At 33.8% G+C, this 72,089-nt stretch overlaps 3 protein-coding genes and 3 pseudogenes across 4 annotated transcripts in view; 3 read left to right on the top strand and 3 right to left on the bottom strand.

Moving 5' to 3' along the window:
• Positions 1–19,070: 19,070 nt before the first annotated feature.
• LOC107843880 lies at positions 19,071–23,724 on the top strand (annotated as a pseudogene).
• On the bottom strand, positions 23,618–25,234 carry LOC107844689 (annotated as a pseudogene).
• A 2,475-nt stretch (positions 25,235–27,709) lies between these two features.
• On the bottom strand, positions 27,710–29,850 carry LOC107845163 (transcription factor ORG2). Its single transcript, XM_016689416.2, has 3 exons — positions 29,504–29,850; positions 28,645–29,013; positions 27,710–27,985 (listed from the first exon to the last, which is right to left on the bottom strand). Exons 1-3 carry the CDS (start codon positions 29,813–29,815, stop codon positions 27,905–27,907), a joined length of 762 nt encoding a protein of 253 aa, XP_016544902.1. The 5' UTR covers positions 29,816–29,850; the 3' UTR covers positions 27,710–27,904.
• Positions 29,851–52,415: 22,565 nt separating this feature from the next.
• LOC107843881 (IAA-amino acid hydrolase ILR1-like 6) lies at positions 52,416–65,779 on the top strand. 2 transcript variants are annotated; one of them, XM_016688290.2, is made up of 5 exons: positions 52,416–53,350; positions 55,275–55,400; positions 61,445–61,759; positions 62,547–62,675; positions 63,785–65,156. In XM_016688290.2, exons 1-5 carry the CDS (start codon positions 52,472–52,474, stop codon positions 63,851–63,853), a joined length of 1,518 nt encoding a protein of 505 aa, XP_016543776.2. In that variant the 5' UTR covers positions 52,416–52,471; the 3' UTR covers positions 63,854–65,156. The 2 variants fall into 2 exon arrangements, with proteins under 2 accessions (XP_016543776.2, XP_016543775.2); XM_016688289.2 differs by lacking the exon at positions 63,785–65,156 and adding an exon at positions 65,163–65,779 and having other exon boundaries at positions 52,425–53,350.
• Positions 65,780–66,656: 877 nt separating this feature from the next.
• Positions 66,657–68,939, top strand: LOC107843882 (annotated as a pseudogene).
• The window catches only part of LOC107843883 (haloacid dehalogenase-like hydrolase domain-containing protein 3), a 4,814-nt gene continuing 1,641 nt past the window's right edge, over positions 68,917–72,089 (bottom strand). The window contains exons 2-6 of the mRNA XM_016688291.2: positions 71,077–71,183; positions 70,018–70,126; positions 69,731–69,892; positions 69,474–69,647; positions 68,917–69,141 (exon numbers count right to left, since the gene is read on the bottom strand). Of these exons, the coding sequence (XP_016543777.2) occupies positions 69,112–69,141; positions 69,474–69,647; positions 69,731–69,892; positions 70,018–70,126; positions 71,077–71,183 (582 nt within the window). The 3' untranslated portion in view covers positions 68,917–69,111. The remainder of the gene's footprint in view (positions 69,142–69,473; positions 69,648–69,730; positions 69,893–70,017; positions 70,127–71,076; positions 71,184–72,089) is intronic.

A 72,089-nucleotide genomic window follows, 5' to 3' on the forward strand; every position in this document is an offset into this window, starting at 1 on the left:
CAGTAGCATTTAGTCAGTTAACAGAATTCAATAGTGTTTCACTAGTCATCGGAACTCAATAAACTCAGTCCATGTTCAATTCAGTTAAACAGAACAATCAGTAACAGTTCAGTTAATTCTAGTATGAACTAGGAAATCATTTCAATATAATCAGTTCAGTGTCATTCAGTTAGGAGTAGGATTCAGCACCGAGCGAACCCAAGGATGGGAACTCACCTTCCAGTAGAGGGTATGATTCTTTGAAGTAGTCCTTACGTTCCAGAACTATGTAGCTAGCATAGGTTGAGACATCAATACCTGTCAGTTGAGGAAAGATGAGGTGGCTTAACCTATCATATGAGGGTTCCCACCGTTCTCATTAGAGTACCTGCCAGATGAGGGTCACTCATAGCTTGTCCTTACTAGTGGCGCGGTATTGACACCCTTCTAATCCAGGCAGAGATTGGACCCTAGCTTAGCTATTATAGCATATTTGGGGCATGTCGGTTAGATAACTACTTCCTACAGTTTCAGTATCAGTCTTAGTAAAAGAACTCAGATAGTTCTTCAGGATATCAGGATTGTCAGATACAGTTAACTCAGATACAGTATGGAACTCAGCTAGTTCCATCAGATTTAGGACTATCAGATACAGTCATTTAAGCTATCAGTTATCAAAACTCATGTTATCAGATATATCAGTTATCAGAATTCAGTTATCATTCATGATATGTTATCAGTAAATATATGTCATCAGTATTCATACTCAGTAGTCATGTTATCACGAGCTCAATTTTAGGACTATTATATACGGTCAATTAAATTAGTTCTTCATAATCAGAACTATCAGAAACAATCATTCCTTTATCAATAATATAGTATCAGTCTCCCAGTATTCAGTAATACAGTATCAGTTTCTCACTTATTAGTGAATTACATATCAATATCAGTAAACTCAGTCATTCAGTATCTCAGCATCAGTAAACTTATGTTGTCAGTATTCAGAATCAGTAGTTAGTATCACCATGAGTTTAGTTGCAGTTACATATGTATGTATGTATCCTCACGTTCATATCAGTCAGTAATGCTCATGCATATAAAACTCTTTGCATTTAGCCTACCTCACTCGTATACTCATTACATTCAGTCATACTAATACACTCATGCTATGGTGTTTTATTTGAAGCCATAGGTACAGAGGTACGAGTTTTAGAGCAGTAGTAGAATTGCAAATTTCAGCAGTCAGTTCTCTTCTTCATTTGAGGATAATATTATTATTACTTTATTACAGTATTTCATATTAGTTTTTCAGTTCATGGAGTTAGTTGGAGACATGTTCCTTCAACTTCTTATTCGATTCAGTTAGAGGCTTTCAGACTAGATATCAGATTAGATGTTCAGACTTCAGTATTTATGTTTCTTTTTGGTATTATTATACCATGTTTTTTAGATATGTATTAGTATTGAATCTTATGGCCTTACAGTTCATGTTTTTTCATATTTTATGAGATATTATACAGTTTACAGGTACAGATATCAGTCATGGGTTATCTTATGGTCCTTCGGGGTCATGAGCACCGTGTAGCATTTTGGTTCAGAAAATCGAGACATTACAGTATTATATGCCTCCTCTCCTTTTTTGCTTTGTGTCCAATAAAGGTAAGTAGGGGGGTCATGTGGGTAGGTGGGTAGGGGTATGGGGTGGGGTAGATTGTTAGGATGAGGTGTAAAGTTGGTTAGGATAGGGTTGTTATTTTTTGTATTTTTATGGAGGGATAATCACGTGGGTGAGAGTGCATGACAATGCGAGGTAAAAATGGATGAATTGGGTTTTTGGGAGGGACAAAATTACCTGTCTACATCATGCCCCTCTTTGCATGTAAACACAAAGTGTTTTCATACAAAGAAGTAGACAACGAGACAAGATTTTGACCTGACCATTATTCAAATGAAGAAACAAAAGGAAGAAGGAAGAACAACCGAGTTGGAGAGTCGAGTGAGTTCCCATCGAGGTTTCGGTCCACAGCTCTGTCATTACATCAAAATGAAAATTACAAGTTAAAAAGATAAATAAAATTATAAAAGTCCTATCTATGCAGCTTTTTTTGAACTCTTGAATTGAGTTTCATCAACCTATTCTTCAGGCGGGCTCCTGACTTGTAATTTTTTAATTTGTTGCTTGGATTTCAATTGTTTCACCTTGTTGCTTGACTTTCAACCTTTAAACTTATCGTTTGACTTTCAATTTCCTCACCCTGTTCTCCAGGCGGGCTCCTGACTTTCAATTTCATCACCCTGTTCTTCAGGCGGTCTCCTGACTTACTATTTTCATATGTTGTCTTTCAATTTCTTCACCTTGTTTCTTGAATTTCATTTTATTCGCCCTGTTATTCAAGCGGGCTCCTGAAATCACATCAAAACTAAAAATAAAATTATCCCAAACCAATATTATTATAAAGAGATTTCATATGCTAGGAAAGTGAAGTTCCGAACACAAGAATTAAATTTTGCCCCAATTTATCATCAAAGGACTTTTGTGAAAGTCATATCATTATAGGAATCAAAGGGAATGACTCGACTAAAAGATATGTCTTATAGGAATCAAAGGGAATGACTCAAGTAAAAGGTACGTCTTATAGGAACCAAGGAGAATGACTCGACTAAAAGGTACATCTTATAGGAATCAAAGGGAGATGACTCGACTAAAAGGTACGTCTTATAGGAATCAAATGGAGTGACTCGACTAAAAGGTACGTCTTATAGGAATAAGGGGAAATGACTCGACTAAAAGGTACATCTTATAGGAATCAAAGGGAGACGACTCGACTAAAAGGTACGTCTTATAGGAATCAAAGGGAGTGACTCGACTAAAAGGTATGTCTTATAGGAATCAAATGGAATGACTCGACTAAAAGGTACGTCTTATAGGAATCAAGTGGGATGACTCGATTAAAAGGTACGTCTTATAGGAATCAAAGGGGATGACTCAACTACAAGGTACGTCTTATAGGAAGAATCAAAGGGGATGACTCGACTAAAAGGTACGTCTTATAGGAATCAAAGGGAGATGACTCGACTAAAAGGTACGTCTTATAGGAATCAAAGGGGATGACTCGACTAAAAGATATGTCTTATAGGAATCAAAGGGAGTGACTCGACTAAAAGGTACATCTTATAGGAATCAAGGGTAATGACTCGACTAAAAGGTATGTCTTATAGGAATCAAAGGGTAATGACTCGACTAAAAGGTACGTCTTATAGGAATCAAAGGGGAATGACTTGACTAAAAGGTACGTCTTATAGGAATCAATGGAACGACTTGACTAAAAGGTACGTCTTCTAGGAATCAAGGGGGATGACTCAACTAAAAGGTACGTCTTATAGGAATTAATGGGAATGACTCGACTAAAAGGTACGTCTTCTAGGGGTCAAGGGAAATTATTTGACTAAAAAGTACGTCTTCTAGGGATCAAGTGAAATGACTCGACTAAAAGGTACATTTTCTAAAAGTCAAGGGGAATGACTCAACTAGAAGGTACGTCTCATAGGAGTAAAGGTTCAATTTAAGAAGTGTATCACCTAGCAAATGAAAACTGAAATCCCTAGACAAGTGTGTCTCCCAGGGATATAGGATGATGAATTTTTACCATGATTTTATAATCAAACCTATGCATCAACATTGCTTCCTGTATTTGTAAAAGTGAGGCATTGCAGCCCTTGATGTTTATGTTCTGAAGTCCTTGCTTTGAAGGTAATATGTTTTCTGTTTCATCAAAGAAAACTTGCGAGTTTAAAACATGGTGGCTGGTTTGTGGCTTTATCTTTTGCGGCGATCGCTCTTGCACTTGTCCCATTAACCTTGCTTCCAACAATTAGCATATGTCATTGACTTGCTGCATCATTAACCCAAATTCAGATTATTAAGAGCGACTCTAAAGAAAAAATGGTATCTCTACTTTGCCATGCTTCTCAAATAAACCCCTTAGAACCTTGGTATTTTCATGAGTTCCCAAACTTGTCTATTGACAAAACTTTCTGCATGTCCTTTTTTGGCTCACAATCATGTCTCTTTTATGTGCTGGCTATTGTCTTGCTTTGTGCAATTAAAAAAGTTTGTAGCCAATTTTGAAATCTTTTCTAACTTGTTTTGACATGGACTTGACTCAAAGACAACAGAAAAATGACAATGATTTTTATTTGGATAACTGACTCAAAAAAATAAAAATAAAGAGAGGGAAGAAAAGGCAATGAATGTTCCCATTTGAATCAAAGAAAAGAAAAATTTATCTATAAATGACAGTCAACTCTAATGATTATGCCATGCATTTTAGATTAAGCTGTCTGATCTTTCCATCCAAAATTTCTACTAATTATTCTTGAGTTAATGGCCCTGAAACTGAGTTAATTCCTTGGGTCAATTACGTCTAAGACCTCATTCGGCTATACCTTGAAGTTTTTTCATCAACAAGTCTCTCTTATTTTCTTTCCCGTGGCTCACCATCGCCTTATGGTTTCTGTGAGAGTTTTCCACCATTGAAACTCTCTTATTTTCATTTCTTTCAACACACAGTCGTCTTACAGTGCCCGTGACGGTTTTCACCAATAAGACTTTCTCCTTTTTATCTCTCTCAACTTACCATTGTCTTACAGTGCCCGTGAAGGTTTTCACTGATAAAACTGTCTCATTTTTATTTCTCTCCTTATTCCACTGAGGAAGACAAGTAGTTCCCAAAATGCTTCATCACATCCATTGCATGCTTAGCCTTAACATTCTCAAAGATTGATCTGAAGGTCTTTCTTTGGTTGTAACTTGACTTTTGGATAAGGCTAGAAAGAAAGGATGGCATGGGGCTTAAACGACACTTGAAGTGGGGTAGGACTTACAACTTTTGGAATCGTCTCAAATAATGAGGATTAACTCATGCCCCAGTTTCTTTTGACTGAGAAATGCTAAATTGTTCATTTAGTTGGACCGAGCCCAGAGTAGGGCAACCTACGTATCTCACCCCAGGAGAAAAGAATCAGGTCATGCGTAGTTCTGGCAGCTTATTTTGCTTGAATCTAATTTCTTTTTCTCCTATGTTTCTTTTATTGACTCTTTCCCTTTTTTTTCTGACTTTATTTTTCTTGACATTCTTCTCTTTTCTTTTTTTTTTGGACAAATTTTTTCTCTCTTCTTTTTTTTTTGAAACTTTCTGACTCTATTCTCTTACTCGATACTTTTCTTTTGAGCTTTGTTGGCTTTATCTTGATTCCAAAAGAGGGGTATGGAAGAAAATAACACTAAGGCTCAAATGGGGTAAACATAGGATGAGATAATGTTTGGATAGCCGAATAAAATGCCTTCGTCATATCAATCCTTGAAAATACTAGTACATAGCATGCAATGTGAAAGCTCACGATCAACATCACTTATGACATATTTTTCAACACTAACTTGCCCCAAACATGTGTGTCACCTCTTTTTCTATACTTGTCAAAAATACAACTCCACTTTTTTGTACATCCATCACATTGAATGACTCATCATGCTTTCGTGGAGTTGATTTTCTTTCTGTTCCTCTTGATGTGATCACGCAGACACTGTTTAACCTAATTGAGCTATGCTTTTCAATTGATGACCAAGTTATTCTTGTGATTCTCAAAATAATCACCTTAATTTTGAAAGAAGGCTTCAACTTATCACCAAATGTCCCAGCACTCCATCTATTTTCTCAGATGCTCTCTTTTCCTAACTTTAACTCTCTGATTCAATGCTTCATGATTAAATTGGATTTTAAGACCTAGCTGAAAATTACACAAGCATGTCATATCACTAAAGTCAACATAAAATGTACAATGTAAAGAAAACAAAAAAACAACACATATTTAAAACATAAAGGAAAATGGGACACTTCATTTAGTTGAAATAAAAGATAGAAGGATTTGAACATAAACGATAAAAAGACAAAACAAGATAGATCCCAAACTACAACCTTGAAATAATTCGAACGACAGAAAATAAAACAAAATAAGCTACCAGACCTCTTCCTAGTAGGGAGAGAGGTGACTGCTCAATTGATCATCCTGATATCTTAGCCACTGGTTTTCATATCAGCATGACTAGAGCTTTCCTCACTGTCAATATTTTGCATCATAATTGATCTATCTTGAATCATCTTTTCAACTTCTCTTTTCAAATCTCAACAATCTTCAATACTATAACCCTGAGCATCAGAATGATACGCACATCGTGCATTAGCATCAAAATTTCTTGAACGCCAATTAGGAGTGTGTCCAAGGAGAGGATTAATCATGTCCTTCTGTCTCAATCTCTGGGACAAACTATTATAGGATTTACCATTAGGAGTGAAATTATCCTTTTCCTTTCTCCTCCTTGCGAACTCTGGCCTCGGATGAAACTTGGATTTAGAGGTTTCTTGGTAAATTTGTGGTGATCAAGGAAGATGTTGAGGGACAGGTGCATGCCATTGTGGATAAAAATACGGATGGGTACACAATTGTGTTCAAAGGACATTGAGGAAGTGGAATGAAACTCCTTGGATTTTGAAAAGAGGAACCTTGTTGCAGATGAGTAAGTGGATTTGATATGTAAGCTCGGGATTGAGGCTGACAGTAATGGTAAGTTGGACCTCTTAAACTCTGTTTTGGCCCTGGCACGACCATAGGTGCGTTTTTCTTCTTTTTTCATTCAGTTTCCCTTGATTGATTGCAATATCGTCCCAAATATTTCACAGAATCATGTTGTCCACCAAGCTCCTCAAATTTTGATGTCTCAAAGCTTGGATAAAGGTTAACACTTGACAACATGCCCCAGTTTTTGTATGTAACATCTTCATAGGCTACAAGTCCCAAGGAACTTTTCATATCATTTTCTACACTCTTAACTTTCCCAACCATTTTCTCTGGCTCTTCTAGCATGCTAGGCTTCTTAGTAAGAAATTTTGGTGGTCCACTTAACTTAACTGTAGGATCAAGAGTATAACAATGATCATCAAGAGTATTGAACATGGATTCACTAGTGGACTAGGGATGCACACTCATTGGATTGATAGCCAAAGTAGAAGCCTTAATAGAAGGTTGAGTAACAAAAGCACAGACGGTATGTGGTGCTGTGAATATGGTAGACTTATACTAAGGAGCTAAAGAAAAAATGGTGGAAGTATTGAGGTGCATTTGATGTGGAATGGATTCTGAGTCATACTGTGGTGCATCAACAACAGTAGGAAACTGACTTTGCAATTTTGGTGGAAGGATCAAGGTATTTGCAGGGTTAAAAGTGGGGAACGGGGGTGGAGGCAGCCCACTGGCCCAAGCTCTATACATTTCCATCATTTGTTGTCTTAGTCTCAAATTTTCTTCCTTTAAACTCTCATTTTCCTGACTCTTTGTTTGATCCATGAGACCACTCTCTATATCCTTATTGGACACAGCTAAACCTTCTTTAGATTTGGTGTGATGTGGAAGACCAGCCAAACTGCCACAAACCAACCACCTTAAACTGACTCAACAAAAAATACAAATATGTTAGAGTCAAAACTTTCTCAAAATCTTTTTTGATTTTTTTTCTTTTTGAAAAGGTCACCGAACCCAAGAAGGCTCCTACATATCTCACCCCCGAGAGAGAAGAATCAGGTGTGCGTAGTTCGTAAAGTTTTGCTAAAATGGCCAAATTAAACTCTTTTTCTTTTTCTTTTTCTTGAAACTTTAAGAAGAAAAGAAAATGACAATTTGTCAAAAGAATTGATGAAAATCTTTTTGTATTTTTCAGGTTTAAACACCCTCTACAAAGTGAAATTCTATGATTACCAAAGAAATCTTTTTGGGTTTTCAGTTTTGAATTTCATGTGAAAATAAAACTCGAACCTATTAAAGAAAATATTTTTGTAGTTTTCTTTTATTGATGCATATGACACCTACTCTAAATAAAGAGTGAAGAAAAATATTTTTGGATTTCTAAAATAAGATCAACCAAAAATAAAACCAACGACTATTAAGAAATTTTTTTTTTTTGTATTTTTCTATTCAAGACATGTATGAAACACCTACTCTAAATGAAGAGTGAATAAAATCTTTTTGGATTTTTGAATAAGATCCCCGAACCAACAATAGGCTGCCTATGTATCTCACTCCCGAGAGAGGAGAATCAGGGGTGCGTAGTTCGTCCAAATTGGACAACTAATGATTGAATAACAAACTAGACCCTGACTTGAGAGACACGACTAAAGACAGATGAATAAAATCTTTTTTGGGTTATTAATTAGAAACTAACAGCAACAACTATGAAAGAAAAAATCTTTTTGATATTTTATTTATATAAAAATGTACAAAGCTCCTATTGAAAGGAAAGAATATTTTTTGAAGTTTTTGAATTGTGAATACTTACTAAAGAAATAAAAGGAAAATCTTTTTAACGTTTTTGATTTTTGGGAAAATGAGTGTAAAAAGTAAAAAAAAAAAATATTTTTTTTTAATTATGAAAAACAAAAGTCATAAAGAACCCTAAAAACTACCAAACCTCTTTTTTTTCACTCTTTTTTTTCTTCCTTTTTTTCACAATTTCTTGGCTACACATTTTGCTTCTAACTCATGCTTTTACCCAAATCAGTCTGTCAAATGACCTTGTTACCCTCAAAGATGCAACATTTAGCACGTAGTGATGCCTTAGAGGTGAGTTTCCTACAAAGGACCAAGTGAGTCCCGCTAGGTCTCAATATGATGCAGATAAGCATGACCTAAAGGCTGACCTACGTGGGGGTTTACTAACAAGGCTGTTCGAGGGAGCATATGATCGATAGTGGCTGTTTTAGCTTTCCACCCACTCCATACCAGTCAACGGCTCCCCCTCCGAAGATAAGGGTGACTCAACTAGAGGTCGTGTACACAGCGTGCACTACAGACTTGTTGCAGAAAGAATGGCTCGGGTTATGCACATGATTCAAGATATAAAAGCGGTAACACATAGGATAAATACTATAAACAAAGAGCATGTAAACACTCCACAATGACAAAACAATAACACAAAACAATACGAACAAAATGTTTATACACCTATAGTGCCAAACTAAGCCGATACAACTCCAAAATAAGCTCGAATTCTAAAATGCTCCCCAGCAAAGTCGCCAGAGTTGTCACACCCCTTTTTTCAACTCCCAAAAAGGTTGGATTTTAAAGTTTCGAAAGGGTTTTTATTATTAAAGTGACAAAAAATGAAAATTTATTTCGAAAAAGGATTTATTTCACAATTAAATTCAGAGTCGCCACTTGGCATGGATCGGGTGTGCCAAGTCACCTTTGGAAATTCTTTTTCAAAATCGTTTGACTCTAAAAATTGATCTACGAACAGAGATTCTGGCTAACGAATTCTGTTGACCGAGGGAAAGGTGTTAGGCACCCCTCAATCTCATGGTTCGACCACGGTCGTTTGATGGATTGTATCGGCTAATTTGAGATTACAAATGTATAAACCACACAAAACACATAGAACAATCAATCAAACACACAAAATAAAACAAATCCAAAATATAGCGTCCAGTCCAATTATTACAATCCAAAATGAAAAAAAAGATACTGAAAAATAAACCTATGCTGACCTACACTAATCCTAAACTATGATCCAATGCCTTACCCGATGCTTCGGGCCTTCATCACGGACGTCCTCCGAGTACATGATACGTCGGGGCATTTCCCGGTGAATAAATACAAATATGACCTCGATGCATTCATAAAACAAAACCATTCAACAAACATTTTTCAACAACCCCCTAAATTTGCCTACCCCTATCGCTTGCCTATCCGTTTGAAGGCCTATCACATGCTACTATCGAGGTTACTCAAAATCGATGACTATTTTAATTTAAACAATCAACAATGAAAAATTAAACCGAATTCATTTTTTTATCTTGATCAACCCCACAAACCAACTTTATCCTCAATCAAGATTAACTTAATCCGCAATATCCATTCGAATCTTCAAAATTCCAAATCTAACATCAATCAATATTCATGGTTCAAGCATAACAAAATCAACAAAAACAAACTTCATGTAACATGAAGTCATCACACAAAGCATCCAAAACTTGAAATTAATTGGGAATGAGATGAGAAATAGACCTTAGATGAAGCTTTCAAATTTTGACATATTATTCCACTTAAATAAAGTAGATCCCGCGTCTGAAATCCTCAAATTGAAACTCGATCACGAATAACTCCAACTCGATGTCAAAAATACAAATAGGACAAATTTAATACCGAAATGAGAACCTTAAAATGAAACCCCAAACTCTCGGATTTTTGGAACTAACAGCAACTGAATTTTGAGGGAATCATGGATGGATCGCCGTTTACAGCTCAACGGAGCTCTGATTGACTCGGCAGTCAACGGAATGAGATCTCCGGGATGGGTTTCACCGGCGAAAGGGTATTTTCGATGAACTGGATGGATTTTTCCCCACTGTTTCCGATCCAACCTCTGTTCACTACTCTTTTACCTCTCTTGATCTCTCCTGTCTTATCTTTTCTCCCTCTCAAATCTCTCTCTCAATCTCTCTGTGTGTTCACAGATTCAGTCAGGTGAAATAGTGAGTGTCGCGTGTGTCTTTTCTGAGTGTGTGTGTGTGTACGTGTTCCTGTGTAAAAAAAAGAAAAAGAAAATAGAGTCTTGATGATGAAGTTGGTGTTTGTCTATGATAGGATAATTGTGTGTTAATGGTGTCAATCACTGTGCGTCTATGGTTATTGTATTATGAGAATGTGATGATGATGTGGGTCCCCCAATTTTGTTGTTGTGCCCCGTATTTATGGTGAGTGGAGTGTGTATATTCTGCTAAGCGTGGTCCCCCATTCTATTTTGATTATTTGTATTATATGCCTCCTCTTTTTTTTAGCTTTGTGTCCAAGAAAGGTGAGTAGGAGGGGGGTCATGTGGGTACGTGGGTAGGGGTATAGGGTGGGGTAGGTTGTTAGGATGAGGTATAAAGTTGGTTAGGATAGGGTTGTTATTTTTTGTATTTTTATGGAGGGATAATCACGTGGGTGAGAGTGTGTGACAACGCGAGGTAAAAATGGATGAATTGGGCTTTGGGGAGGAACAAAATTACGTGTCTATAGACTGCAGTTTGTGAGAAGTTCCTGGCGTGACAACAAGTTGGAGATCTACGGCTGATGTCTTGTGTCGAAATTCTTCTTGACAAGTATTGGTCAAGCGGCATGTTCCACTGTTTGGCAGTGGCGGTACAAGATGTATGGCAGATCTGTTTGGCAGATCATGTGAAATCTCCTAGTAGTTGAAGATTTACGGTTGATGCCTTATGTCGACAGTCTTCTTGACAAGTGATGGTCAAGCAGCGTGTTCGGCTGTTTGGCAGTGGCGGTACAAGGTGTTTGGCAGATCTATTTGGCAGATCGGCAGTTCAAAATATTTGTCAGATCTGTTTAGCAGATCAGTGGTACAATATGTTTATTGGATCTGTTTGGTATATCGACGGTAGTACAATATGTTTGGCAGATCAACGGTGGTACAATATATTTGTCGGATCTGTTTGGCAAATCGACAGTGATACAATATATTTGTTTGATCTGTTTGACAGATCGATGGTGGTACAATATGTTTGGCAGATCTGTTTGGCAGGTCGGCGGTGGTACAATATATTTGTCGGATCTATTTGGAAAATCAACGGTGGTACAATGTCTTAGGCAGATCGGTGGTACAAGAATATTTAGCAGATCTATTTGGCATATCAGAGGTGGTACAATATGTTTATCGAATCTGTTTGGCATATCAACGGTGGTACAATATGTTTGGCAGATCTGTTTGGCAGATCGGTGGTACAAGAATATTTGGCAGATCTGTTTGGCAGATCGATGGTACAAGACATTTGGCAGATCGGCGGTAAAAGATATTTGGCAGATATGTTTGGCAGATCGGCGGTACAAGATATTTGGCAGATCGAGGGTACAAGATATTTGACAGATCAACGGTACAAGATATTTAGTAGATCTGTTTGGCAGATCGACCGTACAAGATATTTGGCAGATCGGCGATACAATATGTTTGGCAGATCGACGGTACAAGACGTTTGGCAGATCATGTGAAGTGACCTATGATGCCTTGTGTCGAAATTCTTCTTGACAAATGGTGGTCGAGCGGCGTATCCCACTGGTTGGTAGTGGTGGTACAAGATGGTTAGCGAGATCAAATGGATTATTGCTGAAGAAGAAGACACAGGTGTTATGGTCTTGGTTTGAGAGGAAGCATGATGCTCTATTATTGTTCATGCATTTGGTGTTGTCAACAGGTTTCCTGAAAATCCAGGAAGGAGTATTGGGAAGCAGTCAAATAGATATTGAGGTACCTAAGAGGAACCTTGGGTGACTATTTTTTGTTTTGCAGGATATGATCCAATCTTGAAGGGTTATACAGATGCTGATATAGCGGGTAACCTTGATAACAAAAAATCTACTATTGAATTTTTATTTACATTTTTCAGGGGGAGCTATATCATGGCAGTCAAAGTTGCAGAAGTGTGTTGCACTATCTACAACTGAAACTGGCTACTGAAGCTGGCAAGGAAATAATATGGCTGAAGCGATTTCATCGAGAACTTGGATTAGATCAAATGGAGTATGTTGTCTATTGTGACAGTCAAAGTGCAATAGATTTGAGCAAGAACTCTATGTTGCTGACAAAGGTGGTGCCAAAAAGACAAGTTCGAGTTGTGCAAAGAACTTGTCGTCATGAGCTCTCTCTAAGAAGACGAAGATACCTCCTTCATATGCATGGGACTGGAGGGGGAGATTTGTGGGGTCCATCCCATGTTACTTCTTAACATTTGAAATGTCCTTCAAAAAGGACTGCTGCAAATTGCAGATTTTTCAAAAGTTGTTGGTCTTTGATTTCAATTTTGGCAGCTCTTGTGAGGTCATTGCACACATCAATTGGGGGGGGGGGGGGGGCAAATTCTCCTTTAAAAAGGAGCCCCCCAGCTTCTTTCTTAAATGTACCAACACAGAACACCAAGCAGAGAGAAATAGAAATGGAGAGCGGTGAGGTATTTCACAGACTGTGATAAAAATAATCTTTGATGGAAAAATAGAGTGAACAATATTTTTAGTAAGGTGTGGTAGTCACTTTGACTATGGTATAAAATTCCTTACTAGGTGTTTTTGTAAGGTGGGAGTCAAAAGAGGGTCTTTTCTTTTGAGTATTTTGTAGTCACTTTGTGTCTTGTACTGTGACTAATTCCTTACTATAGTTGTTCCTCTTGATCCGTGATTTTTTCCCGTTTCCACGTAAAAAAATCTTGATGTCATTATCGCTCTCATTATTCTTGTTGTTTAACCGTATTATTATTGTCATATTTATTGTTTTTTTATTACCGCAATATCGTGGCGGATTTTATTTCCAACAACTGATATTATTGTTGGGAAGCAAAGCAATCCTACACCGGAGAAATAGAGGAAGCATGTCTTTTATTTAAAGTCTCACATAACTCTATTCGTATGAGGCCTTTTGAAAGGTGTTCAAAAATAAAAAACGGACAATATCATACTAATGCGGAATTTGGTTAAAGTTACACGCAATCCCAACAACTGGTATCAAAGCCCGTTGTTCTTTTGTAGTGGAAAGATTTACCCGCTTTTCCCAACAGTAACATGTGATCATCGCCGGCTTCTCATTTCATCTAATTGGTGGGCTAATACTTCATTTGAAGTTTCTGGTCCACTTGTCCGCAGCCTGGTGGTAACTGGCAGGAGATCTGATTTTCCCCGGCCTCATGTCTCATCTCTGTATCACAACTTCAAACTTCTTAGAGTTTTGGATTTGGGGAGCGTAAATGTGGGCAATGATTTTCCAGTTGGGCTTGAAAAGATGACTCTGTTGAAGTACTTAGAAGATTTACCTCGTCTCTCTCAAGCTACTCAGGTTTCGAGAGGCAGCATGCGAGTTCAATTTCCCTTCAAACCTCAGAAGGTTAACCCTCTCAGGCTTCCGCCTGCCGTGGGATCACATATCAGTTATCGGTAGACAACTTGTCAATCTTGAGGCCCTGAAATTGCACAACAACGCGTTTCATGGTAGTTCTTGGGAGGTAAAAGGAGAAGAGTTTCCCCGTCTTAAGTTGCTGAAACTAGATACACTACTATCCCTTGAGCAGTGGTCCATCTTCGATAACGCGTTGCCCTGCCTTGAACGACTGGAGTTGCATAAATGTAAGAAACTGAAGGAGCTCCATCGTAATTTAGGTGGTTGTACAAAACTAATGGAGATTGAGGTGAAGTGGTGCAGCCAATTCCTTCAAGCTTCAGCCATGACAGTTAAGGAAAGACATATAGAAGAATTGAAAAACAGGAAACGTGCACAAGAATACTTCTGGAATAAAAGGAATATGAAGATCGGAAAGGTAAGGAGAGTTGGAATTGGGCCTCCCAGCTTTTTTACTTGTCGTTAGAGGTGTTCACGGTAGGGTGTACAAATCGAACCGTTAAGTCAAACCAAACCGATGAATCAAATCAAACCGAGGAAAAAAAACAACTTATGGTTTGGTTTGATTGGTTTGGTGTTGGCTAAAAAAAACGATCACTCTTGGTTTGGTTTGGTTTGGTATTAGCAAAAATAAAATCAAACCGAACCCAAACCGAACCGACGTAATACATATATAATTTTAATTTTTTATACGTAAAAAAATATTACTTATAATCTACTTTCTAATTACTTTTAATACTTTTTTATATGTAAAAAATAGATATATATTCTCGGGCCTTTAATTATTATATTTCCATTAGTAACAAATTAATACAAAACCCAATATTACTATAAAAATCTAAAACTCTTCAATTACTTCACTTTATATTTTACTTTCCAAGTTTTTTGAGAGTTCTCATTATTTCCTCATCTTACTTTTCTCATTCTCCTCATTCGTCAAGTTGTGATTTAGGTTTGTTTCTCTTCTTTCTCTTTTTTTTTTTATGGAATTATGTTATAGTTAATTACTTTTTGGAGTTAAGTTTTTAATAAGTTATCTCCATTTTTTCGTTCTTTTATATGCTTATATTTTATGTGAAGGGAACTTTCAGACAAGCTACTGTGACTAGCGACTTAGAAATTGAACCACTGGATATCCATATAATATTATTTTGAGAGATAATAGTTTAGACGTCTTAGTAATTTGTCAACTTAATTTTAATTGAAACTATTCCATGTCCGTTGTATTTATCTTTTTAGTAAAAACATTTAATTTTTTTCTTCAATCACATTATAATTGTAAAAAAATCGAGAAAACCAAAAAACCAAAAAAATCCGACTAAAATCGAAATAAAAAAACCGATTATATATTGGTTTGATTTGGTTTATAGATTTGGAAAATCGACATTATTGGTTTGGCTATATTTTAATGAAAAACCGAACCAATCCGACCTATGTACACCCCTAGTTCACGGTATGGTTAAAAACCAAACTGAACCGTGACCAAATTAAATCGATTAAAAAAAACACATTTAGTTTGGTTTGGTTTGGTTTGGTTTTTTAAAAAACGATACTTATGTGGTTTGGTTTTGGTTTTACTCTAAAATAACCAACAAAATATTCAAACTGAACCGATAATTTTTTTTATATATTATTTATCTATTATTCATGAATAAAAAATAAATATTTGTTATATTTGAAATTTTAATCATGAATTTAAATTTAATCGTAATACTTTTAGTCATATGTCTTCATCTAGTTGACAGTATGTTGTGAGATTCTAAATGATTTTCGCACTTTGAATAATAAATATTACTAATTGTGAAAATTATCTTATTGTCTATGGGATTTTACAGGTGAGTTTCATTAGAGTATAATAGATAATCACTAATTTTGAACTTTCTTTTTGGTTTCTATTGAGCAAAAAAAAAAATTACGTGTTCACCTTTTGGGGGTTTATTATATCATTCTCTTATATGTGGTTTCTAAATAATTTTTGTAGAAGCGTTCATATGGTGTTGTTCGTGGTTTTGCCTAAGTATAATACTATATTGACATCTTAGTTTCAAGATTAGGGCACAACACTATGTTTGATTGGATTTGTTTTTTTTTTAATTTCAAGTTTTATCATTAGTTAAAGTTAAAAATTAAAAAAATTAAAAAAACCGAACCAAACCGAACCAAACCGACAAGAACCAAACCAACGGTTATTTTTTTGTGTTGGCTTGGTTTGATTTTTAAAATTTAAAAACTGACTAAATTAAAAAAACCGAACCAAACCGAACTAAACCGACAAGAACCAAACCAACGGTTATTTTTTTGTGTTGGCTTGGTTTGGTTTTTGAAATTTAAAAACCGACTAAGTTGGTTTGATTATGGTTTTGACCAATAACCTACTAAGTTGGTTTTGTTATGGTTTTGACCAATAACCGACCCATGAACACACCTACTCGTCTTTATTAAGAAAAATAATTAATAACATGATTATTTCAGTCGTTTCTGATAATCCAATGAGAAAATTTGGCTATTAAGCCTCTTTAAGTTTCTAATTAGTAAAATGTCCAACCCTCTTCAAGTTTTCAATTAGCAAAATGACCTACTTTTATTTTCTCATTTGTCAAACAAATAATAGATCTGTCGGATTGATAATCGATCTATCTATATATTTATCGGACAAATAATAGATCTGTCGGATTGATAATCAATTTGCCTATATATTCGTCGGACAGATAATAGATCTTTCTTAAAAATGGGTCATCTCACTAAATAAAAAACTTATGGTCTGTTTAATTAAAAAATTGACTTAAAAGGTCTATTTAACAAGGAGTCCAATGACATATTTCTGATACTCCTATGTCATAAATGAGACATTTTTGATAGTCCAAGTCATATTTGAGTCTTTTTTTCATAATTTAAATTAATGATGCGGACCTCTAGTAAGACGACACATGGCAAAGCTGTTTTTGAAAAATCATCGTTAACAAGTAATGACATGGATGAACCTGTTTTGTAACGATGATGACATAAATCAGCCAAACTTTTAACGAATGACATAAATATTTCTGATAGTTCGGTGATATATTTGAGTCTTTTCTGATAATGTTTATAATATGTCTTGATATGTAAAAATGACATGTAAAATAGAAATTACGCAGTTAATTCCCTTGGTGGAAACGATTCCCACCCAAATAGCAAAGGAATTTCCACCCAACTATATATTACTACTTCTGTTGCTCAATAGTAGATATTTCATAATACTTCCTCCCTCTTATTTTACTAGTTCTAAATTTTCTGATTTTTTTTTTTACCCTTAGAGTTAATTATTTTTTTTCTCCAAATTAAAATATAAAAATATCATTTAATAGAAATACTATGGAAAAGTAGCCATGTTATTAATTATTTTTCTTAATTAATATGCAATATCAAATTGAGACGAATAAAATGGGACAGAGGGAGTATGTCTTTTGTGCCATATTACCTGATCATTTTTACTAAAATTAGTTGTAGCATAATAATTGTCCACCTTACTAAATTAAAAATATATTAATTACTTCCTCAGTTTTGTATTAGTTAGCTCTTATAGGCTTGACCCGCCCATTAAAAAATCAATAAATAGAAATTCATTTTATATATTTATCCTTATACGCCTTTTAAAGTTTAATAATCAACATAATAATTAAACATTAAAATTTGATACATATTACTCTATTTCATGCATTTTGTCTAGAACATTGATTATTTATAATTGAAATTAGTAATAATCATTTAATCTTGAGAATTGAGAATTGAGGTCATTCATGCATCATTCAATAATTTTGAAAACTATGGATGAATTTAGCATTCCTATCAAGGGTAAAATAGGAAACATATATATAAAGTATTTTTTATTTTAGAACTTGGACAACTAAATTGAAACAAACATTTTTAGAAAGAAGGTCAACTAATACGAAACGAAGGGAGTAATCTTTTTCATATTACCTTTGCAATTTATTCTATTTGAAAGTGTTCACTCGTTTATAAAGTTCCCAAAAAACTTTTTAAGGGATGAATTAGTAAAATTAGTTTCTTATTTATGATTTCCTAACATACGTGTATAAAGGAGAATGATCAATTAATATAAAACAAAGGGGAGTCTTTGTCATTTCAAAAAATCAATACATAACTACTTATTTATTTTCACCTTTACTCTTAGTCATAAATATCAGAAATACAAGTTTTAACCTTTTTCATCTTTCACTTTCTATCTTGGCTGATTATATATAGTAAAACCTTTATAGGAGAATATTGACTAATGTGTTTCTAACACTTTGATTGGAAAGAGCAGTAATCCTTTCTTTATGTATGATATAGATGCTTACAAATGTCACAATGTTATCAAAAGCGAAAAGCATAAAAAAAGCTCTAAGGACTATTGGGGCTTAAAGTGCAAATGAAAGCATGCGCTTCAATGGAAATAGTCTCAATGGGGTAAAACATACAATGTTTAATCCAAGACTAATAATTATAAGTATTAATGACGAATATGTGAAGAAAGAAATTGAAATATCAATCGTTTAATATCGCCATTTCAGAAGAGACTCATTCACAAGGAAAAGTATGTCTTAGAATCTTGATGACGACAGTGAAGCGCACATAAAGTGAGACAGAGCGCTTAACACATTTTGAGCCTCGCCTTTGGGATTAAGCACGCGTCACGATCCGGGCCGGGGCTCTGGCCGCGATGGGCATCCCAAACCACAAAGGCCCGAGAGATCCCCTTAGCCCGCCCACTAGTGATATACCCAGCATCCCTCTTGTTTTTTAATCACGATCCGGGCCGGGGCTCTGGCCGCGATGGGCATCCCAAACCACAAAGGCCCGAGAGATCCCCTTAGCCCGCCCACTAGTGATATACCCAGCATCCCTCTTGTGTTTTACAAGATGTGGGACTCCTTATCCTAAATTGGGGCATCACATAACGTGTCACTAGGGAGCACAGTAAGGCTTGTTTACTTATATACCCAACATGCCTCCTGTGTTTTGCCGATGTGGGACTCTTTATCCTAAGTTGGGTTGTCACAGATAACTCGTGTGGATGATCGAGAATAGAAATATGATTGTAAAAGAGGAAGAAATGATCATTAGAATGGTTGTAGATGAATAAATTAATCTCGGTGTGACATCGGTCTTAATCTCACTTTTGTTGCTGTATAAGCTGTGTTGGTTAACCCCCCCTAGCCAGTAAAATCTTATAAACTAGTTTTGAACTTTTGCCCTCGTCCCAAAACTTAAAAGCCATATGTAGTTAACACTACAAATACTCAACAACAGGCCAAATTGATTGTGTTAATAAACGATAGCAAAGCGCTATTGATTGAAAGGGTAGAACGATATTTGAGTCAGACGGAAAGGGGATGAGACGCCATAGAAGAATTCGAGATGAGAAGCATAGTGTTGGGTAAAGGCACAATACACAATAAGCATAATCCGTTCTGTCTCATCCATCGGTCCTTTTAGCTAGTTGTTAAGTGGTTCTGGCTCCCAAATCAACCTTTGTGAAGGCATTCCAGTTGCTGCTTCTTCTTGGCCCAATAACTAGTTGAGTGACATTTGTGTAGGTATTGACAAGATGGTTCATAACACTATACACAGACTAATAACTAATTACCATTTTAGCTTTAACTGAAAATGAGATGATCTCATATCTTTGTTTGTTTTCTTTATTTTTTTGCCTCTTAAGTTTATTTTCGTGTTGTACTAGTAATTGCGACTTTCTCGTTTGTTACAGTTTTTGGGGACAGGAATGGATACACAAGAAACATCCCCGTCAGTTCTGCTTTGCTTTGACAAAGAAAGATTCATATTTAACGCTGGAGAGGTAACTCTTGAGTGATCGTAATATCTATTTATCCAACTACATTTTCTCTAGGGAAGAGTAGATTGAGGACGTTATAGTATTAACAGTGACATGATGAGTTGGAAATATACCTAATTGTGTTTCCAAGAACAACTTGTAAGTTGTTATTCCTCGAAGCAGTGCTCATGACGTAGGGATTACAACGCTTCTGCATGGAGTATAAGATAAAATTATCTCAGGTATGTCTCAGATGCGCGATTTCAGTTTCAAAGTACAAAAGTAATTGGTCACTGCTTTTGTTGGACATAAACAATCGATTTACAGGTAGACCACATATGTCTCACTCGTGTATGCGCAGAGACATCAGGTGGACTTCCAGGTTTGCATCTTCACCTTCGAAGAATAATGAACTACTTTAAAACCACAAATAGTTTTGTCCCTTTAACTTTCTTAGAGAATTAAATTGATTTTCTATGTGGGATAACTTATTACAAATTCAAGAATCAAATATATCGTGAAATCATTTTCTTCATGATTCCTCCCTAATTCTCTTAAGTCTCAGGTTTGCAGGTTTGCTATTGCTATTACAAAGACGAAAGTCCTCAGAGTGCTGGGAAAGTGAGTACCAGTCCAGTGCTTACTTCCCCTATTTTTCATATTATACTTAGCATTAAAACGTACAGCGACAGTGGCGTACTTACTAAAAAAGCATCCCCTATTGTTTTTTTAAGGTCCACATATGGGGTCCTCCAAATCTAGATTTATTGGTTAATGCGATGAAGACTTTTGTCCCTCATGCTGTCATGAAAGAATAAAAGTATCATCCCACAAAGTGAATGTGCATTAGTTCCCCCGTTACATGCAGAGGAGCTGCGAGCTGATGGCAAGTTCAAGGCAGTTAGTCGACTCATTTGGCTGGATCTCATTTTAGTCCAAATGATACCTCCATTGTATATATTTGTAAACTACATGACATCACGGGGAAAGTTGACAAAGATAAGGCTAAAGCTTGCGGACTCAATCCAGGGAGAAAGCTTGGACAACTGCAGAAGGGGTTCAGTGTGAAGTCAGATCTTCTGTATATCGAGGTCAGTTCTACACATTAGAACTAGAGTATGGACTTTGTATCTGCAGTACTCGTGCCTTTGAAGTTGTTAAATTGCAGCCGACTTTAATTTTGCCTCATTCAGGTCCATCCAGATGATGTTATAGGTCCAACTATTCCTGGTCCGATTGTACTGATTGTTGACTGTCCAACAGAACCTCATGCACAAGAGTTACTCTCCGCACAAGCTCTTGAAGCCTATTATTCAGATTCCCAAAGCAACTCCCCAGAGACCGCCAAGGTTGTGAGCTGCATCATTCATCTGAGCCCGGCTACTGTCATCAACAGTCCGGTTTATGAGAAATGGATGAGGAAATTTGATTCTGCGCAACATATTATGGCAAGAATTCCAAGGTCTGTAACCCCTCTTAATGCTTATTTTAGATCTTCCCATATCAACACTGGTTCATAGTCATTCTGTCACAGGAAGCACAAAACAACTCCAATTCTAGTATCTAGTGCTAAAATCGGTACAAGACTGCAGTATTTGTGTCCTCAGCTTTTTCCAGCTCCTAGTCTTCCTTCTGTTGGGGATGATGTTGCAGCACCACATATCAAGGTACCAGTGGGGTTTTGTTTTGAGCTCTCGAAGTTGATAGTCACTTGTGAGAACATCTTTAAAAATCGAGGAAAGCTTGTGATATGATACTTGTCTTTGCAGGGTTCAGCTTGTGGCTTATCTGCTGAAAATCTATTAAAGTATTGTTGATACCTAGCAGTGAACCTTTGATTCTCTGTGATGTCAAAAGATTTCCCCCTACTCATGAAGTACATTCTGTTAATCATAACTGTAAAACGAAGAATTGAAAATGAACAAAGTTTCTAGAGCTATATATAGTTAATCTAGTGCATCGGCCAGATAGAATATAAGTGAGAAAGGAGTTTGTTCAAATGTTCTAAGTCGCGAAATGTGCTACCTGCCTTCATGAATTTTGTTGTACTAGTACTTGTGATTATAATTAATCAGTGATGTTTATAATGAAAAATGACGGTAACCATTTTCCCTCCTCTCCAAGCTACAGTATTAAGAATTTTCATTTGCATGGCCTTCCTTGGATTGACCTTTTCTTGTCCAACCTGTTGAATAGTTCGCCTTACGTCCTCCTAGAGATATGGGGTAGGACAGATCTAGTGCTCAAAATTTGATGACCTCCTCAGTTTTCATTGAAGAGTTACGTTCAGAGATTCCCGAGATTGCTGATGCAGCTAAGAACATAAGCAAATTTTGGCACAAACCTAAAGAAGATGAGGTGGAATTATCCAACAGGCAGGACAGTAGTGCTGTCGCGACTGAAGAACCTTCAAAATTCTGTGTCCCTAGGTGTCTAGAGAATTTGCAGAGAGATGATCTGGAGATTGTTTTTCTTGGCACCGGTTCTTCTGTACCTTCAAAATATCGAAATGTCAGTTCCATCCATGTTAATCTTTTCTCTAAAGGGGTTTTACTCCTTGATTGTGGAGAAGGAACCCTGGCACAACTCAAGAGGAGGTAATAGCATCGAACTCATTTGGATTTACGCTAAGTTGTTCAGAACCTTATTTGTCATTTTTGATTTTGGTGAACTAATTTGTTTGTAACTTTGGAACAGATATGGCATTATTGGTGCAGACAGTGCAGTTAGAAATCTTAAATGCATTTGGATTTCCCATATCCATGCTGATCACCATGCAGGTTTGTCACGGATGCTTGCTTTAAGACGTGATTTGTTGAAGGGAGTAGCCCATGAACCCATACTGGTTATCGGGCCAGAGCAGATTGGAGAGTTTCTCAAGGAATATATAAAATTAGAAGATCTAGACATGCTGTTCCTCGACTGTAAGAGCACTACGGGTTCTAAGTGGGATGACATGGAGGCTGAAGACAGTTTTCTGCTTCACTGTTCGAAAAAATATGAAGCTAAGCACTCCAGTTGAAGACATAACATTGCTAAAGTGGTTAAAGAAAGTTCTCAGTGAGGCAGGACTAGTGAGACTCATCAGCTTCCCTGTTGAACACTGTCCTGACACTGAGGCGTTTGGTGTTATCTTGGAATCAGCAGAAAGAATGAATCACGACAAAGTAGTACAGGGATAGAAGGTTGTGTATTCTGGTGACATGAGGCCATGCTCACAAGTTATAGAAGCATCTCTTGATGCAATGATACTTATACATGAGGTCAGTGCAACGCAACTTTCCCTTGTGTCCAAATGAAGTTGGCTATTCTAGTACTAGCATTTTGGTACAGTATCTATATGAATTGTAACGTGTTGATCACAAGGAAGTTTATTACGATTAACAGGCTAGTACACTATCCTCTGCAGGCGACGTTTGAGGATGGCCTGGTGGAGGAGGCTATAGCAAGAAATCACAGCACAATAAAGGACGCTATAGAAGTGGGAGATTCTGCTGGTGCATACCGCGTAATATTAACACACTTAATTCAGCCAACGATACCCAAAAGTACCTGCACTTGATGATGTGAGTATGCAAACAACTTGTATTGCTTTTGACCTAATGAGTGTAAACCTAGCAGATTTGCCATTGCTCCCTAAGGTTCTTCCCTACCTCAAATTGCTCTTCAGAAACAACAGTTAATTTAAATTTTGAAGTACAGTCAGACGTTTCTATAGCAGTTATCCTCTATCTATAACTACATTGCACTATAACTGCCTAGTTTTCTTTGGAACCGACTTTCATAACATGTTATATTATATGTTCTCTATAACACCATCTCGCTATAGCAACCAAAAAATATCAGACAAACGTCGCTGTTATAAAGAGTCTTGAGTACACAACTTCTGAGTTAAGAACAATTTTTTTTTCTTTTGCAAGGACATTTACATTTGTTGCTGATCCTATCCTATGGAAAAAGATGAAAAAAAAAAGTGTGAACACATCATATTTTAGTATAAACAAAGCTAGAATTCATTGTTGTAATAACTTGTCTTCATTATAAAAATAAGATAGAGAGCTTGTCTCTCAACATGTCAACTTCAACTACCATAGTTCCTTCAGCCTGTTACACCAATAAGAAGAAAAAAAATTAACACAACTTGAAAAACATATCAACAAACAAGTTTCTCGAATCCTCCAAAAATATCATCGCGCTAACTTTTGGATGATAAGACACACATCCGACAACATTTTTGGAGGATCTGAGCAACAGAAACAAATTAAAACGATATTTAATAATACCTGAAAATGCAAGGTATGGAATACCCTATCTTCAAAAGTTTCAAAAGAAGTTGCATTTAGTAGAACAAGTCCTTCATCTTCTAATATTGAAATAGCCTCACCAATTGAACCTTTATTGTTCTGCAAAGTTGATATTTGTATCACTATTTCTTTATTACCAACTTCACTTGCTGAAATTACTAATGAAGAATTCTCAATTCCACCTCTTATTATTCTCTTTTGCTTGTTAAAATCATCTGATTTTTCTCTATTGGAAATAGTACTTGATGTAAATTCTTCTTTCTTTTGAATCAATCTTTCCACTTCATTTTGTAATTCTGGTATGTACTTGAGAATTTTTGATACTGTTGCTGGAATGCTTAGCTTTTTCTGCAAAACATAAAGAATAATTTAATGTTAGGTAGGTTTTAATATATTGTAGGGCTAAAACAACCTAAAGATACTCCTTTTAAACGGAAAAAAAAAACAAGGATAAGTATCCAGTAATCCTCGAATTATGACCAAAGTTTCTAACTTCACGGAGGTCCTATTACCCCTGAACTCAATTTTAGCATATTTTTGTCACCCTTTTATATTCACGTGGCACCTTTTTTACATAAAAATGGAGCCCACGTCAAAGGTATCACGTCAGCTAAAAAGGGTGATAAAAATATGTTAAAATTGAGTTCAGGGATAATTGGACCCCTATGAAGTTGAAGTGCATCGCAGCAAATTTGATCATAATTTAGGAGGGTACTAGATGTTTTATTCAAAAAACAACACTAAGTTGAAATAACAATATACATAGTGAAATACGACAAAATTGAGAAATAAAATAAAATCATACCGTATGTTCCGAAGCAGGAAGCAAAGAGCGGAGAGAAGAATATAAGCCGTTGATTTTCTTTCTACGATCGCGTTCACTTGCATTATGATTAAGCTTCTTTACCGTCTGATCTGGTTGATTATGATCACCACCGTTAATTATCTGATGATCAAATTTAATCGAATCGCAATGTTGAAGACTTTTTTGAGATGATGAATTAATGGCAATATCTGAATTAGAATTTTCTCCATTAATAGTGTTTAATTCATAGCTTATAAGATCCTCCAAAAGCCACTCACAATTATTATTAACAGAAAATAAAGGGGAAGAAGGAGAAATGGCTAACATTTTTCTAATTAACACTTTGATTAAGACCTTAATCTTCTGATTTACTACTAAGTTATGCTTAAGACAATATTGTCATCATGACATTTATAATGAGAATCTATACTAATTGATTTGATTAGTAGTCAGTACATACATCATCATAACAGTGAAATAAATTAATGTTTAGTTATTTTAATTAGAGATAAGCATTCAGTACCCCTGGTCGAAGTTGCTACGACACACTTCAACTTCACGGGGGTCCTATCACCCCCGAACAGTCTGAACTCAATTTTAGCGCATTTTATCACCCTTTTATGTTGTCGTAACACCTTTATTACATAAAACGGAGCCCACATCAAAGGTGTCATGTCAGTTAAAAATGTTGACAAAAGGTATCACGTCAGCTAAAAAGGATGACTAAAATACACTAAAATTAGATCAAGGGTAATAGGACCCCCATGAAGTTGGAACGTAGCAAATTTGATCATAGTTCGGAGGGTTACTAGATTCTTTACTCTTTTAATTGCGTTTAGTGGTCAATAAGGTGAGTAATAACCATGAAGTCTCACGTTCAAATTCTAGCGAAGACCCAAAACACTAGGTGATTACTTTTCTTCTATTCTAATACAGCGTTGCTGGTGAGAGGTGGCAATATCCCATAAAATTAATCGAGGTGCGCGCAAGCTGACCCGCACACCACTAATCCACTTGTATAATTTCATGGATAATGTTTGTTTATACTATTAAATTACAAAAATGTGTATGTTTGTAAGGCGTAATGCATGTGGTATCACGAGCCTTAAGTAATAAGCTCGAGAAATTAATGGCCATGTCACATAATTACACGTTTAATTAATTAAATATGTCATAGATTACTACTTATTATGTTGTAAAGGAACGTTCTCCCATTTGCAATAATGTTAGTTTTTTCCATACTCACCGCCTTTCGACTCAAGTCATTCGCTACCACATAAGTTTTATCTGAATGATAAAAAATAGTCATTGAGTTTTTTAAGCAGGAGACCGAACAACTTATAAAAATCTTAAGTACGATACAAGTTTTATAAAGTTTTAGTGGACATTTTAATTTGAGTCAAATTTCAATGACTATTACTCTTAAAATATAACGAGTTAGGTGGCCTACTATATATCAAATGAGAGATTTTCGAGTCTTCTTTCCAACGCATTCAATTTCACCCTAATCCGATATGTGGGTATAAAGTTATGCTCATTTTACTTTGGAGTGTCTGTCTGTCAGAAGGTGACGGCTAAGTTGACGAGTCGTCAGCCTTAACCACTAAATGGCAAAATCTAGCTAGAGTTGACGACTAGGATGACGAGACGTCACCAAACAGACGGGTTGTCAACCTAATATATATATATATACATACATATATATATACATACATACATACATATATATATATATATATATATATATATATATATATTGGGGCTTCGATCAATTTGAATTCGCGGCATATAATAACTAATGCATATCTAAAAAGTGAAGCTCGTGTATAAAACATTCCGCATTAATGAGGTTTAAGAAAGGGCCACACTTCATGGGTTGTATGATCGGTGGCGGAGCCAGAATTTTCATTGAGGGAGTTCAGAAATAAATATGTAAACTAGCTGAAGGGGGTTCAACATCTATTATATATACATAAAAATATTTTTGATCATGTAAAAATAGTATAATTTTCAGTGTGGCTCCGCCACTAGTAATGACTGATGCAGATAGTCTTACCCTAATACAAGTATTAATGGTTGCTCTCACGGCTTAAACTTATGTCCTATGCGGAGACAACTTTACCATTTCTCGAAAGCTTCCTTTCAACTCAATGCATATCTACTTGACAAAAAATGACATGTATGTTTCTGTTACTTTTGTACTCAATTGTTACAAAAAACAGTACTGATTGTCATAAGTTCGTCTTTAAGTTTTGACAAAATTACTTTTCTCAATTTAATTGTGACTAATGTTTTATTTCTGTTAATCACACAAACACAATTTTACCGTTGCTCCGGTCCTTCAAAACTCAATGTGATACAATGGAGAAATAATAATATTCTTCTCCATGGTTGAAAGAATTATGTTTCATCTCAAAATGGCTAACAAGTGCTTTGATAGGCGTCGATGTTAGTTAAGCCTCGCCTCATGAACTAATTTTTTTGATTGAGTTAGATTCAACTCAATCTGACTTATACGCGAATTAATAAAAGAACTATGTCCTCTCTCTAACAACTTATTAAACTTCAAAATTATCGACACACTTCAATCATTACTAAACAAGATATTTTGGCAATTTTGCTAATAAATTCTTATTAAGTTTTCATGTTTCGGTATAAAGCTAGCCTGACTAATCTGGATTTAGCCATACCAACTCACTATGAGGGAGTTTTGATGTATATTCCCAATCAAAAAAATTTCAAAGAAATCTACCAAATACCAAACTTATGGAAGTGCAAATGACTTAAAATCCAAAGAATATTACTATAGTAAACATGTCTATGATTACAAGATAATGCCTCTCTTGAAAATGATGAAGGCACATTCATAATGAAAGGAAAATTAAATGGTATTTACAATATATAATTTTTTTTTCTGATCATGTCCTACTCAAAAACAGCAAAAAGCAAAAATTAACCTGAAAATATAATGTCATTTACATATAAATTAAATCTTCCTAAATAGAAATTCATTGTAGTAATTATAAAATGTCTTCCTTCTCAAAATAAGATGAAAGTTTGTCTCTTAACATGTCAACCTCAACCACCATAGTTCCTTCAACCTGTTGATCAAATACCCAAAATAAAAAGAAAAAAAATAATCAGGTAAATAGTATATGATCATGCTTTAAATTTTGTCTAATAAAAAGAAATAATAATAACATAAGAAATAATTGCTCTTTTGATTCTTATTAGTATTATTTTAGTTTTGGTCCTTGTGATAAAATGTACTTTCTTTTCTTGATTAAGTAGTGATCAAGTGAATTTCAAATATTATAATTGGAAAGAAGACAAAAGAATATTTAATACAACAATAACAATATATCTAGTGTAATTTCACAAAGACGCAGAGGCGGAATTAGAATTTCAGCTATGGGATTCTATATTTGAAGAATACCTAGCTGCAGGGAGTTCAACACCTACTATACATGCATAAAAATAATTTTAATCGTGTATAAATAATATATTTTTCCGTCGAATGAGGTTCAGATAATCCAGCTACCTAAAGGCTGGCTCTGCCCCTGTCGAGAAGCTAAGGTAATGTATGCGTAGAGCTTATCCCTAACTTTGTGAAGATAGAGAGGTTGCTTCCGATAAACCCTTAACTCAAATAAAAAAAAATTCTAAACAGAATCGCAATAAAAGTATGACAGCAAAATATCAAGATACAAAACAAATGCAGAGCAACAACAGACCAAAAAAAAAAACATTTAATAAATACCTGAAAATGCAAGGTATAGAATACCCTATCTTCAAAAGTTTCAAAAGAAGTTGCATTTAGTAGAAAAAGTCCTTCATCTTCTAATATTGAAATAGCCTCACCAATTGAACCCTTATTGTTCTTCAAAGTTGATATTTGTATCACTATTTCTTTATTACCAACTTCACTCGCTGAAATTACTAGTGAAGAATTCTCAATTCCACCTCTTATTATTCTCTTTTGCTTGTTAAAATCATTTGATTTTTCTCTATTGGAAATAGTTCTTGATGTAAATTCTTCTTTCTTTTGAATCAATCTTTCCACTTCACTTTGTAACTCTGGTATGTACTTGAGAATTCTTGATATTGTTGATGGAATACTAAGCTTTTTCTGCAAAATATAAAGAACAATGAAGTCTCAAAAGAATAATTAAACTACAAAATTAATAGTCTGTTTGATCAAGTTTCTGACAAGTTGAAAGTGTTTTTGTTTTGTTTTTTACGAAAAAGTTGACGCATTTGATCAAGTTTTTAGGAAAAAAAAAAAAAATAAGTGATTTTGAATAGTAAACATTTTATTTTTCCAAAGCGGAAAAAGCTGTTTTTCCGATTGAATAATTCTAGAAATATTCTTAGTCAAGCACAAATTGTTATTTCAATATTGACTGAAGTAACTTTTCAAATTGATTAGCCAAATATGAACAATTACTCGTTAAAAGTATTTTTTTGTAAAGTACATACTTTCCAAAATAAATCTTGTTCATAGATTAGATTCGATAAATGATAATTATATCTCTTATCAAATTGTTTGAGATCAGAGATTCTTCAAATATCCCATAAAATCTAAATAGAGTAAGGACGTAAAGAGAAAAAAATCTTACCGTGTGATCAGAAGCAGGAAGTAAAGAACGAAGAGAAAAATATAAGTCGTTGATTTTCTTTCTACGATCACGTTCACTTGCATTATGATTAAGCTTCTTTACCGCCTGATCAGGTTGGTTATGATCATTACCGTTGATATTATTCTGATCAAATTTAATCGAATCACAATGGTGAAGATTTTTTTGTGATGATGAAGATGATGAATGAAAAGTTTCTATGGGATTAATGTTTAATTGTTGGCTTATTGGATCATCCAAAAGCCAATTAAAATTATCATTAGTTGAAAACATAGGAGAAGAAATGGTTAGCATTTTTGCTAATTAGTACTCTTAAGACTTTGCTTTTGTACTTTAATTACTTAAATTACTTAGTAGTTAGTACTACTAATTTGTACTTTATACCAATGGATTTCATTATTTAGGAATATTTAATTATTCGGGATAATTGCACATTTCGTCCTTCAATTATTGATAAATTACAAACTTTGGTTCTTGTATTATTTAGTTAGATATATTTAACCTTTTGTTAACTAAAATATGTATTTTTGCTCCTTTCACAACAATATTATACTCAGTATAATCTTCACAAGTGGTGTTTGCGGAAGGTGATGCATCAGTACTTCTACCTTACGAAGGTAGAGATGTTGTTTCTGATATGCCATCGGCTCAAGTAGCATTTTGGGCTCATTTTATGCAAGATCTTTAGACTGTTTCTAGAACTTTTTCAATCTCAAATATAGAGTCATAATACAAATTAAACATAAACACGTCGATAATGAAATGTTTTAGTGCTTTATAATTCGTCAAATCTTGGAAGATTCATAGTCGACAAATGCAGAATCAATATTTAAAGTTTAGGGTAAACAACATAAATCCCAACAGTTTGGAGTTTAATTATAAAAAAAATTGACATTGTGCATAATTACTGAAAAATTCGAATTTGGGTCTGTCGAGATACATAATTAGCTTCCGATACATCCAACGAAGATACATTTTTTTCTTTGTAAAGATACATACTTAGCTCCCGATATATTTTTTTCGATTTTGAATCTATCGAGATACTTAATTAGTTTCCTGAAACATCCAACGAAGATTATGATTAGTTGAAATTTTTATAATTACTTTGTAAGGTAGGAATTGTGTAAATATGATAAATATGTTATGTTATTTTTCCTAAAGCTTATGGGTTCAAAATTCTTGTTCTTTAGAGTTACTGGATTCTAAATTAATAATCTATACATATTTGATGAATTTTTACTACAAACATAAGGTTTAGATAAAAAATTATTGAACATGGCCGAACCCATGACTAATACGGTAGCTCCGTCATTTACGTTCAAAGAAATCAAAAGTGCACATATCAAATATCAAAAAGTTAAATATGCTTAATCAGAAAACAGAAGGACCATAATTAGAATTTATCAATATTTAAGGGATCGAAAATGCGAAATTCCCTTATTATTTTAATATACATAGTTGATGTATATTTATTTTAGTTAAAAAATGTATATGGTTGTAAGTGTGGAATCACATGTCATGCACGAGCCTTAACTAGATTTAAAATTTAAACTCAAGTAATTAGTGGCTATGTCACACTTAATCACGTTTAATTAATTAAATATGCCACCTCTACCTTTTTAATGTTAAAATATTATGCTATATGTTGTTTTTCTTTCTTTTTTAATTTTTTTATTCCTACGTAGATGTAAAGTCCTAAAATAAGATGCTTTCAAAAACGGTCAATAGTTAAATTCGATCAATTATATCAAAAAATTTATAATATATTAAGTTTATTTATTTTTTTCGCGTACAACTAGAATTAATCTCTTTTTCGAAATGTCTCAATCATTTAGGTTCGATTAAATTTAGTACTTTATTTATTAAACGTCAAATATGAACACTAAGTGTTACTTAGATTCTCATTTGTTACCTGAAAGTAACATACTTAAGAAATGAGAACCACCAACTCTCAAATATCCCTACTTTTTTTTTTTATAATTAATAGGAATTGTCACGTCAAAAATAAAACTAATATTGATACACTATAGTTATTAAATTAATTAGAATTAATAATAATCTGTCGTTATCGACTAAACATTTTTATTATAACTTGTGATTGTGACATATGTATACGTTATATTCTTTTCTTTTTTCTGTAAAATATAAAGTTGAGATAGTCATTAAGTCAACTGTCATTACATTTTTATTTATAGTAAAAAGAAAAAGAGAAAAATATTAATGAACAAAAATCATTTGGTGCAAATTAAAGAATCTTCCCAAATTCCAGGAAATTAAAGATGAGGAATCTAATAAGTATCACAAAGGTAAAAAGGCTATTTTTGCAAAATTGTATTATAATTGACAATGTTCTTTAAATAATCAAATTTATGAGTTATTTTGATTGTAATATCTAGAATTTTAAGGGAGTGGGGAGATCGACGATGATGTTACGTAGAAACAAAGGCTCACATTTGTCGTCTTGTACGATAGGGATGTATTATACAAGGTAAGCTTTATAAAGTGGTTGTTAGACCTGTAATGTTATACATGGCAGGATGTTGGTCGGTCAAGAACTCGCTTGTCTAGAAGATTAAAATAGCGGAAATAAGGATATTCAGATTGATGTGTCTGCACACGAGAAAAAATAGGATTAAGAATTAAAATATTCTGGATAAGATGAGGCTGGCCTCCGTAATGGACAAGACGCTTGAGACGAGATTGAGATTGTTCAGGCATGCTAATAGATACATAGATGTCCCAACAAGAGGCGTGATAGGCTGGCTATGGTGGGTCTGAAGAGAAACAGAGATATAGGTTGAAGATGTATTGAGACGAGGTTATTAAATAGGAAATAAAACACTTACAACTTGCCGAAGATGTGATCGCAGATAAAAGATCCATTGGTACACACTTATAAACGGTTAAAATTTACACGCACCTGATATATACATCAAGTCAATACATGTATGACATGTGTTTGAATTTAAAGTTCATGTTACTTAATCATGATTAATTAACAAGTATTTTTACTTAATTTAGAGTTCATGTTACGTAATTTTTACTTAACTAGATATCAACATGCTATACTATTTAACTATATTTTGGTCATTTTACATATGATTCAATAATCCAAAAATAATATAAACGTACGTCTTCGTTTATTATATTTACACAAACCTTTACCCTTACAAAGTAATTATAAAAATCTCAACTATTAGATATCTTCGTTGGATGTATCAGGAGCTAATATGTATCTCGACAGACCCAAAATCAAAAAACTGTATCGGGAACTAATTATGTATCATTACAAGGAAAACAATATATCTTCGTTGGATGTAGTATGTATCTCGACAGATCCAAAATCGAAAAAAAATATATCGAAAACTAATTATTTATCTTTACAAAGAAAAAAATGTATCTTCGTTGGTTGTATCGAAAGCTAATTATGTATCTTGATAGACTCAAAATTAAGATTTTAAGTAATTACGCAAAATATCGAGATTTTCTGTAATTAAACTCCAAATCGTCGGAATTTATGTCGTTCGCCCATTAATTGGAGCCTGAATGAAGGAAGCTTTGGTTGCAAACTGAGGCCCACTATTGAGAATTTGGGCCAGGTTAATAAGATTTGAGCCCATTGAATAAATTTTGGGTTACCAACATGGTTCATGGGCCATGTATGTATGGGCTTCCAATCAATTTGAAAGCCTATACACGAAAGAAGGAATTTCGTTCTTCGAATATTACCTTCTTATTTCAAACTAAACCATGAGGCCGGGATGTTGAATTATCGGGTTGAATTGAATTTAAACAGTGAAAATGAATTGAGTCAATAAATGGTGCAGATCATTACCGATCCAAAGGTTATATAGGCTTTATCATAAAGAACTAAGCAATAACAATGAGATGTAGTCCAACCCGCCCACGGCCCAACTAGATGTAAACAAAAAAAGATTCTTTTTTATGGGCTTGTGTTGCAAACTGAGGCCCAATATAGAGAATTTGGGCCAAATTAATAAGATCAAGCCCATTGAACAAATTTTGGTTTACCAACATATATAGTTCATGTGCCACTTATGTTATGGGCTTCAAACTAAACCATGAGGTCACGATGTTGAAAGAGCGAGTTGAACTGAATTTGGACGGGCGAAATGGATTGAGTCAATAGATGGGTGGATCATTAACTACCCAAACGCTATTTACGCTTTAGCATAAAAAAGAACTAAACGAATAATAGTGAGACGTAGTCCAACTCGCCCAGCTATATTTTAAAAGAAGAATACTTTGAAATAGGGAAAAATAACATCAATTTCGATAGTTTGGAGTTTAATACAGAAAATTCTGATATATTGCATAGTTACTGAAATTTCCATATTGAATTTGTCGAGATACATAATTAGCTCCCGATACATTCAATGAAGATATATTTTTTCATTTGAAAAGATACATAATTAACTCTCGATACATTTTTTTTCGATTTTGGATTTGTTGAGATCCATAATACATCCAACGAAGATATATTTTTCCTTTGTAAAGATACTTAATTAGCTCTCGGTACATTTTTTAATTCTAGGCCTATCGAGACATAATTAACTCCCGCTACATTCAAATATCAAGATACAAATATTTCTCAAAAACTCACTCAACTTTTAATTCATATAGGGACATAATTACTTTCTTAATCTCTAATAATTTTAAGCTTTGATAAAACCCATCCAACTTACATCTTTTCAAGAATTTTATTTAACCACTAATGATGATAATTAATAACCCTAATAATTAATTTTGATAAAACCCATCCAACTTACATCACTTCAAGAATTTGTTTAACCACTAATGATGATAATTAATAACCCTAATAATTTTTAAACTTTGATAAAACCCATCCAACTTACATCACTTCAAGAATTTGTTTAACCACTAATGATGATAATTAATACATATTATTTATTGCATCATTCCATGAAATAAAATATGTTGACTTTTAGCAATGTCACATGTGTAATATTATGAGTAAAAGTCTTTCAAAGGCACTAATTATTTCTTGATGTGATTTGTCAAAATTAATTAGAGTAAATAAATATTGGTGGTGGTCAATTTAGTGGCCCCTCTAAATTGTACAAAATTATATAAAAGGATAAGTTCTATTCTCTTGACAACTCTTGATTGTGAAAGATGCTAAACGTGGAGTAATTCAACAAATATATAAGGATAAGTTTGAGTATATGGGGTCAAATTATTCCGCGATTATAGTCCTAAAATTATAATTTCAAATTGAATGAGATCAGATAATAAAGAGGATCCTTGGAGTAACCGATAAAGTTTATTGTCATGTGATCGAGAGGCCACGAATTTAAGTCTTGAAAACAGCAGAAAATATTGAGCAAAGCTGCTGGCTTGAAGAGTGAGGCTAATCTGTAACATCGACTGCAGAAGAATGAGGTTCGAGTTGATGAACGCGATAACTTTAATGCACCGGACTGCCTTTTTTTTTTTGGATGGGATAAGATAATATCTTAAAATTAAATTTGGAATAAGATTTATACCTGATTGATTGATGTATAAATTTATATCATCAGTCATACATGAAGGTTAATCCCAAATTTAATCCATATATATATATATATATATATATATATATATATATATATATCTTATCTAATAATTTTCCTTTTGGAATTATAGATTTGTTGACTGATAAGTCAATCATTATTATAGAAGGGTTGCTTTCATTTTGTACAACGTATAACATACATTATAATAGAGTATTTGCTTTTTATCATAAAATTCAAAACTATAATTATGTACTTAACCAAATAAGTTAATTTATTTCGAAATTAAAGATGAACAAATATTATACTAATGAAAGAAGGTGAATATATAGAAAATCAAACGAAACTTTGTTGAGGATAGAATTATAGAAAATAGTAAATATTATGTCGAAAGAAAAATTTTAATGCGTTAAAAAGATTTTTCTTTAGTAATACAAAACAAGTATTCGTTTTAATTTTACTGAAAAGTAAAAGTGGAGTTTGTATCCGTCCTAAAAGCAAAAGCGAAGAATATGACACTTCTTTTTTAGTGTGAAATGGAGATTCATGAGTGTGCTTAACACGTCTCAAATTCCGTCTTTCTTTTTTATACAACGTAGCTTCCATGTATTAGTTAATGTTGAGTCCAATTTAAAAGATTAGTCTAATAGGTGGGAGAACTTATTTGACTTATAATTCTCTTAGCATTTCTCTATTTTTTTAATGTGGGACAATTGGTTCATAACAATCGTCTCCACTTGAGAACCAACGACCTTGTTGGTCACGGCTGATACCCCTCTTGGATCCAGGCCACCACCACTCCAAATTGTGGCTTCACGCGTAGATCAATCCTCGTTGGTCACAGCTGAAAACCCTCTTGTGTCCAGGCCATTACTTCGAGTCATGACCCAACGCATGGGACTCTCAATGAGAGCACCAATATTGTAAATCAAACGAGAAACCCAACTTAAAAGACTAATCTAATAAGTGGGAGAACCTATTTTTAACTTATAATCCTCTTAGTATTTCTCTATTTTTCTAATATGGGATATTGGTTCATAACAGTTAACCTGATGTGAAATGTGACAAATCACAAATGATTAATTGCTAATGGACCATGGCCACTTAGTATGCTGGCCATCATGCATTGTTGGTTTCGACCGCCGACCAAGACCTGATAATTATTTTTATTCGCATTATGTTACTTCCTTCATCCTATTTTATCTGTCTCAAATTTTTTAATTTGATGTCTTATTTTATTTGTCCTAGTTTAATTATCAAGATAAGATAATTTTTTTTTCATTATACTCTTAGTGTAATTGATTACTTATTGTTATTAACATTCTTGAAAAATGTTGTAAAGAGAAGTACCATTAAAAATATAAATAGTGCTTTGGTATCAGTCATCCATTAATATTGAAACTAAAAATAAGACACAATTAAAAGGGACTAAATGGTAAAGTTATATTATCAACCATTATTTTTTTAATAGATGTATCATCCTAATTTGAGACGGATAAAATGAATCAAAGGAGTATTTGAATGATTATACGAATGTTCAGTTGACAGTTGGTCTCCGACCATCAAATAAAATTTGAATGGTCTAATCTCTAACTTTAAAAAAGGCAAAGCCTTATTAATTCTCTTGATAATTTACATAATACATTGTTGACAGCCAGAGAGTCGATTTGATTCTATTTCTTCATAAATATCAAATCAAATCAAGTATTATCATTTTTTTCATTTTTTTAAGAAAACTAATAATCAAACTAGATCTAGTAAAATAAGATGTCAGCTTTTCACATCACTTGATTTTTTTTTCTTAAATGAACACCCTAACTTGAAAGGTAGATAAAGCATAATTTAATTTTTTTTCGTTTACAAAATAAAGAACATATTATAGTTTGGTGAGATAATCACTCAATTTTGGACTTTTATTCCAAAAAGTTACTTAACTTTGATTTTTACTTCAAAAGTCACTCGATTTTCACATTTCTTCTTAAAAAGTCACTCAAACTATTTAATCATTTTTAAAATAATATTTGCTTATGTGAAATTAGTATTTAAATGCAAAATTCAAAAAAATAAAAAATTATCTCTTAATGATCCTTTTATCCCTATTCTCATAAATTATTTTTCCTTTCTCATTTTTCTTCTTCTTCTCACATATTGTAATTGACTCAACATTAAATATACCTAATAAAATATTAAAAGATCAAATTAAATTTAACAATAATCGAAGAATAAAAATTTATTAATATAAATCATATTAATACGATGAAATATCACTAAATGATACTTAATTTAACTTATTTATTACTAAAAGTCATGTATACCCAATTATTACATACATACATACATATATACATATAGTGAATCCCTACAACGTAGGTGTATTACTTATAATATTTAATTATGGATATAAAATTCTTAATTCACCATACATGTACATATAATATAATACTTTTTTCCATACATATAGTACTCACTAAAAACATTCTCACTTCTCTTAAGTTATTATCATCAAAGTGCTTTATCTCATTATTTGTGCTTGCGACCTAGCTTCCATATCAATATGCTATCTTTCGGTCTTTCTTTCCTTTTTGAAGAAAATACTTCGTAATTGAGAGAGGAGAAAACACTTCTTAATTTTTAATCCTTCGATTATCCTAGAAAGATAAAACACTATACTATATGTATATATATGATAAATTAGGAATTTTATATCCAATACTAAATATTATAGGCAAAATGACCTTCTGAATCACTGTATTATGTCGGTTTTGTAAGTTGGACACTTCTATTTACATGTTTGTCATCTGGACCTATGAACCCACTAAAAAACAACATTTTAAACACTTTTTTGGTGAGTGTAACACACTCGCCCCACGTCAGCTTCCACGTAATTTTAAATATTATATTAAATTCCACATCATTTTTAAAATGCCACTTAGAAATTATAAAATAAAAAAATTAAATTAAAAATTAAAAAAAGAAAAAAGGTGATACAAGATCGACAAGGAAGATACTAACACACACCAAAACAGTCCATGATTTGAAGAACCGAGGACCCCTTTTGGTGACCCCTCTCGGATTCACTACACAATAACAATACAAGCACGATAACAACAAGATTCTAAGGTGTTCAACACCTATAATCAGCGAGCCACAAACTAAGATTACAACACAATAACAAGAACAAAAATGACACAACAAGGTCTCAGGTTTGGACACCCAAAACCGAGAATGAACACAACAACAATAATAAGATAGAATGATAGATAACTTGACACACAATGCACAAACACTATGAACCAAAGTGTATATTGAACACTAAGACCCAAGAATTCATACAAATAACATCAAGTTCTTACGGTGACCTCAAGGGAACAAAATCTCCAAACAACCAACGTTTCAAAATAAGCATCCAACACAAGTGATTCCACACTTGTCACAAGTGATATCCACACTTGTATGAACACTCTCAAAGAGCTCTAAAAATATCATCTAAGTTATGAAAAAATGACCTAACATGTTCTATTTATAACCTAGGTTTCAACTTAATACAAAATGATTAGAATGCCCTTAATGAGTCAAGACAAAAGGGAGGCCTTGAAGTTTGCATATTGGATGGCTTTGGAGTATTGGGACTTGTTCTCTACACTTCAAAGCTTGTTCTATTGGTTGGGCAGCCACCCGAGCTCAAGTATTTACGTATTGGTCCACAATCATGATCGTACTTGTATCATCCTCCCCTTTTGGAAAAAGGATTCGACCTCGAATCCGAACCTTGCAAAACAATAGGAAGGACAAACAAACACAAGTTCCTCAAGGTATAAGGGTTAGGATTAGTGTAATCAATCATAGCATCTTGCAAAGGTGGCTCAAACTTCACATACACCCAAACATCCCTCTTACCCAATACCCTCCCAAGAAAGAGTCAACTAGTCTATCCACATAAGTGTGACAAGAAACAAGGAACTAGAGTTGCACATCAAGTGCCAAACATATACTCTTTGATAAGGGAAAGATCACGAAAAACAAAAACAACCAACAACACAAAGACAACCGAGAACAAGATAGTAATTCACTCTCGGCAACAACACACAAAACCGTGAACAAGAACAAGAAACAAACACAAATATTGCAAGAAAAGTAAAGAATAGGCAAGATGACATAAGGACTTGCGAAGAACAAGAACCCAAATGTGTATTAAACGTAAAGACCCTTAAAATCCATAAGTAAAAACATCAATATTCTTACGGTGACCGCTAAGGGAATCAACTTCACCTCACAACCACCATTTCTAAGCAACGTACAATATCGGCTTTTCCAAGCCCTACACTAAAGATGGCTTATCCAAGCCCTACACTAAGGGTGTTACACTCTCAAAGAGAGAAGCAGTCTTTCACATATTTATCATTCAAAAACTAACAAGCAAATGAACTAATAGAACCTATTTATAGTCTAACTTATTACATAACAAAATGACCATAATACCCTTAATGAAAAGGGGTGGTCATGGAGTGTTACTTGGACAAGGATAAGTGACCAAAATGCCCATAATGAAGGTCTAAAATCGTAAGTCCTTAATTTTTAATGCTCCAAGCAATCTTCCACACGTAGGATTGCTCTTTGGCGTACTCAAATCGGCCCCTCCATGTAGGATCCCGTGTCCTCAATGCGACCAAAGCTTGATGCCCCATGTACTGACTTTGAATGATGTCATCGAAAGCTAAGGTGGCCATTTGACTCGTATCATCCTCCCCTTCTTGAAAAGGATTCGACCTCGAATCCAGACCTTGCAAAATAAGAGAAAGGACAAACAAGCACAACTTTCTCATGGCATGAGGGTTAGAGTTAGCAAAATAATAAATATCATCATGCCAAGGCGGAACATACTTGAAATATAACCATGAATCCGTTGTGTTAGTCATGAAAAGCTTAGCAAAAATGTCACAAAAGGCATGGTTATGAAAGTATCAAGAGATAAAGAAACTACAAAGGACTCAATGGTATCCCGAAGTCCCAAAGGTAAGCCTACCTGTAACTTAGGGACCATAAAGCATAATTGTTTCAGTACCTCTTCAAGTGACCTCATCAAACATGGTGCCACTATTGGTCTTAAAGCCCACCAAACACACATAACATAGTCACTAGAACAAGTAGACCAACCAACAAGTTTCCCACCTCTACATAATACAAATCCACAACTGGCATGGATGTCATCATAGGCAAAGAGGTAGTATAGGAAAGAACAAAGTGTAAAGGTATACACGGGTGAAGATAAAGCATTTAAGCACATACACATTCCTTCCTTTAAGAAAATGGGCAACTTGGCATTCTCAAGTTGGTATTTATGAAATGTAAGCACAAGTGTGTCAAACAAGGATGCAAATTTAGAAACATTACCCCAAGGAGTCAATGATATATTTGCCCTCGGGTTTTCAAGAAGGACTACACATTCCTTACCCTTAAGAGTACTCTCATCTTTCAAAAAGAGATTTCATCGTTAGGAGGAATATTGTCACACCATAGTGGGTTAACATATAGGCTATAGCCTCCAAGACAAGCTATACCATTATTTTCACCACTAAGTTCATTAGGAGTGTTTAAATCATCTTCAAACAAGACATTATACCTAAAGAGAGTATGATCTATCTCACGGGCATATTTAGAACAAGTAAGTTCTTTACTCTCTAAAAGAAAATGATCAAGTTTCAAAGAGGTTTCAAGCATAAGATTATCCCTATGAGCTACGCAAACCATGGGATCCATATCACAAGGACAGCTCACGGGTTCACTCCTAGTTTGTTGACCAACATTCTCAAATACTTTACTCACTTGAGTTCCATTAATTACAACACACATAATCTTACGTGGTGGGCAAGTTTCACAAATAAGTTGATCAACACCATTTACACAAGATGATGTACTCTCGTTTAACATGTTGGGTTCAACACTAGGTGGACATAAATTGATCTTACAAGAAGAGTCAATTTGGTCATCAATAGGATCAACTAGTGTATTCACACCCACAACATGTACATCATCAAAAAGAGGAAAAGAATCATTAGACTCATAAGTAAGTAAGCCACTACTCACACTCAAAGGGCTACTAGCCACACAATTCTCATTTTCACGCATAAAAGTGTAAGATTTAACTATTTTACCTTCTAGATCACATAAACTATAGTCTTCATCTTGACGTGTGTCCGGGTAGCTCACTTGCTCCCTTGGACCTACCATACGATCCAATCTTTCATTCAGCATAGCTATGTCTCTAGAAATAGTGTCAAGGTAGGCCAAAATGACATTGGTGACATTGTTGTCCATGGTTTGAGAGGTGAAAGCCTTGGGTTCTATTGCAATTGTACCTAAAACAAATAAAGAAACAAACCTACAAAACGAACAAACAAGATTAGTAGTAAAAGCTCCTCACCAACACTCGTAGACACTCACTTTTGTGATCCTCACAATTGGAGCGGCGAATATTGAAAGTTGCTTATACTCCGGTAGTCAATAAGATGTCAATTCTACTTAGCGGCCGAAATAGATTCTTGTTTGATCAACTCAAGCCACAAAATAAAAAATTCTACTTACGAACTTGAAACAAAGAAGTTCAATAAATCAAAACAAGAAAATCACACAAAGAACGAAAACACGAAAAAAAAAGTGGACTCAAACAACTAATTCACAATCTAGTAGGTGATTACTAGTTGCTAATTAGTACTAGACTCAAGAAATGAAACTAAGAAAACAAAGAAAAGAAACTTAGAAATCTGAAATTGAGTCTAAGGTTGTTTTTGGAGGGTGATGACGTGACACTTTGATGATGTGGCAGTTTGGTGACGTGGCAATTTGGTGACGTGGCAGGTTGCAATTTGGATTGGTCAAATTTTAATTTGGAATGGTGAAAATCAGCTTTGGGAGGGAAACAAACAAGACTTGGAGCCTTTTTTTTTTTTTAATTTCAAAAAGGTTTGACTTCCTTGCACCCTTTTGGCAAGACACCTTTTTGAAAGGTTGTTGGCTCTTTCCTCTTTTGTTAGTCTTAGAATAAGCTCTTACTCCCTTTTGGTAAACAAAACTTTTGAAAGACTTTTTGTCCCCTTTCCTTTTTGGATGTCTTGGGATTGTGTCTTTCAAGACAAACACAAAACCACACTCCTTTATTCACCCTTTTAGATCAAACCACTCCCTTTTGAATGTTCTTTCTCAACAATACATGAAGAACAATAACAAGAAGAACATTCAAGAATGGAAACCAACCCAAATGAGCTCCAAATTGAATGATCTTTGTTTCTTTTAGCTCACGTTGAACTCCACAACAACAACATGTTTCAAATTACATCCTCATAACAAACATCAACAACACACTTTCAAGCCATCAATCCTCAAAAACAGCAACCATCAAAGTTCAAGAACAACTCAAAAATGGATCAAAATTCGGATCTAGACTCTTTTAGTGTTAGTGAAGAAGAGGCTAACACTAGAAACAACCAAAACACATAAAAATCTCCTAAATCTAACATACAAATTTCGGCCTAGACACAAAAAAATGGGATAGAATGTTTCTCTTTTGGATTTTTAGCACCTTTTTTAATGATTTTCTAGTTAACATGCCCAAGATTGATTCTGTAGGTACGAAATCAATCCTTGCTCTGATACCAAATGATAAGGGAAGGATCACGAAACACAAAAACAACCAATAACACAAACACAATCGAGAATAAGATAGCAATTCACTCTCGGCAACAACACATAAAACCGTGAACAAGAACAAGAAACAAACACAAATATTGCAAGAAAAGTAAAGAATAGGCAAGATGGCATAAGGACTTGCGAAGAACAAGAACCCAAATGTGTATTAAATTTAAAGACCCTTAAAATCCACAAGTACAAACATCAATCTTCTTACGGTGACCGCTAAGGGAATCAACTTCACCTCACAACCACCGTTTCTAAGCAACGTATAATATCAGCTTTTCCAAGCCCTACACTAAAGATGGCTTATCCAAGCCCTACACTAAGGGTGTTACACTCTCAAAGAGAGAAGCAGTCTTTCACATATTCATCATTCAAAAACTAACTAGCAAATGAACTAATAGAACCTATTTATAGTCTAACTTATTACATAACAAAATGACCATAATACCCTTAATAAAAAAGGGTGGTCATGGAGTGTTACTTGGACAAGGCTAAGTGTTCAAAATGCCCATAATAAAGGCTCAAAACTGTGAATCCTCAATTTTTAATGCTTCAAGCAATCTTCCACACGTGGGATTGCTCTTTGGTGTACTCAAATTGGCCCCTCCATGTAGGATCCCGTGTCCTCAATGCGACCGAAGCTTGATGCCCCACATACTGACTTCGAATGATGTCATCGAAAGCTAAGGTGGTCATTTGATTCGTATCACTCTTCTTGGAACAACAAATAGGCTTAAAAGCCGAGATAGGAACGCCATAAATTCCATGTGCATTCAAGTCATTCCAAAAGACATCCTCATCACCGTACTTTAAATGATCACCGGGATCAAATGGGTGGAGTGTCAATGGACACGATTTTAGGATGCATTTTCTTTTCCAAATACTACCACTAGTACAATCATATATCCCATCTATTCTAGCATGGTCTACAACAAAAACAACTAGAGGGTCATTCATAGTCAATCAACCAATATGTTCAACATCACCATTTTCACACACAAGTTGGTCTTCATGACTTTCACAAAACAATGTACTATCACTTGCCACAATTGCCTCAACACTAGATGGATCAACTAGTGTATCCACTATCTTAAGTTGTACATTATCATCACCAAATGGAGGCACATTCGGCTCACCTAAAGACAAACTACCATTCACACTTAGTTGGTTATTAGCCTCATTCACTAGAGTACAAGAGTTAGTTTGATTACCTTGTAGCTCATGTGTAGCATGTCCACTCACAAGAACTTGATTAGGAAGGCTTGGATTCTCTATCAAGTTATCCAACTCCTTGCAAAGAGAGCCTTCCATCCCTTCCATTCTTCCTTTCACTCGGTCCATTATTTTTTCCATTCTCTCCATTCGGCTACAAAGGTCATGTTTCAGACCTATTATGACATCCATCAAATCGTTCATGGTCAACTTTTCCAATGCCATAGTTCTTAAAAAAAGAAATTCTAAAACAAAAACGCAAAAAACAACAAACTAGTTAATGTTAGAAAAGACAACATCCTCACAAGCTCTCAAGCTTTCACACTTTGAAATGCCTCTCAATTGGCCTCACAAGTGTTGGTAACTCGTTCATACTCCAAGGAGGTTACCTGGTACCAATTGGGGCTCGAGGTCAGAATAGATTCTCTTTTGAAACAACTCAAAGAAAATACGTACGGACTTGAACCAAGAAACTACAACGAATTTCAAAAGATAAAAGCAAACAAAGAAATGTAGACACGAATAAACGGACCCAAAAACTAATTTACAACCTAGTAGACAATTACTAGTTTGTTAATTGGCAATAGAATCAACAAATTGCAACTAAGAAACAAAGATTAGAAACTAAGAAATAAAAAAATTGAGCCTAAATTTGTCGTGTGAACAGTAAAACATGACATGGCAACCACGTATTGGTTGTGGTCTTGACAAATTTTATTTTCCAAAATTAGAAGTCTTGAACAATTTGTGATTTGGAATTGGTGGAAATTTATTTAGGAGGAAAATAAGTCTTGAAATCCTATTGTCAAATTCAAAAGTGGAAGACTTGATTTTTTTGTACCATCACCCTTAAATCAAGGAAAGTTGTTAGGAAGTGATTGACTAGTTGATGGGTGATGGAAAGTCTTTCAAGACTAACAAGCTTTCACCTTTTTCTCTTCAACTTTGTAGATCTAGTATTCACTTTATTTTAACAAGTCTTGAAAGGGATGAAGAACATCAAGAACAACTTCAACAATCACCAAGAACACAATAATCCCAACAACCGATTCCAACAACAACAAGGCCAACAAATCACGGCCAAGTCCACCAAGATGACAACACAATCGGCTAAGGTTTTAAGTTCACAATAATACTTCAACAAATGCAAGCTCAAATTTAGATCTTGACTCAAGAGTGTTAGTGATGAAGAAAACTAACACTTGAAACACCAAGACAAACAAAATGACTCCTAGATCTAATGTTCAAGTCTCAGCCAAACACAACAAGAACACAACGAACTTTCGGCCAAGATCCAAACTCAAGAACACTACTCTTTTTTTTGTATTTTCAAGCAAGCTAGCCCAAGATTGATCTTGTGGGAACAAAATCAAGCCATTCTCTGATACCAAATGATACAAGATCGACAAGGAAGATACTAAAACACACCAAAATATTCCATGATTTGAAGAACCGAGGACCCCTTTTGGTGACCCCTCTCGAATTCACTACACAATAACAATACAAGCACGATAACAACAAGATTCTACGTTGTTCAACATCTATAATCAGTGAGCCACAAACTAAGATTACAACACAATAACAAGAACAAAAATGACACAACAAGGTCTCGGGTTTGGACACCCAAAACCGAGAATGAACACAACAACAATAATAAAATAGAATGATAGATAACTTGACACACAATGCACAAACACTATGAACGAAAGTGTATATTTAACACTAAGACCCAAGAATTCATACAAATAACATCAAGTTCTTACGGTGACCTCAAGGGAATGGAATCCCAAGCAACCAACGTTTCAAAACAAGCAACCAACACAAAGGATTCCATACTTGTCACAAGTGATATCCATACTTGTATGAACACTCTCAAAGAGATCTCAAAATATCATCTAAGTTATGACAAAATGACCTAACATGTTCCATTTATAGCCTAGGTTTCAACTTAATACAAAATGACTAGAATGCCCTTAATGAGTCAAGACAAAAGGGAGGCCTTGGAGTGTGCATATTGGATGGCTTTGAAGTGTTCGGACTTGTTCTCTACACTTCAAAACTTGTTCTATTGGTTGGGCAGTCACCCGAGCTCGAGTCTTTACGTATTGGTCCATAATCATGATCGTACTTGTATCAAAAGTCCGATCTTCTTCTTTTTATCTCTTCTCCATCTCTCCACCCTCTCTCCACCCTCTCTTCTCCATTAATTTTGCTTGGTTTCTAAAAAACAATACAAGTTCTCACTTGTAGTTTGAGGCGACTGAAAATTGGGAGAAAATAATTGATGATATCATCAATAATTTTGAGAAACAATAACGACGGAAGCTCTTGTACAACATCTCCCTCTACTAAAAAGGTGTCAATCTTAGAGTATTAATGGAACTACTAGTTGTTCGATATCCAATTTGGCTACTGATATGCTGGGAATGCATCACCGATTTTTGTATCATCTTTCCAGTAATGACAAGTGAAGAAAAAATTGCTCAAAAACCTTTGCTGGCTTGTATTATTTTTAATATGTTCCTGCTTCTCCGTTCTCATAAACATAGCAAAAGTAATGTAACTTTAGTAGTGTTTACTCGTAGTTCTATTTAAATTTAAGACAGTAACATCTTGAATTGGAGAGCAAATTAGCAAGACATAATTTCATTACTTGTTACCCTTTGTGCCCAAAGTTGGGCTGTGAAAAAATTGAAATTTTGATATTTTTCTACACTTTGTTTAAGGTTATTCTTTGATACCTATATCTTGTTTTTGACAATTTTGAAGTTAGATTGTGAGAAAAAATTAAAATTTTGATTTTTCTATACACTTTGTTTAAGGTTGTTCTTTGTTTAAGATTGAAATTTTGGAAGTTGATGGCCATGGCTGTTTAAGGTTATTCTTGGTTTAAGATTGGAATTTTGGAAGTTGATGGCCATGGCTATTGTTGATAGATTTAAAATGTTGGTAGCCATGGCTATTGTTGAGGGGGGCAATGGTGGGGTGGGGGTGGGGGACTGGTGGACGGCGGTGGGGGTGGGGGACTGGTAGACGGCAGTAAGGTGGGGTATGGGAGGTCCTAAATGGCGGAGGGGTTTGGGGAGGGACTTTTTTAATTTTATTTTTTTAAAATTTGTTATTTTTAATTTTAAAAAATATATTTAATGTTGGGGGACTTATTTTTAAAATTTGTAAATTATTTTAATATAAAATTGACCCCCACTCGCGCACTCTAGGCGCGTGCCTGCACGCACTTTATCCTAGTCAGCCCTTTTAATGCCACATAGTCCTGGTCAACGATCAAATGGTTTGAAATATTATTTTTTAGTGTGTTCGGGGGTTCCAGATGACAAATATGTAAGTAGAAGTGTCCAACTTACAAAACCAACATAGTACAGGGGTCCACAAGGTCATTTTGCCAATATTATAAGTAATATACTACGTTATAAGGATTCACTGTATTCATGTAATATCTGCGTACACGTGACTTTTAGTAATAAATGTGTTAAATTACGTATCATTTAGTTATATTTCATCGTATTAATATAGTTTATATTGATGATTTTTTATCCTTCGATTATTGTTAAATTTAATTTGATCTTTTAATATTTTACTAGGCATATTTAATATTGAATCAATTACAATACATGAGAAGGAGAAGAAAAATGAGAAAGGAAAATTAATTTATGGGAATAAGGATAAAAGGGTCATTAAGAGATAATTTTTTATTTTTCTGAATTTTGCATTTAAATAATATTTTCACATAAGCAAATGTTATTTAAAAAAATGATTAAATAATTTGAGTGATTTTCTGAGTAAAAATGTGAAAGTTGAGTGATTTTTGAAGTAAAAAAATTAAAATAAATTCAAGCTTGGTAACAAAATTTATCTCCACCAAGACTTCCATATAGACTAAATTTATACTCTATTGTATAGACTATAGAGCATACCTATTATAACTATTTATATATTTTATTTGGTATAATTTAATTTGTCATTTTCTAATTCGTAAGTGCATCTAGATTGTAATTTTCAAAGTAATTAAAACACTATAATTCCGTACCAATTGAGTGACAAGTTTGAAAATTCACCTCTAACTTTTAATTAAATGTATGATGATCTTGGTCTAAAAAAATATAAATGTGTAAGTCCAATTTGGAAGGTTTTTGACTAGCATTAACCTAGCATGGTCACAAATTTAATTGAAATTTGAAAAAAAAAAAATAGTTGTAAAGTTGTGTTGAAAATAATATTTGAAACATGTAATTGTGTTTGGAAATTTCGTGAGTATGTAGAAGTGAAATTTTATCCAAAAATTAGTCTAAGCCGATTCTTGAAATATAAAAATTTAAATCATCGAAAATTAACTAAATTTTACGAATAAATATATTTTCAATTTTTTTTTTAACTTGTGTGAAGTTAAGAATTTTTTTCAATTTCATATTCGATATTTGGTATTCAATTTTATCACCTTTAATTAGTAGTTGGCAAACACTTGTCAATATATATAGTAAAGAGCAAATTACGAATCGATCGTTAATATAAATTCTAAATTCACATCGTATAAGAATTATTAAAAGAAAAAATACTTCTTATTTTTTTGTAAAAAATAAAAAACCATAAAATGTATTAATTGCTCACATCCTACTCTATAAATATCATTTATTTCACCGCAGAAAAAAAAATCCAACACGTGGTATACTGTCTGCTAATTAATAAAATGTCAACTTCATCAAGACAAATTTATAAATTTATTCTTTGAACTCAATTAAATATACTAGGACTAGTCTAATAGTCTATATAAATTTATAAATAGATAGACTAGCTGCAATAAGATCATTATTATAGTTAAGTCCTATCTTTCCCTCTTGTCCCATATAAAATTAAACAATTGTCCCTTTGTGATATACCTCCCCATTTTTGTGTAACTTTTATCTTTTGTTACCCAAAAAAAAAAAAAAAAAAAAAAAAAAAAAAACTTTTATCTTTATCTTTTTTTATTCTTTTTTTATTTTTTATATTGACATATATCGTGTTGAACGAGCGGATGAAATAAAAGCTTGCATTTGATGTCTTGTGTGATAAGAACGTGCATGAGATCAAGATTTAAAGATAATTAGGTCTAATAAAGCGATTTTTAGACCAGTTTTATTATATGAAGGTGCAGTGACGGATTCAGAATGTAGGGATTGTGGGTGCATAAGAGGTTCAAACATAAATATTAACGTCCAAAGTTTTAAGGTTTTGTTTGGAAATCGAAGCACATAACTATATTCTTGACTTACTGAGTGCTTTTCTAAATATTATACCAAATTTTATTGATTTTTTTACGTAACTATTCATAATAAGCGTCGAATTTAGTGGGTGCTGGAGCATCAAAAGTTTGGCCATAGGTCCGTTCCTGTGAGTGAGGGTGAACTGTTGGTCAACCGAGAACTCACACAGTCCAAAAAGAAATGAAAGAAGCGGAAATAAGAATGTTGAGACAGATGTTTAGATATATTATAAGAGAGACATAGGATTAGGAACGAACATATTTGGAATAAAGTAAAGTACTGATAGAGAAGATGAAGAAAACGAGATTAAGATGGTTAGGAAATGTATAAATGTCCATGAAAAGGTGTGTGAGATTAATGTAATAATAAAAGGATTAAAAATATCGTTATCCCTAACTTATTTGTGAAGTTAAAAATGCTTTTTAAAAGTATTTGTATTTTTGAGAATTTCAAATATTTGTACAGAAATTAATTACCTTCATTCTCTAAATTAATTCTTTTTTCTTTTTTAAGAAATAAAATTTTTTTTTTCTTTCAAAAATTTGATCAATGAAGCTAAAATTTCCAATATCCCTTTTGCCCACCTTTGAAGTGAAGCAAGGATACAGGTGAACATTCAGTATTCAGTTCATCAGTTTCAAAGTTTAATTTTGATAATTAATAATTGAAATTGGATATCAAATATCAAATCAATTTTAGTTGGAGACTAATGGAAATAATATACATAGGAAACATGGAAACAAAATTATAATTAGGTTGCTTCTGTCTAGAGGGTAAATGGAGACAAAATGATAGAGATCCTATACAATTCTATAAACATTTCATGTGTGACATAATGAAGGATACATGAAAAATCATTCAAATTACATCGGAGATGTAAACTGTAGCACTAGCCATTAAATAAGTTTCGTGTGACGAATTCAATAATCGAGAAAGCATGCAAAAAATTTGAAACCCAAAACTCTTTATGTAAGAGATTTTATACAAATCAACTTGTTTATTCTCCGAGGGTAAAAAAACTAGTGAAGTATACTTTTCTTACAAAAAAAATACTAAAAAAAAAAAGATTTGAAACATAATTATGGGGAAAATTGTCAATTTGTTTATTACCACTACAATATGATCCTCTTGCCCGACTTATCGTGATTTGTGGCCTTAAGAGAATCGAAAGATATTTAATGGTTCGGGTTGGGCATATAATCTTATTAAGAGTTGTCCTTTCAGACCTTATTCTTCGAATGGACAAAGAGCAGGAAGTATAACAAGGGACGTTATCGGTCTTTTTCGCCTACTCTGCTACTAAAAAGAGAGAGTCGTCGTTATTCTTTGCTTCGTTCGAGAATTAACTACACATGAATAAGCTCTTTCTTCAGCCTTCAAGGAGGAAGCGACTTTTTTCCAAGAAATAAAATATAAATGAAAAAGCTATATAAATATAGTTATTAAAAGCAGAATGAGAAATAACATCAAATTTCAGTATCTATTACCAAATTACCATGAACTTTGGATATAATTGAACCTTAAAACCAGGTGAAAATTGCTCAAATCATATTAAAAGATCCATGCATGCTTAGGATTGCATATCTGATGTCTAGATAATTAAATCTGACGTTCAATAACAAAAATGAAAATTAGGATTAATTTTCTTATACCGTAAGAAAAATGACATTGAAGCTAAAACAATCATATTCGTTCCTTAACGAACAGACGTGAGACCCTTCACAGAAGTAGAAAGATAAATATGCGCTACAACATCATATTTGTGGTATATGAAAGCGGACTATCGAATATCAAAACCAACTACCAAAATCTTAAAATTTACTCGTACTGATTGTCGAATACCTAACTATCAAAATTTTCGATTTGACTCAATAATTCAATTTTCGATGATTCATCCTCTCCCGTAGGTATATTATACCCACGTGATTATACTTATTATGGCAAAGAAAAATCAAAATCAAATATTATATAGTATAATATTTTATGTCTTTTAATTTGCACCATCCATCACTTTCCTAATACCCTATACCTATTATCTTCCCTCTCACCACCACCAGCAAAATTCAATTGAGAATGACAAAAATGGTGGGACCCACCTCCTGTCTTATTTTTCAACTGTTCTTAGACTTTTTCATAAGTTCCCACAAATTTAAGCAATGAATTTCACCACGTGACACAAATCACTACTCCGTCCAACTATCTAAAAAAAAAAAAAAAAGGCAATTCGATGCATTAAAACTATCACTATGAGCGATATTTGAGAAATAATTTTATTATAAAAATGTATTATATGTAGTCTTACCTTACATTTCTGTCAGAGGCTGTTTCCAAGGCTGAACCTGGTTTCACTACAAAAGTGTATTATACGCAGTCTTACCTTACATTTCTGCCAGAAGCTGTTTCCACTTACTTTACATTTTTGCCAGAGGCTGCTTTCAAGTCTTGAATCTGGTTTCACTATAAAGGTGTACTATACGCAGTCTTACCTTACATTTCTGCCAGAGGCTGTTTCCAAGGCTGAACCTGATTTCACTATAAAGGTGTATTATACGCAGTCTTACCTTGCATTTCTTTCAGAGGCTGTTTCCAAGGCTTGAACCGAGTCTCACTATAAAGATATATTATACGCAGTCTTACATTACATTTCTGCCAGAGACTGTTTCTAAAGCTTGAATCCGTGACCTCCTGATCAAATGACAATAATTTTATCAGTTACTCCAAAGCTCTTCTTCTGTCTGAATGTAATAAATATAATATTTTAAAAAATATATTAAATAAAAAATAGCATTTGATAACAACGATAAGATGAACATAAATAATTAATTTTTTTTTAAGTTGGATAGGTAATTTTAATATTTGTATTGAATAAGTATAGATAAACGGAAGAGGAAGTATAAATTCCTCTTTTACTTTATTGTTTGTACTATTATAGTATACCCTTTCTTTATCTTGCCCTTTACTATTATCACCACGTGTTGTTACTATTCTTCTTGTGGGGTTGTTGCCCTTTACGGGCTTTACCCCCTACCCCACCCCACTAATGAGCAAAATTCAAAATTTTAGGAGATCATGCGATATGAAATCGATCAACAGTTTCACGGCAATGGATGAAACGACAATTATTTATTTATATGAGTTTCGACGATTCATAACTTGTATGTTGATCTTTTGGATTGAGTTAGATCGAAGCATGCTAAATTCTTATGTATCTTACCTAATCGTGACGGTGTTAATAGAGCCTCATATTGATAGATGAGATGATAATTTATCTACTTGAACGATCATCGTTTTCTAAATTATCTTTCATGACTGAGTCAGATTTAAAGTCTATCTATTTTAATAGTAAGTCCACATCGATAAACCTGACCTACTATATGTTACATCAAGAAAAAGCGGATTCAGATGACTCCGATATACTCAAAACACTAAATCCGCCCCTACCTTCATGCTCTCTCTCTCACACACACTCACACACTCTTCTATTACTTCATCTATCCACTATTTTCCATTGTTTTCATATCATAAAACACAAACTTTCATCTCTCTCTACCTTCTACCTTCAACAACAACAACCAAAAAAAATGGACATCCTAATGAACTTCCTTCCAATTTCTTCTAAAAAAGCATTACTTTTTATCATACTCCTCTTTTGCATGGTATCTACTCCATTAAAAGCGGTGGTAAAAAGCACTGTTTCTTCTTCTTCTTCTTCATCTGCTGCTTCTTCTGATCAACGCGATTTGATCACATACTTCAAATCCACAAGAACTTTACTACCAAACCCTATAAACATACCCCTTCAAAACCAATCAAGAACATCAAAAATAAACCTCTTTACCTCATCATCATTGGATTGTTCATCAACATGGAACCAAGAATGTTCAAATGAAATTCTCAAAATTGCTCATAAAAAAGAACATGTTCATTGGATTAAATCAATTAGGAGAAAAATACATGAACATCCTGAACTTGCTTTTCAAGAATATCAAACTAGCAAAATTGTTCGTCAAGAATTGAACAAGTTAGAAATTTCTTATAAGTTTCCGATGGCTACCACCGGAATCCGAGCTGTCATCGGCTCCGGCCAACCACCATTTGTCGCTCTCCGAGCTGACATGGATGCCCTCCCAATTCAGGTTTGTCATTTTTAATGATAATACGCTCAGTATAATTTTATACATAAGGTCTAGAAGGACAGTATGTACGTAGCTATGTTTGTTTTGGGAGGTTGTCCAAATAAAATCATGGTTTTTTTTTTTTGTTCTCGTTGTTTTTAAGTGGTGTTTGAACATAAAAAATGTGATATTTAAAAAAAAAAAATATTCCGTAGTAAATTAAGTTATGTTTAGATATGAATTTAACTTGAAAAATATTGAAATTTTGTAAGTGAAAAAAAAATCATCTAAAAATTTGTTTAAATACTTAAAAACTTAGTTTAAAAAATTAATCCAATGTATAGTCAAATACTATTTCTTTTTTTCGAAAAAAAAAAAAAGAAACATATCCAAACGAGTCTTTATCTCGTGGTAGTTAAATTTTCTTACTGTTGAGGCTCATTTTTATTTATTTATTAATCTTAATATATACTATAGTATAAAAATAAATACTCAAAATATGTTTACCATTGAATGTTGAAACTATTAGCTTGGGATTTATTACTACTATAATATTTTTCTATTTTTTCATTTTTATATGTGGGGTAAAGTTTCACATGCATATCTATTTTGAGGAAAATGTCAAACTTTATCTTCATATCTACATTAGTTTCTACTTTCAAAATACTTGTCTTACTTATTATATTTAATAATAATATTACATCTTTTCTATTTATTCTTTGTACTTTTACGACACGTATCTCACTTGTATATGACGTCAGCTATATGTTTGTTTGACTTATTTGTCCGATTTATTTTTTAACACGTGAAAATATATTTATCCTAATAAATTGAAAATGTTTTATTCTTATCTTTAAATTATGACCATCCCTAAAGAATCTTATTTACTTTTATTTTCTTATAAACTTTATGTTATTTAAGGATAGTATCAGATCTTTTTGTTCATTCTTATGTACTGCTACTACACGTGTTTTATTTATACCTGACGTTAGTTATATATTGGTTTGACTTATTGTCTGGTTCATTTTTCAACAAGTGAAAATATATTCGGCCTAATAAATTGAAAATGTTTATTCTTATCTCTAAATTATGACCAACTCTTGAGGATTTTACTTTATTCTAAAAAAAAAATCTTATAAACTTTGTTTTATTTAATGACAATATCAGGCCTTTCTGTTCATTCTTATGTACTTTTTCACCACACCACATGTGTCTTACTTGTATCTGATGTTTGCCATATATATTTTTGACTTGATATCAGGTTTTATTTTAAACACGTGAGTCCTAATAAATTGAAAATGTTTTTTCCTTAAAATATGACCACCCCCTCAATGATTTTGTTTATTTTTAGTTTCTTATAAGCTTTGTTATATTTAACGATAGTACCATATCTTTTTGTTCATTCTTTTCTACTTTCAGCTATATCTTTTTGTTATATTTGTCTCGCTTGTACTTGATGTCAGCTATATATATTTTGTACTTTCACTACCACATGTGTCTCACTTGTACCTGACGCCAGCTATACGTATCTTTGACTTATTGTAGGAGTTCATTTTAAACACGTGAAAATATATTCATCCTAATAAATTGAAAATGTTTTTTCTTTATATTATGACCACCCCTTCAAGAATTTTGCTTATTTTTATACTTTCTTATAAGTTTTGTTGTATTTAACGACAATATCATATATTTCTTTTCATTCTTACGTACTTTCACCACGTGTGTCTCACTCGTATCTGATACCAGCTATATGTATCTTTAACTTAATTAGTATCAGCTTCAATTTTAAGCATGTGAAAATATATTAATCCAAATAAATTGAAAACGTTTTTTTCTTTAAATTATGACCACCCCTTGTTTTATTTTATTTTCTTAAACTTCATTTTATCTAAAATTTTGAAATTATTGATTTTTTGTTAATTGATTTTTGTACCATAATATATAGGAAGCTGTTGAGTGGGAACATAAGAGCAAAATTGATGGTAAAATGCATGCTTGTGGCCATGATGCTCATGTGGCTATGCTCCTTGGTGCGGCTAGAATTTTAAAAGCTCGTGAGAAGAATTTAAAGGTTAGTTTTGCAATAATGGCTATTTTTGCAAAATATGTTGCTCAAATTTTTTATGGTCATATTCTTGAATAAATTTTTTTCATTTATTGGGTGTAGTATTTTGTTCATTTCTTTATTTTTTGTTGTTTTTTTTTTTTTTTTTTTTTTTTTTATAAAATAACATAAAGAAAAATCTTTTCATTTATAGTCACATAATATTCCCCCAAACTTTATTGAAAAAAACTCAGTATCAATAACAACTACATCCTTGGAGGGATCTTACGAGTGGGGTCTGAAGAGGCTATCAAAATAAATTTTTTTTACTGTTATAAAGTAGGAATAAGATTGCGTACATACCATTTTCCTCAGATCCCACTGAAATTTCACCAAATATAAAGTTATTGTTAGGTTCGGAGAAGTTAGAATATACGAAAATCTGATCTTGTCTTTGTAAGATAGAAAAATCGTTTTTAATAGACCTTCGGCTAAAAAGTAAAAAGATCAAACTATCAAAGTATCAATTCAAGGTTATATATATTCTTGTGAGTGACAGAGAAAAAGAAAATGTTATTCTTGTGCCTCCTCAAAATAAAAATAAAATATTCTTTTGTTCTCCATATGATGGATTCCATAATATTTGGCATAAAATTTGGAGAATATTGGGGCACTAACCTCTTATTTTTTTTTTTATATATATACTTTGAATTGGTCATCATGGGTATTTTGGACTATTTCATTTGCAACAATGAGGATAGCACCTACACTTTTTGGCCAAATTGGTAAATCTAGTGAACTAACATTTAGTTTAGTTTATATTATTATTATTATATGATACCTTTATAGATGACGGCACTTTGTACAAACAATATTTAAGTTATAATATATGGTACTAATATAAAAATATAATTAGAGTATCTAGTACTTTCTAATGTTTCTTTTAGAACTTTGAGCCTACCTAAATGTAATTGTATTGGATTCTCTATTGCAAGTGCATTTTGGATGGTATTTGTATTTTTAAACTTTGCAGTATTTTGTGAAAATTTTAATTATCATTCGTATATTGGAATTTGAAGCTGATAGGAGATAACAAATATTTTCTGAAATTAATAAAGGTAGTAAATTAAATAAGAGATAAATAATTTAAATCGAATTTGATTCCTTTCCAATTGTTTTTTCTCCATTTATTTTGGTAGGGTATTTGATTTTGACGCATGTCTCATAAAAATTTAATAATATTTATAAATGGAGGCCGTGTAATGACAATTGAGAGGTTGTCATTGATATTCTTAGTCACATGATAAATTATGTGACACTACAACGTTATACATTTTTTTGACTCATATCATTCGATTATAATCGACATACAAATATCTTATCAATACATTTCTATAATTTTTTTTTCTTTTTTTGTCATTGTACATTATTAAAGAATCCATAACCGTCCTTCGGGACTGGCTCACTGATTTGAAGGGTGGTAGTCCACCACAGTTACCTGGGATCGATTCCCTCTTCAATATCTTTGAGCCATGAGTCTGTCGTACAGGGCTTGTCGAAAAATGCCCTTTAATTTTGTGGTCCTAAACATGTCATGCGAAAAGTTGAAATTAAAGTATTGTCGAAAAAAAAAAAAAGTCATTCTTTTTTAAATGGATTAAAAAAGAAAGTAACTCGTTCTTTAAAACGGAGGGAGTATTTTTTATGCAAATACTAGACCCTTTAATTTGTTTATTCTATTATATTGTTTAGAAGCATGAAAAAGTGAGTACTTTAATTAGTCTTAGGAATCTTACTTAGTATACTATGATTATTATGTCTATATATGATAGCATTAATTAAAAAATATTCATTAGAAATAGAGAATGATAAAGAATTGGTCCCATATTAATTATGGTTGTGTACTATAATGTCTACTAGAACCCTGTTCGTCTTTAATTTTTAATTTGATTCTCAAAATAAATATTTTTTTCATGAGATATAAATTTATATTTTTGCATTATAATATCTGACAAGTTCCTCTTTATAGAATTCGATCAGCTATTGGAAGGACAAAAATTTAAGATCGATAAATCCATTTGAATGACAAATTATAAAATTAAATACAACAAATACATAAAAATAGACCTACTTGCATTATACCTAGCCTTTGGTTTTAAATTTAATTAATTATTTGTCAATTTTTTTTTCCTTTTTCACAATTATAAAAGGATGAGGATGACATCCAACAAACTTTATTGAGAGTATAATTGGGACCATGGAACTATGCCAGGCATTATTTCTGTTTTAAGTCATTCTCAACATTTATGAACCTTCAAGAAAAGGCCAATGTGATATATTTTTGAAAGGGGCATGCTGAGTGGTGGTGTAGTGATGGGATTACTCCACTCTTAATCAGAGGTTTCGAATTCGAGCCCTGCGTATGGAGCAAAACTTGTTGGACGAGTCACTCCCAGAATAGACCCTGCAGTGTGTGATTCAGTTTAGTCGGAACTTCAATGTGGATACCAAATCCCGAGTGGAAAAAAAAAAAAAAAAGGGGCCAATGGGTTAATAAATGGAAAGATAAACCACCTTTTTATATTTATTTATTTATTTTGGATTTTTTTTTAAATTTTATTTAGAAATTTGGACGGATAGAACTTAGGGGTGTTTGGTTTGGAATTGTTATCCGGGATAACTAATTCAATTTTCTAACCAAACTTGAATTAGAGTACTATTTAGAGATGCCCATATGGACCATCATTTCACACGTCTCAAACTTGAATTTTTTCTTTTGCTATATTTTCAACCATGTCTAGGGTATTTTAAAAATAATTTTTAAGATTCGTCTATATCTTATCCTCTAAAAATTCTACTTATAAAATTATATTAAATATAGTATTGTTGTATTTGCATCCATCAAAAATGAGGTTTTTTCATTAATCTTATATAAGAGAAAAATTTCTTTCAAAAATTAACCATCATTTTCTTCATTTCTATCTCTTTGATCATTGACAATTGACTTTTAAAGAACATCCTTTTTTCATTTTTGTTATTTGTTTTGTGTTGGTGTTTTTTTTTTTTTCATTCAATGTTCGTATTGAGCCAGATTAAGTCTGAATTTGTGTTGAAAGTCTTACGTTAGAAGTAAAATACTTTTTAACAAAATACGATTTCATACTCAATGTTTGTATCTAAAATCTCTAATTAAGAATGATGGATAACTTACTATTCCATTGTAACCTTTGTTGGTTCGTGACACTTTTCTATGCAAGCTAGTGGGCACACATGGTAAATAGTTAAACAAGATAGATTTGCACGCTATCAGGTCAACTAAAAGATAAATAAAAAGTTAAACTATCATAACTAGTGGAATTTATAGCAGACTAAATTCCAATTATTGTGTGAACATTCATTTGGATAAATAATTAAACATTTTGTGTATATAGTTTGAACTAAATTGTTTGTCGAAAAGTCCCGCATCGGATGAAAAAGAGACGAGCAGTCTCTTTATATGATATTGGACAATTGCTCCCTAATGAGCTGTTGGTTGGAGTAAAATTAGTGATAAATACTTTAATAGTTACATGATATTAACAAAAGTGTAAAAATCTTTGTTTATAATATCATGTAACTGTTGGAGAATTCATTACTAATTCTACTTGAGAAGCTATTTCGTCTAGTCGTCTAGTGTGAGTTATAAAGGATAAGTAATTTCGGATTTTTTTTCATCACGCATGAAACTTTGGTGTGAGGTATAAAGAATAAGTAGTCTCAGAATAAAATAAAGGATTATTTTATCCTATGTTTGATTGGAGGTATAAGTTAATACTGGGATAACTTATCCCACCATTTACACCATAATGATAGGATAAATTATCCCATATGCATGGTGAGATAAGTTATCCTGAATCATCTCGGAATAACTGATCCGAAAATTAATTATTCCTGGATAAATATTTTCCAATCAAACGACCCCTATATTGTTGAAGTTGTGTTTTTTTGGGTTTTCCAAGGTATCCCCACAGTCGGCAGTTGTGAGACTAATCCTCCGTTCCTCTGTCAGCACACTAAGCGGTAGAGAATTGGCCACAGAGTTTGCTCCATTCGTCAGAGGTGGGGATCGAATCTCCGACCTCTTGCTTAAGGGATATGGCGTTGAACCACCATGCCAACTCTAGTCGGCAGCCGTGAGACTAATTCTTCGTTCCTCTGTCAGCACACTAAGTGATAGGAAACTGACCACAGAATTTACTCTATTCACCAGAGGCAGGGATCAAATTCCCGACCTCTTGCTTAAAGGACATGACGCTGAACCCGAAATTGTGTTAAAAGCATAAACCATACTAAAAAGGGACAGAGGCCAAAATGGAAAAAACACTTACTAATTTCAACTATCAAGTTGACCACTTGAATAATCATTACAACATGTGCTATGTGGTACTAAGCCAAACAGCAAAATAAGAATAATGTTACTTAGAATGTGGGATAGAATTTATAGATGCCCACATTAGCCATTATTTGACTAGTCACAATCTTGAATTTTTCTTTTTCACAGTATAAGCTTTTACATCCATCATTAATCAAGTTAATTTTCATTAATCTTGTATGATCTAATTATTTTCATTCGTCTTATTTGTTTTGTATTACTGTATTTTTTTCATTCTGTTCTCGTATTGAGCTAGATTAAATTTGAATTTGTGTTAGAGACTAAAACGCTTCTTAACAGAGGTGATATCATACTCAAAATTTCAAATTTAAAATCATAAATACTTACTACTCTGTCACAATTCTTGTTAGTCTATGTCATGTTTCTATGCAAGTTACTAGACACACATGATAAATAATTTAATGTTTACCTTCTATGCACAGACGATATTGACAGTAGTAAATTTTACGCTATTGTTATTAGATCACTTAAAAGATTATACAATAAAAAGTTAAAATTATCTTACTAGTGGAATTGATGATGTGAAAATAAGGCAATCACTACATTTTGATTATACTCTGTGAAAATCCTGATTCCAACACTATCTAATCGTGTTGATGTTAAATTCCTTGGCTTCTATTTATATTTACTTCTTAATAGTTTAAATCCTCCTTTACGAAATTCTTGGTTCGAACACTCCCTAATTATATTAATGTGGAATCCTTTGGCTTTACTGTGTATACATTTTTATATGTTTAATTTTCCTTCGTGAAACTTTTGATTCTGCCACTGCCTAATATTGTTGATGTTTATGAATCTTTTTCGTGAAAATTCTTGGTCTACCAAATCTAATGTTGTTGATATTCATGAATACTCTTAGTGAAATCCTGATTCCAACATTATCTGATATTTTTTATGTTTACAGATCCTCTTCGTGAAAATCATGATTCCACCACTATCTAATATTATGGACGTTTATGAATCTTCTACGTAAAAATTCTAATTCCAACACTATCTTCTAATGTTTGTTGATACTTATGAATCTTTTTCGTTAAAATCCTGATTCGGCCACTATCCAATATTGTCAATGTTTATGAATCATCACCGTGAACTATCTAATATTGTCAATGTTTACAAACCTTCTTTGTGAAAATCCTGATTTCGCTACTATCTACTATTATCAATGTTTACAAATCTTCTTCGTGAAAATCCTGATTCCGCTGCTATCTAATACTGTCAATGTTTACAAATCCTCTTCATGAAAATCCTGATTCTGCTACTATCTAATATTGTCAATGTTTTACAAATCCTCTTCATGAAAATCCTAATTCCGTTACTACCTAATATTGTCAATGTTTACAAATCCTCTTCCTGAAAATTCTGATTTCGCTACTATCTAATATTGTCAATGTTTATGAATCATCATCGTGAAAATTTTGGCTCCGCCACTATCTAATATTATCAATATTTACAAATTCTTTTCGTGAAAATCCTGATTCCAACTCTCCTGTGTCTCATGTTGTTAATGGTTTGTTTATGAATCATCATCGTGAAAATTTTGGTTCCGCTACGATCTAATATTATCAATATTTGAAAATTCTTTTTGTGAAAACCCTGATTCCGGCACTGCTATATCTCATGTTGTTAATGGTTTGACCAGGGGACAGTGATTCTAATATTTCAACCAGCAGAAGAAGCAGGGAATGGAGCAAAAAGTATGATAAAAGATGGAGCATTGGAAAATGTGGAAGCAATATTTGCTGCACATGTATCACATCAACATCCAACTGGTGTAATTGGTTCAACAAGAGGTGCATTACTTGCTGGCTGTGGTTTTTTTAGAGCTGTCATTAATGGAAAAACAGGTCAAGCTAGCAGTCCCCACCACTCAATTGACACTCTACTTGCTGCTTCTGCTGCTGTTATCAGCTTGCAAAGCATTGTTTCTCGTGAATCTGATCCATTGGACTCTCAGGTAAGTATTATATTTGCAACTAGCTATCCTCGAGGTGTTTTTCATCTGGTATTCGATATTTATATTAGAGCTTTAATTAATTCGAATTTACGGTGCGTCTCTATGAGTGATTGAGTCAGAATTTTCACTTCATTTGGTGTTCTGTACCTATCTTAGAGCTCTAATCAATCTGTATTTGCATGTGTTTCTATCGGTGATAGAATTAGAATTTTCATTAACGAGTTTTATTTGGTGTTCGATATCTATCTTAGAGCTTTAATTAATTCGTATTTGCATTGCGTCTCTATCGATGACAAATTCAGAATTTTTCCGTATTTGCATGTGTCTCTATCAATGACTGGGTTAGAATCTGAAATATTTAATTAAAGGTTAAAAAATCATATTCATTCCAGAAGAACGTGGATGATATCAAGATTTCATTTATCTATAAATTTAATTTGTTGTCTTTATACTAAAAAGGTCATCTTTTTTTTTTTCCTTCAAAAGTGAGGTTTCCAATTAATTTTCTAACTTGGGGAACTCGAGAAGAATGTATTTCGACATGAGGTCATTTTCACGATTTGAATTTGTAACCTCCTCAAGTTTTACTTTCAAATGTAGCCCTCTTTCACTTTACCACATAAAAAAATAGTTTTCGCCTATTACATCACTTGAAAGAAACCTACAGATAATCGTTCATGACTATTATAACTCCTAACTTGAATTATAAAGTAAGTTACTATTTATAACAGATTAAAATACATTGATAATTTGAGTTTTTTTTTTTTTTTTTTTAATTTAATTATAGGTGGTGTCAGTAACATCTTTCAATGGTGGAGATAGTCTTGATGTGATACCAGAAACAGTTACACTTAGTGGCACTTTCAGGGCTTTCTCAAGAACCAATTTTTATCAGCTTCTTAAAAGGATAAGAGAGGTTAGTAAACATTATTACTATTATATTATGAGATAAGCATCCAGTTTTTTCGAATTATGGTCAAAGTCTCTGTGGCACACTTCAATTTCATAGAGGCCCTATTACTCCTCACCTCAATTATTTTAGCGTATTTTTTTCACCCTTTTATGCTGATGTGACACTTTATTACATAAAATGACATTCATGTCAAAGATGTCACGTAAATTAAAAAAAATTAATAAAAATATGCTAAAATTTAGTTTAGAAGGTAATAGAATCCTCATGAAGTTAATATTAACCGACATTTAAAGAAAATCATATCATATGTTACTTTACTTCAACAACAATTATTTTTCTTATTTTTATTTAAAGTGGGCATGGTTAGATATATGGCCTTGAAAAGGCAAAAAAAAAAAAAACTATATAATCTCATATTAAATTAATTCGATATTCTTAAGTTCAGTTTTGATATTTAAATCATGATAAATAGGTAATGATAGTTTATTCGACTTTAACTTGGATATACTCATATAATAATATAACTTTACCTTTTCAAAATCAACTAGATTATACTATAATAACACCTTACACATGTAGAACTATTCAAAAAAAAGTATAAGCAATTCCCTTCATTAATCAGTTATCAAAAATTTGATCTCGATAATTATAATTCGATATCTAGGATACCATTTATATCTACCCAGTCAGCACTTATCCTAAATCTGGCAAGATAACCCTATTTTGGCCAAATATCATAGGGACCCAATGTTGGTAATGTCCACAAACAGAAAATGCCAAGATTTGATTGAAGAATTACACATCACATGGTATGATCCCCTGGTGATTAGGCTTTAAAAAAACAAATAGTTAGTGTACTAAAGTTCCCGCTATGTGCAAGATTCGGAGAAGGGCTTCACCACAAGGGTGTATTGGACGTAGCCTTATTCTGTACTTTATCAGTTATTTCAAGGCTCCCCTTCCCTAGTTGATTAGGCTTAAAGCTTTTAAAATAAGCAAGACTAAATCATCACTACTAGATATGCATGTTAAACCATTTTTTTTTTTTGTTTTCTCGTCCTGTGTCCTGTGCCCGCATTGGAGCTCCGACTAATTCGGATTGCGCGTTGCAGGGCCTATTAAGGTGGCACCGCTCCCAACAGAATTTTCTCCATACGCAGGATCGAACCCTCGACCTCTGATTAGGGGTGGAGCAGCCTATCCACTGCACGACAACTCATGTTGATATGTTACACCATATATATATATAAGGAGGAAAGTCCTTTCACCAATTTTGTAATTAATTGGAAAAAATAAAGATCCCATATCCAAAACAGTAGAAAAAGACAACATATATAAGAAAAACGTGCATACTAAAATCTTTTAGTATATGGTCACTTAGCTATTGAAAAATAGTTTAATATTCACTCAATTATTGGAATCCAATATTTTCAAACATTCTATTTCACTATAGTAATATTTTGAGTCACCTTTTCTGTTATAAAACAAAGAAAGTGACTGTTTATACTGTATTGTTGTCAATAATTGAGTGACTTTTCTATTAAAAAATTAAAAAAAATGAACAATTTCCTATACTTGAGTTGATTATATAAGCAATCAACTCCCTCATTTTTGCAACTAGTGTAGGTTTCAACTTTCAAAGTACTCCTGTAGTGAAATTTGTTTGTCCTAATTTTCTTTTTTAATCAGTTTTAAAAAAGAATATTCTTTTTCTTTTTTTGAGAAAATACACTATTTTCACCTGAACGATACACACTCCAACTTAAAGGGGGTCTTATTATCCTTGAACTAATTAAAACCGTATTTGTGGCACCCTTAGTGCCTACATGGTATATACGTGGCACACTGCGTGAATCAACACATTGAAGGTCCACGTAAAAAGGCACACGTATGTGCCACGTAGGTACTAAGGTTGTAAAAAATACGGTTTTAATTAGTCCAGGGATAATAGGACCCTCTTTGAGTTCGGATGTGTCTCAGCAATTTCGATTATAGTTCAGGGTGAAAACAGTGCATTTACTCTTCTTTTTTTTGCAACTTTTTAAGTTCAACGTTTCACGTAACATATCTCTATTTTAAGTTCAACGTTTCACGTAACATATCTCTATCTACAAAATTAAGGGACATTTTGACACCCTCGACATATCTTTAGATTAGGACCACAAAATTTAGATGTCTGATTTACTTTCTTAAACGCCGTATAAAGTCGAAATCAGACTCACAATTTAAATAGAGGGAGTAATTTCTTAGGTCTAGGATGTTCCTACCACACAATGCACTTTGTATTACTCCATCCATTTAAGTTCTTACGACAGATTTTGACTGAACACGAAATTTAAGAATAAGAAAAAAAAATAGAACTTGTGGTTAAATATTGCATGAGATTTCGGTGGTGGCTAGAAAATATGTCATTCTTTTTTAAACGGATTAATAAGGAAGCAAAAGAGTACATTGTAATAATCCACACTTAAAAACTTTTTTTAACAACAGGTATTCACAGAACAAGCTAGTGTATACAGATGCACTGCAACTGTAGACTTTTTCGAAGACAATGACACGATCTACCCTCCGACAGTGAACGATGAGAGAATGTACGAGCACGTAAAGAAGGTGGCTCGTGATTTAGTCGGAACGACCAATTTTAAGGTCGTTCCGCCAATGATGGGAGCAGAAGATTTTTCATTCTACTCTGAAGTGATTCCTGCTGCATTTTTCTATATAGGTATAAGGAATGAGACATTAGGGTCAATTCATACTGGACATTCACCACATTTCATGATTGATGAAGATGTATTGCCTATTGGTGCAGCTACGCATGCTGCGATCGCGGAAAGATACCTTTATGAATATGGATCTTGAATATAGCAATATTTTTTTTGTTCAGGTGCTCGACTAGTTAAGCAAGCCTCACTTGTCGATGTTGAAATAGGAAATTTTCTTTAATGCAATTTTTTTTGTCCTTTTTTTCTTCTTCTACTCCTACATAGTATATGCCAACCTATGTTGTACTAATTTTTTGTTGTCTTAATGTTTTTTCCATGAGGTTGGACACATGAATCATGAAGAAAAGAGAAGATATATGATTATATCAAGTTCTTTGCTGGGTATTACTGTCTTAAAGTCTTAACTTGTAATGTCATAACCCAAGTACCATTGTCCGTCTTGGGTCTAGGCAAACACACATTGTGCCCAAAAGCGTGTCATAACCCAAGTTCATGGCACGTATTTGTCCGTCTTGGGTCCAGGCAAATGCACATTGAGCTCCAAAGCGGGTCATAACCCAAGTTCATGGCACGTATTTGTCCGTCTTGGATCCAGGCAAACACACATTGAGCCCAAAAGTGCGTCATAACCCAAGTTCATGGCACGTATTTGTCCGTCTTGGATCTAGGCAAACGCACATTAAGCCCAAAAGCGCACATACCATGTAAATATTTGAGCTATGTCTTAGTTCACTTTCCTCTTTCATTCAGATGTGAGATTCACTTAAAGTATTATGTGCACCTCATCTTTAGAAGCTTGTCAGCCTAAAAGTTTATCAGTCCTGCTTGACCCGCCCTTATTAGCCTCGCGCCACATGGGGAGTGCTCAATACTTTTTGATAATTTTAGATGTTAAAAGAAATCGTATCTCATGCTACATTTAATTATAAAGAAGGATATAAATGTATCATATATTAACTATTATAAAGCATTTCCACCTTAAGAAGTTACATGGAAGGTCCAATAACATGGACTTACAATAAACAAAACACCATTAGAGTCAACTTTAATAGTTTTCTAATCTTTTTGTGGCTTTACAATCTTCTTTCCTTCAACATTTCATTAATTAGCATGTTCTTAATTACTTGTCTCAAAGGAAAAGCGTAGTTTCAATCCTCAACTAACTGCATTTCAAGATTCTATAATCAAACCAATTATGTATATAATCTTGATCAACTTCCTACTAACTAACCCCATAATCTCAAATTCTCAAAACATCATCATGTCTTCTTCTGGTGAATCAAATATAGCAATTGCTAAAACTGTCATATCAGCAGTTGGCTCAGCTGCTGCAATGGCCATGTTGGCACATAATCTCCCACAAGAAGTTCAGGATTATATCTTTTTTGGCCTTAGAAGTGTTCTTATCAAGTTCTCGAATCAAATGACTATGGTGATCGATGAGTTTGATGGTATGGTGAGCAATGAAGTGTACGAGTCTGCGCAGATTTACCTAGGCTCGAAGCTCTCTCCTGACACGCGTCGCTTCAAAGTAAGCAAACCTGAGAAGGAGAAGAGTTTCAACACAAGCATGGAACGAAATGAGGAAGTAGTTGATGTTTACAAGGGTGAAAAATTCAAGTGGATTTGGATATGCAAACAAGTTGGAACATCAAGAGAGTATTTCTACAATCCGCGTGACATGAACTCAACTCTGAGATCCGAGGTTAGATCCTACGAGCTCACATTTCATCGAAAACACAAGGAGTTAGTCCTTGAATGTTACTTGGCTTACATTATCAACGAGGCGAAGTTGCTAAAACTTGAAACCAGGACGCTCAAAATCCACACTATGGATTATGAGAATATGCATGACCTTAGTGCAGTGTGGACACCGGTGAATCTTGATCACCCCGCGACATTTGAGACATTAGCAATGGACTCGGAGCAAAAAGATATGATCGCGAAGGATTTGGACAGATTTGTGCAGAGGAAAGATTATTATAGGAGAGTTGGGAAAGCGTGGAAACGAGGGTATTTGTTGTATGGTCCTCCGGGGACAGGGAAATCAAGTTTGATTGCTGCAGTGGCGAATTACTTGAACTTTGATGTATATGATTTGGAGTTGACAGAGGTGAAGAAGAACACAGACCTTAGGCGGTTGCCAATAGGTCCATTCTGGTGATCGAGGATATTGATGCCACCATTGATTTGCAAGAGAAGTTGTCTAGTCGAGTAGCTGATCCTTCGAATGAATCTCATGAGGAAGGAAGCGAGGTTAGCAGCGTTATCATTTTCACACTTCTATTTACGTTTTCTAATTTAGTATAATATCCAAGGATACTCGTAGCATGATATGATACAATTTCCTTCGAATCAAGTTCACATTGTTTTCCTCGACCACCAATAAAGGACTTGAATAGGAGCCTTGGAGTAACTGGTAAAATTGTTTTCATGTGACCAGGAGGTCATGGATCCAACCCTCTTGCAGTAATGCAAGGTAAGACTGCCGTACAATAGATCCTTCTGGTCGGGGCCCTTCCCTGGACCCTGCGCATAGGGGGAGCTTTATAGTGCACCAATAAATATTTCCCTCGGACTCATCACATAGTTTGTCATGGAAGATTGACAAGGCCCTCCAACCTAGTTCAACATGGCTCGTCACTAAGATGACGGGCCAACCTATCACCAAGACTCACATGCAGCCTTATCAAGCGATCTGCCATTGTCGCAGTCCTCCACTGTTGTTACATCAATGTAGATTGCCTCATCATTAGAACTTTTTTCTTCTGTTACCAATGTGAGACTTTCTTCGCTTCCAAGACAAATGCAACGATATAAACGTCCACATGTTTTCGTTGTCTCTCTCTCTTTTATTGTTACAGGTGACATTGTCCGGTTTGTTGAACTTCATCGATGGATTATGGTCGAGTTGTGGAGACGAAAGAATCATAATTTTCACAACAAATCACATAGAAAAGCTTGACCCTGCATTGCTACGACCAGGACGAATGGACATGCACATTCACATGTCATATTGTACACCTTCTGGCTTCAGGCTTCTTGCTTCCAATTACCTTGGGGTTATAGAACATCAACATTTTGAAAAAATTGAGAGTTTAATCGAAACGAATGCCGTGACGCCGGCTGAGGTAGCAGAGCAACTGATGAAGGATGATGAAGTTGACATTGCACTAAAAGGATTGATTGATTTTCTTCATATGAAGAAGAAAGAACATGAAGAGGCCTATGTTGAAAGGGGCAAAGTTGGCAATTTTTATGAATTTTTTTTTCTCTTTTATTTTGCAAACTACTTTTGAAAAATAATTCCAAAGTCCTTGGAAACAGCCTCTGACAAAAATGCAAGGTAAGATGGCATACAATACACCCTTGTGGTGGGGCCTTTCCCGGACCCCGGGCATAGCAGGAGTTTTAGTGCACCGAACTGCCCTTTTTTTTTTTTATAGTATTAAGTTTGTAAATGTTTGGACCTACAACAGCTTACTCCCAAATACAACAGCTTACTCCCAACATACAAAAGAGGCTACAAACATTATGGCATTGAGAAACCAAAGTTGTACAGCCTGTTTATTCACACTGCAACTAACAAAGGCCTTTGTGCGTTATCTCTCATACTGATTACAAAAGCTGAATATTTACATACATACGATTGTGAGGAGATTTCTACACAAGACGTGGCTTTTTACACAACGAAAGCATCTACGAATATTACCCCTTCAGACCTCAACGCCTATTCTCTGAGCAACCTGCACGAGACAAACATCAGGTCACACGACAGTTTCAGCCGAAGCTAAGAAGTCAGTGCAACTAGTAATGAAAAACATTCTAGTGAATCGCGAACAATGCATTTGGTTGTACCAAGATGAGCTAGAAAACGTGACAAACATCAGGAGGCATGCCAACTACAAATCTAACCGGAGAGAGATCACAATAGTGCAAGTAGAAAGGTATTGGGAACTTCTTGCGCGTCATAAAAGTGTTTCCCGGAAATTTAAATCAAATTTACGCAAGCAGATTCTTTGTTTTCGAAGTTTTGTTCAGTAAGTTAACCAAATAAAGCAAGTTATAGTAAAAATACCTCTTTGAAGGAGGTAACGTCGCTTCCCCACAGCCAGGCATCACAACCTGCATCTCTAGCACCCCAAATGTCATTTCTACGATCATCGCCTACATGAACAGCATCGTCTGGATTTACTCCTAGTAACTCACAAGCTTTTAAGAATATTGTTGGATTAGGCTTCTCTGCTTCTACCTGTTTAAAGACAAAAAAGAATATCAGCTATTGGATCAGCAAGGATGAAAGGGAAGCAAAAGGAAAAACGACAAACGTATAACCTCAGCTGAAACTGCTACGGCATCAAACCAGTGATCACAGTTCAGAGCCCGCAACACTGGTCTCAATCGGGTGTCAAAATTCGACACTACAGCCAACTTCACTCCTGCCGCTCTAAGGGCCTGGAATACCTTCTCAGCATCTGGATCACAAAGATGCCAAGCCTATTGAACAATGACAAACGAAAGTAAAATCATTGAGCAGTTCTTATTAGTGGAGATGTTCTGTTGTCAACTCGAACAATAAACCAATTTGCTGTCAAAAAGATGGTAATTCAAAGTGAGAGAACCTTTTCAGTAGTATAATAGTTATACAGCTCCTCAAAGTACTGAGAGTCGGAACAGCCAGTAGAAGAACTAACTATATGTTGCCAAAATGGTCTTCCGTCGTTAACATATCTGCAATATGAAGACCAGAGAAATTTAACAAAGTATAACAATAACGTAAATGATCTCAAAATATGTACAGATCAATATTCGGTCACGAGATGTGAAAAGAATGTGGTCTTTGATGTGCATAGAAGCATTTGGCTGCCCCTGTGATGTCAAACCAATAAATTTAATCAACCGTGACATTTTTGAAGCTATGTTGCTCGAACTTTTCAAAAATGTCATTGCGTGCGTGTCAGAAGTGGTGCATTTTTGCAGGATCTGACACGGGTGCAGCAACATATTTGGAGAGTCTGAGCAACTTAGGTTAGAAGGGAATAGCTGTTACAGAAGTTCAAGTAACATAACCAGATGCTTGTGACTAACCAAGACGGGTTTTTGAGATTTTAAGAGTTACGAATACTTGCATTTGACTTTTATAAAACAATGGTATTCGTGTTTGTTAACCACAATTAGACAAGCACACTAGACACATCAAAATATAAATCCCTTGAATACGCTAGGTAGCACCAGGTGATGTTGTTGTTGTTGTTTGTACGCTAGGTAGCTCCAATATTTCTAACCAACCTAAGAATCGGAGAAACTTCTACTTGCACAGAAGTTTTTTGAACGGGTAAATCAATTCTCAACTTAGTCTTTGATTGATTATCCATTTCAATGCAGAGTAAATAGAACGGATAAAGAAGGCAAGAACAGCATTTCCTTGTTCGCACTTTCAATTACTACAGCTTGTTGGTAAACAGTAAAATCAGATGGCATATTACCAGCAAATTTGGCAATTTCTCCATCCTTAAGCTAGAAAATTTCAACAAAAAACATATCTCATAGGAACGAATGATTAGCAGTGACTGATGTTCTTTCCGAAAGATTACGAAACGAAATATCAATAAGGAAGCAAGTTACTACAGATTCAAATGACAACCAACAGGTAAGATAATAAGCGGTTCAAAACAAGATACCTTAGCCTAGATCTACCCCAAGGTTGCTTGTAAGCCCATCTGTATCGTTTCAATATCTCGTCTTCAGAATACTCCACCCCGTACTTCTCACCAATTTGCCTGTAAATCTACAAAATCCAATATGGTTAAAATATTGTGGCAAGAACAAACAGAATATAAAGGGACAAGCAGAATAAACACAGATAAGTCCATAAAACCAACATGTAAGGGGAAAAAATTAGGAAATGAGGCTGAAAGACAATGATATAATAATAGTTTCTTTGCCCATACTGAATGAGATAGGATAACGTAAAATATATGTGTACACACATAGACAGAGAACCACCAAAATATCTAAAAATTAATCAAATTATCGGAACACAATGTTGCAGAATGAGACGGTGTGTAAGCCGTAAACAGTGGATCAAGCAAAAAATATTACTCCCTTTGTTCTGTTCCAATTTATCTGACACACTTTACTTTTTAGTTTGTCCCAAAAGAACGTTACTTTTCTATATTTAGAAACAATTTAAACTTCAAAATTCTCATTTTCCCTTAATGAGATGATTTACAGTCGTACAAATGTGTAAGACTTGTTTTATACGGCAAGTTTCAAAATTCGTTCTTTCATAAACTTCGTGCATAGTCAAATAGTGCCACATAAATTAAGACAGGGGTACTACAATAAATTTTTCATACAAGCAAAAAAGGAAATTTAATAGTCACTAGCTTTTCTGGTTCTTCAACCAGTAGATCCAGAAAAAAAATCATTTCTTTGACAAATTTTTCATCAGAGCAGAAAAAATAAATACAATATACTACAAGCAGAAACAAATTGCGTAGTAGCATTTGTAGTTTCCTAATTTTAAACATTAGTAGATCCAGAAAAATTATAAATTTAACAAAATTTCAATCAGAAGCATAATAGTAATAAATTGAAATACTAAACGCGGAAAGAAATTTTCTTCACTTAGACCAGACATTTGATATAAAGTCTCCTAATGAATAAAAACCACAAACCATGAAAACAGGGA

Source organism: Capsicum annuum, chromosome 10 (genome assembly GCF_002878395.1).
Source record: "Capsicum annuum cultivar UCD-10X-F1 chromosome 10, UCD10Xv1.1, whole genome shotgun sequence".
Lineage (NCBI taxonomy): Eukaryota > Viridiplantae > Streptophyta > Magnoliopsida > Solanales > Solanaceae > Capsicum > Capsicum annuum.

Bases quoted from the DNA above. Each gene is read 5' to 3' on its own strand.
- LOC107845163 (XM_016689416.2), bottom strand. From the start codon at position 29,815: ATGCTAACCATTTCTTCTCCTATGTTTTCAACTAATGATAATTTTAAT. The intron at 29,014-29,503 runs GTAAGATTTTTT...TATATTTTGCAG, and splicing joins TTCCTGCTTCTGATCACACG to AAAAAGCTTAGTATTCCATC. The intron at 27,986-28,644 runs GTATTTATTAAA...TTTGATCAACAG, and splicing joins TCTATACCTTGCATTTTCAG to GTTGAAGGAACTATGGTGGT.
- LOC107843881 (XM_016688289.2), top strand. From the start codon at position 52,472: ATGATAATTTATCTACTTGAACGATCATCGTTTTCTAAATTATCTTTC. The intron at 53,351-55,274 runs GTTTGTCATTTT...CATAATATATAG, and splicing joins TGGATGCCCTCCCAATTCAG to GAAGCTGTTGAGTGGGAACA. The intron at 61,760-62,546 runs GTAAGTATTATA...ATTTAATTATAG, and splicing joins CTGATCCATTGGACTCTCAG to GTGGTGTCAGTAACATCTTT.